Below are 62,500 nucleotides of genomic sequence, written 5' to 3'. Positions count from 1 at the left end.
ATCCTAAAATATACTTCATGTTCAACCACATAGGTTTTGGTTTTAATCTCTCTTCCTTTTGTTCAAATTCCTAACTTTAGTTTATGGCACCAGGTAAATTTCAATCAATCAATCAATCGTAACTTTTGTCCTCTCTCTCTCTCTCTCTCTCTCTCTCTCTCTCTCTCTCTCTCTCTCTCTCTCTCTCTTCTCTCTCTCTCTCTCTCTCTCTCTCTGTTCTTCTCTCTATACTCTCTCTCTCTCTCTCTCTCTCTCTCTCTCTCTCTCTCTCTCTCTCTCATACACATGCACGAAGGCATTCTTCGCATACAGCAACATACAAAATAAGCTTATTTTTCACTGACATCTGAACTGAACTTTTTGCAATCTTTTCATGTGATTCTCATCCACAGGTAAATTAGATGGAGGTGATATGGGAGCCTCCCAGGGATCTGAACTCCTGCCTGAGCCACTTCCTCTGAGAAAACCAACCTCCATGCACAAGAGACTTTACCCTCGCTGGTTCCAAGCATATGCTTACAAGGTAATTCATTTTGCCCTATTTTTCGAGCAAGCTAATGTACCATCATGAACATCTTGCCCTGTTTATTTTTAGACTCCGATTTACTATCTTTATTTACAATAAATAGCTTGTTGAGCTTACATACTACATACAATGGTCAAATTTATAGATATCTGACCATTCTTCATTGGCATGTGGAGTTTACGTATTACATATAATGGTCAAATAAAGATATTTGACCATTCTTCATGGAAATTGTGTTCAGGAGCTTTGCATAAATCAAAATTAAATGTACAATTAAGCCACATCTAAAGCATTGATTGTTTCCTTAGAATAGTGAAAGACTAAATCATAATATATTTTTTTATGATCTATGTGAAAGTGCTTTTAAGAGGCATAATCATCCAAATAATTCTAATGGCACAGTTTACCAGTTATGAGAATATCTAATCTAACTTTGTCTCTGACTAAACAAAGAATAACGGTCCTTTGACAAGATTCTCTGTATCTATCAATCCAAACTTCTTTTTCTCTCCTCTCCTGATGGCTTTAAAGTTTGCCTTCCCTCTGAAAATATCATTCTCAAAGCCCTCATGCTTAAGACAATTCTCTCTGCAACCCTAATGTTTCTTAAGATCTTATTCTATCTTTCTTTAATCTTATAACCCACCCTGTATTATCTGCTGTAAAGTCTTTAAAGTTCTTGCTTCCACAAAGACCAGTTTGGCATCTCACCAAAATCATACCAGATTGCAATTTCTTGAAAGATTTCACATACAAACTGGATCCTGCATTTCTATTATTTTCTACCAGTCAGTTTCTGCACTAGTCCTTCCTCTTGGAAGTAGGCAATGATTCATCCTTTCAAAAAGAAAGGTGGCTTCTCTAATCATTTACAACACTGTCTTTTGCCTAAATTTTTATCATAACTAAACTTTTCCAAATTTTAATCAGTGCTCACTTTAAGACAACTTGAAACCAACTCTCCTTTTCAGGTCACCTTCAAAGAACAATTTACCACTTGATAACTTTTACCTCAGCACATTAGTATGTTAAGTCATCCTATCTGCAGGGAAGCAAACAGTCCTATTCCAACCTCTTGGTACCTGCAAGGCATTCAACAGTCTAACTCAAATTTCTTGACTATGAATTAATTCAGCCTTTTCATGAACTTGATACAAGTTTTTTACCTAACAACATTATCTGTTGTTGGTGGCAAAGTTTGCCCCTTCCAAGTTTTGTGGTAATCAGTCTTTTCCTTACATGATTCCACTTTTCTTTTTGTTGCTGATTTTCTCATCTATCTCTACAACTACTAATGCTTTAATAATTTCATATAGTACATCAGATTCCCTCTTACTTGACCTCCCATAACACACTACTGTTCACACTGGACCCTGAACTAATCTTTCTTAATTCTTCAGATCTAAACTTCAATGTGTTTGTAAATGAAGCACACAACCACAATTCGATAAAATTCAATGACCTAAAGATGGTGTCTATCTATATGTCCGTCACCAACCCCATCTAATTCTTTATGAAATGCAATAAAACCTTTCATGTACAATTGGTTTCATGATGCCAACTCTAACAGCATTTTTAATACTGCTTCACACCTATCTCTGACAGATTCTAGTTTTAAATTGTTAAATTTGTCTCTAAAGTACTTGATATTTATTGAAATGCTTCAAGTTCTTTCCTTCTTTCCTGTTATTAGTTTTACATTATAGCCTTATCAACCCTAGTTTGGAATACGGTGTTTGTAATTTAGGGCTATTTCCTTTTAAGCACTCCCTCTAATTTACATCACCAGCATTACAAGTCCTCAGTGCTTTATAGCAGCATTGCTGTCTTTCCCCTCTATAGTCAAGATCTGGAATTCACTACCTTCTGTTTAATTTGTTTTAGTTATAAATTTTCCATCTCGTGCTTTATTCTTATAAAAAAAAATTAGCTAAACGAGACCAGAGACATTTCAAATCCAATTTCCTGACATTGTTCTTAAGCTAAGTGAAAGCTGGGTCATGTAAAGTAAAAGCACAGCAAGACCAAAGGTAATGTAAGAAAAGCAAATGGCAGATAGCACTGCACTTTGGACAGAGGGAATACAATAAAGAACCTAGTGTTGCCTACAGAGTGTAATACAAGATACACTTAAAGTAATCAAGTGCCCCATTACAGAGGCCATCTTGTTCAAAACAGGTCTTCTGTAAACTATTTAAGAATTAGATTTCAGTCTTTTAACTTTCCCTTCATTTCTTTTTTCTTTAAGACTGGACTAGATAAGTTCAATAAGCTGTTCATTTAAAATGAAGCTATGACCATGTGGTCCTCAAGATAACAACAAATCTAAACCATACTTTGTCATGAAAATTTAGCTAGTGAATATCAGGTTATTATTATACTGAGATGTCCATTTTATCCACAGTAGGCTAATTGGGACAAAATATACTTAAACTGACATTTATGGTAACATGTCATACTACACAAGCATATGCTGCATCTTAACAAAATTACAGCTTGGAACACTCATTCTGTCACAAAATTCATTATCGGGGCACATTAATTTACAACCTAATTTACAATGAACTTGGGGAAGGGGATAATGTGGATTGTCTAAATTTGTCATTTATCTCAGGATCTTACATATCCATATAGCATTAGGTGTATCAGCTACATATATCATCAAACACTATTAAATGTAAGACTTAATTAGTACTGAATATAGAAAGATATGAAATTTAAAAACCCTTGTCTGGGTTTCTATAACTAATCCAGAATGGGTGAAAGGAAATTTAAAGCTACGTAGTATATGTATATGCAGGTGCACTTAAGACTGAGAATAAAATTTTTCAATATGAAATTTTTTTTAGGTAACTAGTATTTTTCCTATGAATACAAACCTGAGCCTTTAATGTAGGAGTATTCCTCGGCACAAGCTAGCATCAGTCATGGATACTTTGGTAACAAATTAGTGAATTGGTGGTACAAGGGCGAGTGGAAGATGAACCCCACTCACCTGCCATTATCTCACACTTTTTTTTTTTTTGCACCAATGATGAAGCATGGTGGTTGATGTGAGATTATGATTTAGGGCTCAGCTTTGTATGGGGCAGTTCATATGGGATTGTGAGAAAATGCTCTGGCTTTTATTTAGCTTCCTCCTCTCTTCACATACCTCCTTTATGCAAGACAGCTGCAGATCCTACCCCTACAAAGGAGCAGCAATGGTAGGGATTCACCTAAACAGAAGGAAGTATTCAAAGCACAAAAACACTAAGTTACAACTTGGTATTCAAAAGGCTCTCAGCAAGAAGTCCTCACTTCTCTGAGAACAGAGAAAGAGTGCTTGGTGAATGTGAGAGGGGTCTTCCCCACTCACCCTCCTATCACTAGCTAGCTGCCTTGTACAGTTTCAGCAACCAATTCCGGCTCACACTAAGGAATACGCCTACATAAAAGGCAATGATTTGCATTTCCAAAGAAACAAACATATTTTGCTAAGATTTACAGTATCCAGAAATACACAGATTAAAATTCCTTTTAAATACTAAAAGGTTCATTTCTTCAAGTAGTCATTTCTGAAAATACAGACTGAATACTATAGAATATCTTTGTAAGTGAACAAGGAAGTTACAAGAAACTGTCAGTATCAAAAATACAGGTTGACTTGGAACAAAGTACCAGATTAAATGCACTACCATCCTTCCCAAGCACCATGAGCTTGCGTTTGCTAAAAGAAAGGAAGGTAAGGTAAATATTGTAAAAGCATACAGAATAGGAACTTGAGCTGAAGTTATAAGCAATGGATGCACACTTTTATGAAGAGTAATACAAAAACTCAAGTAAAGTCAAGAATGTTTTAGACAAATAACTAGTAAAGAATACATATAATTCAATTACTTAACAGGTAATTATCATTACCAAAACACATGTATTGTAATACCTTGTACCATAATATTACCAACACACTAACTCACTTCACTATGCAATGTAGTCTTTGGTATGTGCAAGTAGGTTCATAGTAAATGCAGTACATAAGTTAATTATTCCATATTCTAGAACAGTTGAGTTACTATTTATGTTTTGTTAAACTACTTGAATATAAGTAACAAAAAAATGGTAACAGTTGACAAAATGGCAAGGAGGCAGTTATTCACTTTAGAATTTGATTAATTTTCTTCCACAAAAACTAATCTAATTGACAATATCTGTGGTTATCCCAAACATTTGACAACTTTGCTCTCAAATTTCACTTGTCAAGAAGTTTCATGACATCTAAATTGATCTTAAGTAAATATTTTTTTTTTTACTTTATATACGTACTGTGAATATGTGTGTTGTTTAATATAAATATCCTACCCTTCGTGATTTTTCATGAATTTTGCTTAAATCTGCTAACTGACTTTCTGTACATAAAATTCCTCTTAATTGTCTTACCTCAAATATCAACTCTAGTAATAGAACATGAATTACTTACCATGAACATCTCATTTATTTATTTCAGCCATCATCATTCAGCCCCATGACACAGTCTGCAGGAGAGCGCAAGAGGTTCCAACCTTTCCACCCTATGGCTCGATTCCGCGGTCTTTCTATGGGAGGCGGAAGCTCTGGATCCAGAGGATACCACAATTCATTTGACTTCCCACTCTCAGACCAACCAGGACACCCCGTTCCTTCAGGTAGATGTAAGCAAGAGGTGCAGAAGAAGTACGATTATGAGAGATGAAAAACACGAAGGCTACTAAAGGAATCAATCAATTGGATTCACAAGATTTATGCTATACATAATTCAAAAGCAATTGGCCCCTGGCAGTACTAGGTAGTGAATATATTAGGCTTTGACAACAAGGAAGATATATAAAGATTATTTTTGCTGAACTGGAGAAAACTTAACTGGATAAGCTAAACTCTTTTACTAGGTAGATCAGGGTGAACAATAGGACAGCATTTATGAGAACGAAAGCTTTTGTGGGAACACACCATTTAAAATACCAAAGAACATATTTTCAAACATAAAACCATAAAATAAATTGTAACCAGTAAAACAAATGCACAGCTCAAAACATCATAAATTATTTAATCTTCTGATCAAAACAATTTAATGAAAGCATACTACTAATACAGTTTAAATAAATAGTGCACACCTAATGAAACATCATAATCTCTAAGCTAGCACTTGGTTCCCTTACAATATATTATTAGAACACCTACAAATGTACACTATCATACAGAATACGTATACAATTAAAAACCCAAAACTCAGATTACTATCTATATACTCTAGTAATATCTTACAAAATACAACAGTAGCACTTGTAATAGTAAAAGCTACCACAGTACAGGTTAAAACTATGGGAACTTCAGGGAAGAAAACTTCATATGCTCAAGTTGAAAAGAGCATGAAAAGAAGAAAATATGTAAGGAACAGCTTCCAAGTCAAAATTCTCCAACTCATTTGGTATCATTAGGGCTGCCACTAATGTATCTGTGCAGGTCTGCCTGCACAGGCATAACTGAATGTTAATGTGAACAACTTGCACAGTTTCTCTGCCTGTGCAGGCAACCTGAGTAAATAGTTTATCGCAGTTGATAGGACTGTTACGAAATGACCTGCAAAAGCACACCTGAACATTAGTGTGGGGAGGCAAATTTTTGCTCATTTCTCTGCATGTCTTAGGAGAGGGAGTACACTTCAATCATGAAGAGAAAGCGTTGAGTTTTAACAAATTTAAAAGTGATAATATAGTGCGCTTAATCTTCTCAATGACTGATATAGATGTCAGATTAATCTATACTTACAATTTTGCAATTTTTTTAACAAGAAAAATAATTACATGTAATGATGGCTGAAATAACAGCAACATTAGTCAGTGCCTAGAATATTCCATTGAAACTGATGGGAATGAGTCTTTTCTTTGGCAAGTAAAATCCTAAGAACCTGCATATTTTAATTATTGAAAAAACTATAGGAGATTGATTCTGTGCTGACAAAGATAGTGTTGTAAAAAAATTAAGAATATGAGAAGCAATTACAGAAAGTAGTTCAAAAAAGTGAAGGGATCTTCTAAATCTGACATTTATCATTTTTTTGTTGATAATAGCAAGCCAATTATTCCCAATGATGGCATGGTTGCTAAAGAAACTGAGTAAAAAAATTTTATTGTTAGTGGTGAAGGTATGCCCGCACAGTGCAGGCAAACTATACTGTTTTTTTTCATCTGTCCATCCGCCTGTGGTGTTTTTGTATGGTAACACTGCATCCCGGGCTTTAGATAGTTACATTCAGCTTCCATTCAACGATTATAATAATATCCCATTTCGAATATTAACGGTGTAATTCGCATACAGTAAATTATTAAAATACTTTTCAGTTGCGAATGTACACCCAGATATCCTTTTATTTACCTAAAACTTACAAATAGCGTAACTATCTAAAGCCCGGGACGCAGTGTTACCATACAAAAACACCACAGGCGGATGGACAGATGAAAAAAAACAGAGTATAGATCTGCACTAGTATACCTAAATGTCAATGGCAGCCTGTAGGGGCACCAATATGCCTCATCATCGTCCTATAAAACACACTATATTCGTATTTGCAATCTTTCTCAACATCTGTTATAGATAGGCCCTGTAACAAGACTAAATTTTCTGGCAACTTTTAGCACTTTGCTTTGAATAAGCATAACCAACTTAAAATTTACCACTAACTTCGACCACAGACAAAATTTTTGGCGAACTTTGCTGAACAAGGTCAGAAAATATATTCACAAGACACAGCCCTAAAGGATATATGCACGGTATAATATTCTAATATGAAATCTAGTTTAATTATCTTTTTTACTCATTACTATAATTTACTGCTTCTGACAACCATCATTAACCCTTCCATGTCCAATAGATTAGATATAGATGATTCTTACCAGGATGCCAAAAACTCCAGCTGAAAGCCAACTATTAGCAAGGATAAAAATAATTTAATCTCTATTAATTCCACATTCATTTCATTATTTACTTTTACCTTTATTAAACTTTTATTAAAGATTTATTTTGCCATATTTCCATTAATAACATTTAGAGAAGAATTCCATAATTATGCAATTAATGGTAATGAGACACATGCCTTATAATCACAGAGAAAGCTTGATACACTGTGCATAAACCTTAATTTGAAATTCAATCCAAATCTCTCATATAGTACTTAAATTCAGGTAAGGTAATGAATAAAGTAAACAAAGCAAAATCAAAGGAATAAACAAGGGATTCCTAATTGACATAAATCTCACTTGCAAACCCTGTTGCTGCCTGGATAGGAATAGCAATTATAAGTGATACTGCTTCCATGAAACTACATCAATCCATCATACCATTACAGTATTGCAGACTCAATTACATATTTAGTTATTACAGTACATACAAAAATAATGCACTATAATATTTGTCTACATTTTCTGAATATCTATTTAATTTTTATTTCTAAAATAATCTACCGAAGTGATCAACAAGAATGGAAATCATGTGGTCAACATGGAATTTCCCCTCACTTATCTTAGAGAATGAGAGTACCATAGTGGTACAAAAATAATTTTGTTGAACTACTCACTTCAACTAATGTATTACAATAACACTAAAAATGTTTCTTTTTGTTCCACAGCTCCAAATGCTCAGCCATCCCCAAAATTCACCCCAGCAGCTCAGATGATTGAGGCTGAAGAAGAGGAGGTTGAAGAGGAAGAAGAACCAATGCGTGCTGGAGAACTTCTTCAGTACCTGAGGTCTATAGCCAATGATCGGGGAATCTCTGGCAATACCAAGAGCTTCCGATTTGGTATCAGCAGGAGGAAGTAAATGAACAGTTTATCTTAAAGGTTTTGGGAATTAGGAGTTTGATAAATCATTCAAAAGACTGGAATACAGAGGCAAACATTGTGTAGTTGGAGAGTTTTCAGATTGCTAATGCACCATGTAATTTGTATCTTATAATTCATAAACTTGTAATATAGTGATAGACACATTATACATGTATGTAATAAAACAATTATGCTACTAAAGAACTATCATATCATACCAAAGATGTAGGAACAAATATACTAGCTAGACCTCATTGCTTTGAGACAACTAATAAATATTGCATAATTTATGATACAAATTCAACTCTTAAGTCTACAGTACAGAATGAAGCCACAAAAGAGACATAACCTAGTTAAATAAATTCATAACCTTCATATGCCATTACATGTTATTGGTTTTATATCTTTATCAGTTGTCATCAGGTCACAGAGCAACTGAACTCAACTCCCTTCTCTCTATATTCTAATTCTTTTTAGGATAAAAAATCGCCACACCGCAGGGACAATATGTCCAAACCAAACGTGACAACTTTTATGCCCATAATAAATACAGTGACTTCTTAATAGTATTACATTAAATTTATAGTACAATTCTTGGTATCTTAGAATGGATGAGGATCAATCAATACCTCCAAGTGTCAAAAAGAAATACAGTAAGTGGCTTTCATACCTCCAGGCCAACAACTCTATATCATCACAGCAGCTTTATACAGCAGCTACAAAAAGTAAATTGCTACAATGGTCACATTGTATGGGTGTGAAATGTGAAAGCCCTCTGGGTAACTGCTGACTGTGGCATGCTCTATAATAACAGCAGTTACATTACCAAGTAAATCATAATTCCAGTGTGTATGTAGAACCAAAAACTTTCATAAATACTGTAAAACATTCAATAAAAACTTTACCTCATCTCTTGAAAATAACCGCAATACTTCAAATCTTAAGCTTTCCCATGTCTATGGAACTATTGAAACTCAGTCAATATAGGGTCAGAGGCAGCTGGTTTAGGTCTGCAAGGTTCTACGAACAACAAAACACATTCATCAGTCAGGAGCTATGACAACATGACAATAAGGAATCTCAGCTGAAATAACACACAAAATAGTATTAATAGTTTCTCATGCAAAGGAAAGCAGTAAGTTACAAAAATGTCTTACAGTACGTACAGTGTTTGTCTGTTAAATGGATATTTGTAAAACCCAGATATTTTTTTCTTAAAAAAAGACACCACAGACATAATAGTTCCATATAATCAACATCAACTTGTCTCATCTTCCTTCCTCATGAGATAAAGGTCTACCACAGGATCAGATTTTCCTTTGCAATTGTGTATGACTTACATAATTGTATATCAAGTTACACTTCTAGTAATCTTCATTTCAGAGGAAATATTAATAAGAAAAAAAAGGAGCTCCTGTAACAGTTGTTATTCACATTCACAAAATGGTGCAAAAAAGACTGGTACAGTACTACTTTAACTTTGATTTCCACCTGATACAAAATATTCTTTATACTTTTGCTTCTGAATCCAGCTCATAAAAATACTAATACTTTACCTTCCATATTCTTCTGATGAACAATACCAAGTATATTTTTTGTATAGCAATTCTTTTTTAACATTCTATTTACAAATATACATTATTTGGTCTATCTTTGCAGTTCATAAGATTCACTGCATTATCAGGATCTAATAATAGTTATTAATGTAATGTGTATAAATAAAGGATATATGGTATTAAATGGCAAATTTTCACTATATTCCTTACAAACATTATTTTCATAATTTATTGGCAGCACTTACAATTTGCATTCTAATGTAAAGAGGCAACACTTCCACACTACAGAATATCCTTCAGCAAAATTGAAAACGTATAGAGCAACGAAAAGACAAGAGCATAAATTAATGAGGAAAGATAACAAATATCAATGAAGATAAGCTAATGAAATATTCTATATAAAAAATGGTATGTGAATACTGTAGACCCCGTACTTGTATTGGATTTCACCACTGCAAAAATGAATTTTGAAATCTGCTACTGTATTAGAAATTTCTATTGAAATGCCCATTAACAATTATCTAATTTATTGTGCTTCTTTCTTATGATCTACTCCCATTTCTATATGGGATCAACTCTACTTAGAATATAGAATTTAGGCCAAATGCCAAGCACTGGGACCTATGAGGTTATTCAGTGCTGAAAGGAAAATTAACAGCAAGGAGTTGCACTGTGAAACAATTGTTAGGGGAGGATAGAAAGTCAGATGGAAGAGAATATGAACAGAGGTACAGTAAAGGAAAAGAAAGAAGTACAGCTAGGGCTGAAGGGATGCTGCAATGACCCATAAGTAATGCCTACAGTGCACCGCACGAGGTACACTGACAGCACTAAACTCCTACAGGTGGGATCAACTACTTAAGTCTTCAAAAATCTTGAGACTGAGTGTATGTATTCTATTCCCATTCTTCTGGGCCATTAGTGCTGTGTAGATATTTGTAAGTCTGTGAAACATTCAACACCATATACAAACAGCCTCTGGTTAATAGCGGGGGTTTCATTCCCGGCCAAGAACATCACAATAATTATGGTAATAAATGGTGTTTATGACGCCATAAGCGACGATTAACTACTTAACAAAGCTGTTAACCAGATATCCACGCCAATAGACCACTTCAAGGTGCTGATAAATTGCTGACTGCCACCAAAATGCTGTTAATCGATTCTGCCAGTAAAATTAGCTAGAAAGACAAAAATACCTCAAATTCCCTTATGTCAGCAACTCATGTTCAGACTTGAGCACCCCTGGCATTGTGTTTATTTTCTATTCTCTGTTGGGAATTTACTATTAGGTCCTGCACATAACCAAACCTTGAACAAGACCTTAGAAAAATACACAGCACCTATAATAGCTGGCAACACTTATATGTCTGAACTTGTGGGCATGGGCTCTTTGTTTACAAGGAAAGACAGACCATACACCACAGTTCGTGTGCTTTAGTCATTCATTGGTGTCCTTTGTCTGCTGAGTAACAAAATACAATAAGCAGAGTTCTGTTAAATTAAGGTGCCACTGTACCAGCTGTTATAACTCTTGTGCTTGGCTAGTGTAGTCTCTTGGGCTCACCATCCAATAGAAGTCCACTACTTATGAAAATACTCATTATTCCGAGGAATACTGCCAACTCCATCATCTTCTGGAACTGGACATTTTGCAGCTACATCTCATATAATTCATAAGCCTTCTCCTCCCTCCTTACTGACATTTAGATTACTTATGATTAATGGGTTTGTACAAATAATTCAAATACTACTCAGTTATACTACTGTACATGGTAAGCAGTCTCACCAGTAAACTTGTTGAACACTGGAATGAACCACAAGTTTAAAATGAGCACTAAGTTACATTTATAAACTTTCATGTGGCTCATCAAAGCACAAATTATTTTGTATCTTATTTTTTTGCTTCTATTCCCAAACCAGCAGCTATTATGCTTTATTCCTCAAATTTAAAGTCAGTTCAGTTTATAATTAGTTTGGTAAATAAAACAAAATCACATAATGTCTGGCCATGTATATTAAAAGACTGTATAAAACACAGAAAATAATTACATGAACTTCATGTTTTATTCCTATGAAGATTATAGGAAACCATCTCGGAAAAACACATAGCAATGGGATCAGATAATCTGAATCTTTAATCCCCAAACATACAAAGCATATATTGATCATCATCATGTAAATCTAAAAATTATTACCTTTTAAAAATGCATTTACTGAATATATACTTGAAAAAGTACTCTTCCCATTGTTTTGACATGCATATCAACAATTGAAGACTACTGCTAGCACTTACTTCAGCAAACTACTAAATCTATTCCAAAACCAAAGTACTGAGCACGGAGAGTTAGTGACATGCAAGTTGTTAATCAGATCCTTCTAAAAGTATTTTAGCCAATAAAAAAAAAACACTGTTAATATCTTTATTTTGTAAATTAAAGCTAATTTCACTCTTGCCAACAGGCCTAGCCAAAGAGAGTAGACAAAGAGCCAAAGTACATCAGCAGAATGAAAATATGAAACATCCCTCGGTGACAGAAGCATTTATTAAATCTATTATACGTTTTCATTTTTTATCTGATGGGGACGGATGGATACAGAATAAAAAAAAATAACAGGCTCATTGTATCCACAAAAACCTATTTTAAACATATTACTTGAGTTGACACAATATAGTGACTTATCCAAATCAATGACTAACAATCTTTGCTTTCATGGAGTTGGCTAGAAGGGTTCATTCTTAAAAATATAAAATTATATCTTATCTTTTAAATAACAGCATTTAAAAAATGCTAATTAATACAATGGCACAAAGCAATCTATCAACCTTGACCAAGCATAGAAAATGATTAAAAATTACTTTCATAATTCAAATGAATACCACTGTCAGCATGCTTACAAAAAGACAGAATTCCTTTGATCATATAACTACATATCTAAAAATAATAGCTCAATATACATACTAGAGACAGTTACACAATAGGAAGATCTACAAACTACAGCTGAACTATATGAAATATACCTACCAATGTAAACATGTCCATTTCCAAGGATCCTCAAAGGAGATCACAGTACCAGGCACAAACTGATGACTTGCTATGAATCTGGAAAACCTTCCCACGACTTCAGCCATCCATGCAAATTCCTGACATGAATGATTAAGAATCAGCTATAAAGTTATAGTTATCATCAATAAATCTTAAAACCAACACATCATAGAGTATGTAATACTAAACCAGTCCTTTCTAGAATGCCACTGGGTTGTCCCTCAGGATTTTGAAACTAACTTAATTGACAATTGGAGCAATATAAAGTAAAAGAAAAACTTTGGAATTTATAAACAATAATATAGTTGAAAAGCCCATAAGCTACTGAAAAGAACCTTAGGTACAGAAAAAAGGCAAACTGCAGGCAATACCATTTATCGAGGGGAATAAAGCTGCAGACCTGTGTATTGTACAAGTAAGCACTATGCAATACTTTGCTACCATGATACATAATCTATTTCTCGTACACTAATTTTCATACACCTTCCCTTTATAAACATAATGCTTACATCCAGACACTTCATGAAGTAATAATAAAAATCAACATTTTTAATTTCTAAATTATCAAGAAATTCATACATTAGTATGTCTCTTAAAATTTATCTAATAACCAGTATTATAAAAAAAATCCCCTTGAAGAGGAAAAGATTCCTTTTTATTTTTCTTAATATAAGTGTAAGACAAAACTATAATACTGTAGTACTTCCATTCTTGTCCCACTGGGTGGGTAGGGAGGAGGGGGCCATTATTTTATCACCTGAAAGATCCAGATTTCATAAAGATCCATACACACATTTCAGTTTCTTTTTACTAAGACCCTAAAAATACCTAAAAAAATAAATTAAGATGTAAAATTTTCCTGTTTGGCATAAAACATAAACTGTTCAATAAACATATGGTATCGTATTTCTATTAATATTCAAAGCCTTAAGGGGGCCGGCCGGCTATGCGTTTTTTAACGACAGGACTTTGACATTCGTACCACTTAATAAGGTGACTTGGGACATCTCCAAACCGCATATGATTTTCGCCTCTGACCTTCGGTTTTGTGACGCCAGGGCGATTTATCCCGAAAATAACCCCTTTTCAAATTCTATCTCCTCCCTTGATATTTAATATTAAGACCTGGGATTACTACCATATATAGACCTGATGTAGACCTCCAATCGAATGGAGAGTTTTTTTTCTAAAGTCATTTTTTTGCTAGATATGAATTTTTCAATATGGTAAAAAAATAAACCTATAAATCACGAGAAAAAAATTTATAAAAAAAGACGAAACAAAAATTGGAAAAAAGGGCTCTATTTGGTTGTTCTATAATGTCTTTCTGAGTTATATACCAAATTCCAATGTTATAGCTTTAAAACTAAGTGAGGAGATAGACTTTGAAGGTCAATAAGTATAGTTTTGAGATACGGGCGTTCAAAGTTTTCCTTCGTATTTCTATAGAGACAATGTAATAAATAATGATTATTATGAATGTATATTTGTTTTTTGTGTATTAATAAACCAAAACTATTTTATTTATCATAATTTAATCATAAATGATGATCCCTTTGCTCATATATCGTAGCCTGGGGCACTGCTTGAGGCAAGATGGGGCACTCCTTCCTACGTAACACCCTCTCTCCCCTTCACTAACTCGGCTTATTACAGCGAATTTTCTTCTTCTGTATGTTAGCGAGATGTTTTCCTTGTATTTTCCTCTTTGGCATGATGACATTCTTGCCGAAACAGAGATAAACAAACATAAATGCAGGAGAATGTCAGAGGTGAAACTCGAAGATGTACTCTCTTTTTACAAAGACAATTTAATAAATCATGATTATTATGAATTTCATAGTCCATTTTGGGTATTAAAAAACCAAAACTATGTTATTTATCATAAATGAAGATCTCTTTGCTCAAAGATCGTAGCCTTGGGCATAGTGTGACGTGTGCTGTCAGGCAAGAAGGGGGCGTTACTAAGCAACCCTCCCCTCTCTTTTCACTAACTACGCGTATATTATGATATTCTGTAACAATGCTTGAGCGATTTTTCTTCGTCTGTATGTTAGCGAGATGTTTTGCTTGTCTTTTCCTCATTGGCATGATGAACTTCTTGCCGAAACATTCATAAACATACGTGAAAGCAAGCGAAAGTCACGAGGTGAAACTCGAACGTGTAATCTACTTGAAGTCTATGGTCGCACTGATTCATGGTTGAACCAGATACTCGCTTCTGCGAGCCACGGAAACTCTACAGATGCCATTCTCACAATTTCTTTGCCAATAATTATCAAAATTTACGATAACAGAAGAAATATTGCATTTTCTTGTATGGATGAATGTTTTAGGCTTATTGAGTTATGTTTACTAATTACCTTGTAACTACGAAAGTAAGAGGAATTTTGACGAAATATTTCGTATACGTATTCTCAATTGCCATATGAAGCTCCATGAATTTTTTCATGACTTTGCATTTTTCGCCCTATACCACTGTATATAGGGGTTCCGGCCGGCCCCCTTAAGGATAAAACACTTACAATAAATTAAATATGTAAAATCATTTAACTAAAATGCACTCACGCCAATTTGAAAAAGACCTAAGAGAATAGAGTCCATAAACTAAAGGCAAAAAATTGGTAAATTTCTTCCAAATAACATGTACTTTATTATTTTTATAATCGTCAATAACTTAATCACCAGTAACACCAATAGCAAAATGTATCTTTTTGGTACCCTCTGTTTACTAATTTAATCACCAATAACACCACAAGCACAATGTGTCTTTTTGGTACTCTCTTTTTACATATTAGTACCTGTCTTGTTTGGCTTAGGGTATACTCTTTCTATTGCCTTCTTATTCCACAAATATGTAGTATGATCTCTTCCTCTTCAAATAATATTTCCCCTTTATCTGCTTTTTATTATGCAAAAATTAAATGTCCCCATACACAAAAATGTATGTGAAAGGCTGTTTTGGAATCAAAGCGTAATCAATATAGGTTCTACAAAAATAAAACAACTAAAAAAAACATTAAGAATCTATGTAGTATCATAATCAGGAACCCTGACAATTAGCAACCTGAAGCACTAGTGTATGAACAGCAAATATAATTTAATGGACAACAAAAGTATTCGAGAAAAGTGATCTAAACTTTAAAAATGTTGCTAAAACATAGATGATATAATTTTCTCATGATCAAAAATAGCAAATATCTTAGTACTTTTTACATTATTCTACACATGGATTTAACAACTTTAATAGTTTTATGTAAGGTAATCAACCAAAATAAAACTATCAATGCTTTTCACAAAGTATCACACTCACAGACTCAACATTATTTCAATTCAAATTTATTTCAGAACAGAACAATAAAAATGTCTGAAAACCAATGTCTTTGGTACCATCTGTTGAATGTAATAAGTATCAAATAGAAAGATAAGACTCCAGAGATTTAATTTCTATAAATTTTATCATTCATGAAAAACAGGAGTCTGGAATCCATTTGTTCTCATCTGCCTTTCTTCAGATATGGATTTAACAACCATTTATCTATGCATTCAGTTAATGATTTCTATAAACACTGCACCAAATGTCTCTATCTTCTCTTAGACAGAAAATCTAGAAAAATTAAATAAAATTCATCAAAATACCTGAAAGAGGGTCGTTTGTCTGGATTGCCTTGCCAGCATTTGAGCATCAAGTCATACGCATGAGCAGGGCACCCATCTGGACATTCTAAAAGCTGAAGGGACTTAACTTTCTCCACAACCTCTTGACTTGAGAGACCCTGGTAAGGCTGCTGAAAAAATTGAGACTAAAGACTCACTTTCTTTATATATATTTACAAATCAAAATTTATCTGGATGGCAGAGAAAATGATATTGTTATGATACAATAAAGTTTGTTCATACTTACCTGGCAGATATATATATAGCTGTATTTTCTGAAGTCCGACAGAATTTAAAAAACTTCCGGCACACGCAGTGGTCGGCCAGGTGGTTAGTACCCATTCCCGCCGCTGGGAGGCAGGTATCAGGAACCATTCCCATTTTCTATTCATAATTTTTATTTCCACTGTCCCCTGAGGGGAGGTGGGTGGGTACTTGATTATATATATCTGCCAGGTAAGTATGAACAAACTTTATTGTATCATAACAATATCATTTTGTTCATGAAACTTACCTGTCAGATATATATATAGCTGAATCCCACCGTTGGAGGTGGGAAGGGACAGAATAGAAAGATTTTGGGAAACAAATGCATGCAGATGATTTACATCTTGGTTCCACCTGTTAGCATAGCTGACTTCATGATTACTGTCACCCAAGTCTGCTTCTGCTTAACTAGAGTTGCCAGCGAGGTAGAGACCTATAAAGCTGGTGCACTCCAGATGATCTGTCAACAGGGGCGTGACCACAATGTGACTAGACCATATTGACCATACCATGAGGGCTAAGAAGTAAAATAAATATATATATATATCACCACCTGACCAACCTAGCCAAAGTTAAGGTGTTTTAACTAAGGCTTAAGAGTTAAGAAGTCGCCATTGGCGGCGACTCAATAACTAAATTAAGAGCTCTTCCTAACCATTTTCTACAGGATAGGATGAGTGGTACTTCTTGCCCCCAAGATTGTGTCTGCAGACACGTATGGCCCTAGCGAGCAGGAGATCTCATATGCCGTCTTCACATCCCGCAGGAAGTGTGAAGCGAACACAAAGTTGCTTCGCTAAAACGTGGTACTCAGTATGTTACTGAGTGCCATGCTCTGTTGAAATGCTTCCGAGGCCGCGCCCTCACCTCGTGAGCATTCAGATCAAAAGATTTCAAATCTTTGTGCAAACACAATGAAGGAGCCTTTTTGAAAGAACTCCTTAACACTAAAGCCAGGGTGTTCTTTGATATGGGCAAGTCTGGTCTTTTTCGGAACACTGCAGATTGTCCGAAGGACTTCGACTTCTTTAGTTTTAAGTAGATAAAACTTGAGAGACCCGACAGGGCACAGGACTCTCTCTGGCTCTTGCCCAATAACTTTTGCCATCCCTTGATTCCAAGCTCCTGGCCCAAGGACTAGACGGGTTTCCATTCTTAGGCCACAACGGAAGGTTTAGCGAACACACCGCATTGTGTTCCCTAAAGCCAAAACTTCTGACGATGGCTTAAAACTTCACGTATCTAGAGTGGTTAGAAAATAGGCCTTTCTGGTCACGTGCAATAAGTTAACCAAAAGGAGAGGTTCGAAATGCTTTGACATCAAGAACTTCAGACTACGTCTAAGTTCCATATAGAAAGCTTCGATCTGGACATGCACAGTCAGTCCGTCTGTACTAAAGTCAGGTGACCGACCAGTTGACCAGTCAGACGAATCAAGGACAGCAAGGCTGTACCCTGAAGACCATAAGGCACTATTCTTCGCTGAAGGATGAGTGTCTGGACTGCCTGGGCGATTCAAGCTAAGCAAACCTTGGGGGGTGTATCAACGCAACCCAACGTCATTAGCGAATCAACTCCTGAGCAACTCCTGACTCGAGCTTCTGGTGCCAGGAGAAAGGAGCGAGGAGCAAAAAGGCGATTCAGTCCCGAAGGACGAATGCCTGACAGTCCAACCTGGTCTCATGTAAAACGATCATCGGGGGTGTATAAACGCAACCGACTTCGTCAACAAGAAACTCAGGGCTACTATATGTCGCCTGATCTCGCACGAGTGTCTGACTCCGAGAAAACAGGTGAGACAAAAAGTAGATGGTGAGCGAGTTTTGAGATTCCACAGAACTCAAAGATCGTGAAGGGCTTTGTTGTTTGACAGAAGCAAATCTCTGAGCCCAAAGGCCATCAACAACATATTTGCGTATTCTTTAATAGATGTGACTGCCAGCTTATCCCATTCCTCAAACGGAAAGGGAAGACGGTAATCTTATGCTGTCAACATCTCGATAGTCTGAACGTGGTCAGACTCAGAGCGGAGAGGTTATAGGTACCTTTCGTGTTAGAGTAGACCGACTCTCTCGGAAAAGGTCCTTGGAAAGTGAACTAGGAAGGACGTGACCTCTGTGAATCTAGGATCTTGAAGGCCAACATGGGGCGATCAGCGTCATTGTCGCTCCCTGTGACGTCATAAATCATCTTATTACATTTCCTGTGACGTCATAAATTATCTTATTACATTTCCTAAGCGTTTGAAAAAGGGGAAAAGAGACTAAACATCCATCCCCGTTCAATATCATAGGATGGCGTTTAATGGTACCGCTCCCGGATCGAGAATAAGGGAGCAAAGAAGAAGAAGCCTCTTCGTCCTCAACATAGCATAGAGATGAAAGAAAGGACGTCCCTAAAGTCTCCACAAATCTCAACATACTTCTAAAGAAAGATTCCACTCGGAAGTCAGTAGTTGCTGCCGTCGATCGAGACGATTCGTACGGACTTTTGCAATCCTGTAACGAACCTCTAGAGGATCGTTACATTCTACGTCTGTTGTTATAATAGGCTCTTTCTCGTAAACCCGAACAGGGACCGAGAGAAGATACTTCCTAAGATATGAGAGAGCTGTGGAAGATCAGAGTTGATATGGACCACTGGTTCCAAAAAATCGTTTCGAGGACTGGAGGGACGACCGAATTGCTTCCACTTCTTTCAGATTATGATCCAGGACATCTGAAACCCTCTCCAGATGTCCGGCACCTTCTTTCTATCCCCTCAGTGATACTTGACGCACTGAGAGATGTTCAGAATCATTCCTAGATCTCGAATAAAATTTCAGTTTCCCGGTAGGAAAAACATGTAGAGGTCTGAATTGCAGTCTATTCAGGGAAACAAACTTCTTTAGAAAGGAAATGGTCCCCAGCAAGCTCATCCATTCCCTCACACAGTATGTTTACTTCCCTAATAAGGCTGCGGTTTGCCTAAGCAGGAGAGCATATAATAGTGCAATGTTTCGGTAGACTCGTAGTCCTATACCGTGCGGTAACGAGCACCGAAAGGAGTAAGAGATATCTCTGTTGAACATAGTAAGGCAAAACGAATGCAATGTTTATTCATTCATGTAAGAAATCCCCTCTATCTTAGGCTAAAGTCCGTGATTGTAGGGCAGAGATACAGTTAGTCAGTCAATCCCGCAGGAGAGATGTAACCGCCAGCACAGAGATACGGTTAGTCAGTCAATCCCGCAGGAGAGAGAGACGTAACCTAACGCGCATAACAGCGGACGAGCTGGTACTGGCTCGGTTGGACTGGAGGACAGTCACAGCAGCAGCTTACGATCGTCGTCTCTTAACTTTATGCCTGGGTTGCCAGCTACCCTATTCTACGAAGAAATAGGTCCGTTATTTTTTAGCAGAAAGAGACTCCAAGCTGGTATATTTAAGCGAAACAGAAAACGCTAAATATATAGATGCGTTTGTGTCGTCATAACACTACTATACAACGGTAAAAGATAAATCGGAAACTCCTGGAAGGCTGCAGGGAGTAACGATTAAATGTCCTTAAAGTAATAGACAATAGACCTCTCGGTTGCCATCCGAAGAGGTAACTACAGCAAGCGTATATGACTTGAACCAACCAGTAGTAAAATAACGCAAGGCAAAATATGATATTATATTACAATAAAGTTTGTTCATACTTACCTGGCAGACATATATATAGCTGAATTCGGAAATACAGCTACATACATATCTGACAGGCCAGTTTCATGAACAAAACTTAGAGAATCGAAGCAGACAGCTCAAGCTTCTTATGTTATTGGACATAAGCGTTCATTGACGTAGTCTACGAGTCTATTTCTTGTACGAGTCTGCGAATGATGAATGAGAGCTCTTCCGAATCTTGTCAATAAAAGCTTATCCGCTTACGCAACATAAAGTTAATGAGATGTTTGTCAATGAGAACTAACCCATTTACGGGACAAAAAGATATTTTATCAATGAGGGGAAACCCACTTACTTGACAAAACGATAGTATATATTGTCAATGGGGGAAAGTCACTGAATTGACAAAACGTAATCCAGGAAGTCGAGCATTTTATTTTTCCGATTCCCGTCTCAAACGAGGAAGGGGGAAGAATCCTGTTAAGAGACTGGGCTTACGGCAGGTAGAACGATGATGATCAATTCGGCAGCGTAGTCCCGACAAGGAACTAACAAAATCTATCATCTGAAAAGCCCTTTCAGATGGGCTAAAAAGCTTGCAAAATATCCTGGGAAGAGGAAGAAACTCTCCAACCAGCTTCCTCTCCCGAATCACAACTAATGCCTACTAAAGCTTAAAATTTATTGGCAGTATGGCAAAGGAAGTCCTGTCTTGCGCTTTCCTGAAGAGCGTCCTTTTGATGAGTGCCTTTGCAAGAATCCTACTGAACGTTGCCGAGAGTCCTGACGTGCAGGACGTCGAGCTTTTACATAACCCGTAACTGCCTTATCGCAAAGTCATGACTGCGGTAGAGCAAACGAGATCTTCCCTTGAGCTTTCCTTAACTCCATCCACCTTTGCGAAAAGAATATAATATTGACAGAGACCTCTTGAATTCACGAAACCCGAGGTCTTGCTGGGTTTCGAAGACAAAGTTGTCTGTTCACTTTAAGCTTCCTCCGAAGTACTGCTTACTTCACATTCTTTGCATGTGAGGTATAAGGTATCACCGAAGGTAGAGGTAAAAATTCTTGAGGCCCAAATCGTAAACAAGAGCTTGAAGAGTTCAACAGAAACGTTCAGCCAGGCGACACACCTGGCGTGCGCTCGGCGTCCACTGGCGCGCGCGCTCGGTATCCACTGGCGCACGCTCGGCGTCCACTGGTGCGCGCTTGGCGTGCACCCGCGCGCGCCTGGCGTCCATCCGAGCGTCCCGTCCAAGCCGAGCGTCAAAAGAAGCATGCAGAAAAGCGTCACGCTCCTGACAGGCGTCAAAACAAGCGAGAGAAACTGCCTTCAGGGAAGAGCGAGATACATCTCGGAGAGAAATCCGACTGCACGAAGCAGTCTCAGGAGAAGGGTTGATCGTGTGAGAATACGAGGGGCGAGGGAAGGGAACGCCTTCTTATTCTCACAGTAACAAAGCTCGGACGTCCGCTCTCAAAGCGTCCTGCTACTAAGACTTCTTTTTCATATTTCTCGGTGGAAAGACATACACGTGATCAGGCGACGTTCGCCTTCTTACTTCTCACTGAAACGCATAACGAGAGAGAGAGGACGTGAAGCGTCCTCTTCTATAAAGCTTCTATTTAGAGGGCGCGAGTCCTTCCGAAAGCTCCAACCCCTGTGCGGGGAGGACGCTTCGGAGGACGAGAAGCAATCCTTCAGGATTCGTGCACGTGCACGCACTTTGGCAGTCTGGGGATTTTCATCAGAAACTGCCGAAGGCACGCCAGATCGGTGGGGGTTCCTCGTAACCCTCCTTCGGCTTTCGACATGCTCTCTCCCCGGGTCCTGGGAGTCAAGCAGAGGTCCCGGCCTAGAGGCGAAATAAGGCCAATCTGACGCACCCTACACTACACAAGGGGCACTGTCACTGCACTTAGCCACTTCACTATTGCTCTCTAAAGCAAGGACTTTCGATTCTAAGTTACGAATCGAAAGAGTATTAGAGAAAGGGCAATAACCTCTACAGACACTGTTTAGGGCCCGAAGGCAACATTACAGGGTTAGGAGTAACAATAACAGAAGTAGCACTCTTCACAACAATGAAGGAGAGCGATCACCTCTCGCAGACATATTCATAACCCGTAGGCCATACTACAGGGTTAGGCAAAATAAAGTCTACAGGAAGGTTAGCAGGTTCACTACCCTGACTTTTGTTTACTGATTAATTGCGTACATACGAATCATACGTTTTCCTTACGGAATTAGACATGTTTACTGATTAATTGCGTACATACGAATCATAGATCTTCCTTACGGAATTAGACAAAGTCTCACACTCCTTACATGACAAATCTCAACAAAGAAGCAAGACCCATACCCCTCGTGCATACCAAGTGCGGATCTACCGAAGCTTTCGGTAGCCACACCCTATCTTTGCAGACAACACCCTCTGAAACTAGCCTAACTAGATTCAGATATCTTATGCAAAAATGAATCAAATTCAAATCATTTAAGATAGCGTATGCCTAGCCACAAATCCAAGTAAATAAATTAAAAGACAATTAGGATACTTAGCGGCAATGAAGTTTACAAAATCTAAGACGGAGGTACTGGAAACAGGTGTTTCCAGCACCGGCGACAGAAAAATTATGAATAGAAAATGGGAATGGTTCCTGATACCCGCCTCCCAGCGGCGGGAATGGGTACTAACCACCTGGCCGACCACTGCGTGTGCCGGAAGTTTTTTAAATTCTGTCGGACTTCAGAAAATACAGCTATATATATATCTGACAGGTAAGTTTCATGAACAAAATAAGCAATTACTATACTGATCACAACATAAATCAAAAGTTAACATTTAGACTTCAAAAAATATCTTCAACAGTAATTACCAGTTTCCTAATTATTAGCATTTTCAGTTCTGTTATTTATTCTCTCAAGAGTATTTCTGTCCTATTATAAACTTCCTACATATGTAGTTCTTTCTTTTAATTACTCTCTTCAATTACTGGAATGATAAAAGACAATTTTGCTTTTTTTTAACAAAACTAGCTTTTAGGTCTCACACTGAAAAAGTTGAAAATGTTAAGGAAAAAATAATACATAATTAGGTAATGAGAAGGTTAAAAATTTACAATATCCAACTGAATGTAGATTACAACAGATGAAGTGACTTGGGTTCTAACTAGTAAAATAAAACAATTAAATATTTCATTTGCCAGAATTCTAACAAATCACAATGGTAGGTTATCCTATCCCAAACAGTTTAAGGATATATAATAAGATACACAAATAAGCTAGCCTACATAGCAGGTAAATCAAACGTCTCATATGAATACACCTATGAAATAATTAAAAAGACCAGTACTTTAAAATTAGCCTAAACTGTTTTACTATGATGATAATTGAATGTAGCTAGAAACAAAAGCACATTAGGCCTATGGCTATGCAGCCATATCTAACTCATATGTAGCAAATTTCTTCTTTACATCACAAGCTGAGCAATTACCAATGCACATCATTCTTTATTCTTAATAATAATATAAATCTTTTTACATAACATTCATACAAATGATTTACTTGTCAAAACCACAATCATATTGAAAAACCAAATCACCAAATACTCCTAATTATCACCATCATATATTCCCCATTCCTCACCAGTATCGTAATATAAATAATGGTGAAAGACACAGACTATTTAAGTCAACAGTCTATCTACTGTCTGCAAGTAACATATGGTTACTGGACTTAAAAGAAGAGCTGGCCAAAACTTTCATCTACTGTATTGTTATTCAGACTACTTAAGTATATCTTAGTTTTACCAGACCACTGAGCTGATTAACAGCTCTCCTAGGGCTGGCCCGAAGGATCAGATATTTTTTATGTGGCTAAAAACCAATTGGTCACTGTATAGATATTTAATGTTATGCTGTATATTAATTACGTACAGTTTATGAACATTTTGTACATTTACTTTGTATTATTCTATAGAAGAATTATATTTATGTTCCCATTTATATTTTCTCGTTGCACGTATTGTAAGACCACTATTTCGTTATGCATCGTGGCAACAATGTAATTAGATGTGTCAACACTGCCTTTATTTCCCGCCATATGCATAGTCAGTCTCTGTCCAGTGGTCATTGTAGTGACAAGCGCGGACCTGCTTCCCGCTACTGTCGTCTTGATGTCTGTTTATCTTCATTACAAGATTTTAAAGAACCTATGGATTTAATTTGTCACCCCTTCATTCCATTTCTTGCATGGATGTATGTGGCAGCATCCCACACATGGCGCAGTGAGTAACCGCACGTTATGGACTCCAAGAAGACGACCGCCATTGCCGCTTTCTTCTCGTCTCGCACATTGGATTCCTTACAGTGACTCAAGATATCAACGACAACAATTTACTACAGTGTCTCCAAGAAGGATACAGTGTCTCCAAGAGTGATACAGTGTTTGTGCAGTGCAGGGTTAGAGTGACAGTGTGCCATAGTGTTGTGTTGCATTATATTAAAGTGTCCTTGCCAAGCTTTCTTCAGGACATTTGAACTTTAGCGCCTGTTTTCTCGGGAGCCCCCACCATACATCCTCCCCTCGTCATGCATCGATGGTGACTGAGGCCCGAGGCGCTCCCCCAGAGGCACTCTCACCCCTCCCGCCTCCCCTCTGGTCGCTAGCTCGCAACACTCACTCACCCCACCCGACTGCCGCTTATTTCACAAGCGCACTGACAAACATTGTAATTTTTAAATATCCAAAGTGCTTTCTTTCGCTTACATACAGCGACTTGGATATTTTTCTGGCATTCTACTGATCTCAAGCTCTCTTACGACACCGAACACGACATGGCTCAACAAGAGGAAAAGCTAATTGATTTAATGGATCAGACAGCGGATGAGACAGAGGAGCAGACAGCGGATCAGGCCGAGGATCAAACGCAGGGTCTGATGAGAGACGAGGTACCTGTGCACCTCCCCACTGCTGATGAAGATACCAGCACCACTCTCCCTCCTCCCCTGACTCCCAATAGGACAGGAGACCAGAATAATGACATACTTCATCTTATACACTTTCTGCAGACTTCCAGCATGCAAGAGCAAGACCGACGACGACAAGAGGAGCAGAACTTCAGACTACAGATGGAGCAATCAAGACAGGAAGACAACCAGCGGTTCATGTCTCTTTTCTCCTTGCTATCAGGACAGATTGCGGCATCGCAACCCCAGCAACCTAACCCCATGATTGCACCTCCTTTTGCACCTGTTCCCCCACCCCCTGGCTTCTCAGAGCATACACCTACAGTTTCTAGCAAGCCTACGGTCCATCCCCCACCTCTTCTGCAACAAGATGCAACTTACCAAGTGTTTCGTCAATGGAGACTCCGTTTTGAGGATTATGCAGCATTAGTTGGACTTGATAGGTTACATCAAACTTCCCAGCTGATTCACCTGAGAACTTGCATCTCCCTGGACGTCCAGCGCCTGCTTACGCATACACTGGGCATCCCTCCCAACACATCACTTTCCCTTACAGAGGTGTTGGATACACTGCAAAAGCACTTTGCAGCCTCAGAAATGAAGCCTTACGACGCAGGGAATTGTTGTCCTGCAAACAGGCTGTCGGAGAATCGTTTGCAGACTACTACGCACGCCTCAAGGATCTCGCTGATGAAGTGGACTTATGCACTGGCAACCCCACCTCCTGCACCGAACGGCAATTGCAGATGGTAATTTTGATGGGTGTGAGAGACGAAGAGTTTAATACAACGCCTTATCCCCCTCCAACCCTCATCTACCCTCGCAGAGTTCGTGACATGCTGCCGCTCCTACGAATCTACACGTGCGACTGCATCAGCCATTGCATCTTCCCCTAGTCAGGTCAATGCAGTATCTACATACAAGAAGAACCAGCGTCTACAGAAGAGGACTTCTCATCGATCTCCTGACCAACGTTCTCACCAGTCTCCTAACAGTGACCTTTGTCAATATTGCTCTCGCAAGCACGATTCCGGACAATGCCCAGCCACGGGTGCATCGTGCAATAACTGCGGACGCACGGGTCATTGGCCCCGCACTCAGAAATGCCCTGCTAAGGAAGCTCAGTGCAAGACCTGCCAGAAACAGGGACATTTTGAGAAGATGTGCAGGTCGACCAAGAAAAGTCAGACTGGGTACACAGCTTTACCTCCTCCTAATAAGTCAAATCCCAGCTGCTGTTTTGTGGGTAATAACTTGGGTAGCGAGTCCCCCACACCAGTCACTGTCTCTCTGTCATTTGGCGATATATCAGCACAACTCCAGCTAATCCCCGATACAGGAGCAGACATCACAGTGATTGGCACCATACATTTGGATGCACTCCGCATACCTCGGACAAGGCTCGAACCTCCACCCATGACAGACATTGTAACAGCAGATGGATCCCCCATGACACCGGCTGTAGGATGCTTCCAGGCAAACACTTTCGTCTTGGCAACAAGTCTTGCTCAGCAACCATACATGTTCATGAGGATATCCAGACTCCCCTCCTCTCCCGTGAACATTGCCGAGCTCTCGCCATAGTGTCGCTGGAATTCCCGAAGCCCATCCTCAAGGTAACACATGTCAACAGATGCGCTCAGTTTCCTGCCTCTGCCATGACATCGCCCGCAGCTATTAAGGACTATTTCTTCAGCACTTCAGCGACGTCCTCATATCCAAGAAGGATCTACAAACCCAGCCACTAAAGAAAATGGCAGGCCCTCCGATGAGGATTCACCTGAAACCTGGTGCTACAACCATTCGCTGTGCATACACCCAGGCCCATTCCGTTTGCTCTCAGAGATCAAGTGAAAGAAGAACTTGACTCCTTGGTGCAACAAGGAATCATCAGACCAGCAGGCGACGAACCCTCTGAATGGTGCCATCCCATGGTCTTGGTACCCAAGGACAAAGGTGTGCGCATCACTGTTGATCACACCCACCTAAATTCTCAGGTAGCCCGCCCTACACACCCTTCACCTACGCCCCATGATGCCGTCCGCAACATCTCTCCTACTGCGAAGTACTTCACCACAGCGGATGCCCTGCATGGCTATTGGCAAATGGAGTTGGCAGAAGAGGACCGCCACCTGACTACATTTATAACTCCGTATGGAAGGTTCCAGCACTGTCGCGGCCCGATGGGATTTTCAGCAACAGGTGATGCATACTGCCTCCGTGGAGATATGGCACTACAAGGTGTTCCCAACTGTGTGAAGGTTGTAGATGACATCCTCCTTTCCGACGAGGATCTCCCTTCCCACCTACAACACGTGCACCAAATGCTGACCAGATGCCGTCAGTATGGCATCACCCTCAACAAGGAGAAATTTACTGTAGCCGCCCCTAAAGTTAACTTTTGCGGTTATGTCTTATCATCCGATGGTATTGCAGCAGACCCTGACAAGGTATCAGCTATACGCGACTTCCCTACACCGTCCAATGTCACAGACGTCAGGTCGTTTATGGGTCTCGTCAATCAACTTGCCGACTTCACTCCAGACATCGCAGCAGCAGCACAGCCCCTACGTCCACTTATGAGCCCCAAACGCTCATTCGTCTGGACGCCCGATCCCATGAGCGGCATTTAAGAAAGTCAAGACAGCTCTGACTTCACCACCTGTCCTGGCACCCTTCAATCCTGCTCGCCTGTGGTTCTACAAACAGATGCCTCACGCCTATACGGTCTCGGCTATGCCCTACTTCAAGATAACGGCCGAGGTCAGATGCGTCTCGTCCAGTGTGGCTCTCGTTTCCTTACGGATACAGAGACTCGCTACGCCACCATAGAGCTGGAGCTACTTGCAGTCACTTGGGCGGCCTATAGCTAAGTGCCGCCTATACTTGTCTGGACTTCAACATTTCACCTTAATGACTGACCATCGCCCCTTGATACCAATTCTCAATCACTACACTTTGGATGCTATTGAGAATCCACGCCTTCAACGCCTCAAGATGAAAGTGGCCCCCTACATCTTCACTGCAGTATGGCGCGCAGGGAAACAACTTTGCATACCAGACGCCCTGTCTCGCTCCCCAACCAGTCGCCCCACACCTGAAGATGAAGAGGAGTGCACTACTTCGACTGCACATGTCAGGCGTATCGTTGCCAGCACCGCCACTTCCACTGACGACCAGGCAACAGGACCCATCATCGAAGAAGACAAGTCTCTACAAGAAATCCGCACGGCCGCATCCCAGGATCAAGATTACAGTCGTCTCGTTCACTACGTCTCCAACGGTTTTCCTACCAACCGCTATGATCTCCACGCTTCGCCCTCCGTATTGGAAGCTGCGGGACAACCTTTACGCGGATGGAGAGTTAGTATTGTATGGACCCCGGATCGTCATCCCTGCAGCCCTCCGTAGACGCACCTTGGATCGACTCCACGACAGCCATCGAGGGATTGAAGCTACTCGACGTCGTGCAATGCAGACAGTATTCTGGCCAGGTATCAATGCAGATATCAAGAGTAAAGTAGAAAGCTGTGAGGCCTGCCAACAGCTTCTCCTAGTCAGCAACAAGAACCTTACATGTGTGACGACCATCCATCCCGGCCCTTCGAAAGTGTGTCAGCTGACTTCTTCCACGTAGCAGGGAAATTCTTCCTTGTTATTGCTGATAGACTTTCAGGCTGGCCTGTGGTTGTTCCCTGTGGACGTGACACAACTGCAGCCAGAGTTACAAGAATGTTCTGTGTTTTCTTCCGCGAGGTTGGTGTTCCATTCCGCTTACGAACTGATGGAGGACCCCCATTTTCCAGCCATGACTTCAAGCAATTCGCCGACCGCTGGGGAGTTCATCACATCATCACTTCTCCACATTACCCGCAGGCTAATGGACACGCAGAAGCTGCAGTGAAAGGTGTTAAACACCTTACATCAAGACTGCCCCATCCGGGAACATAGATTGTGAGGCTTTGATAGAGGACTGCTGGAGCTTCGGAATACACCGAACCCTGCTGGACGCTCCCCTGCGCAGATCCTCTATGGCCATCCTCTCCGTACTTGTGTTCCGGCTCACCCCAGATCATTCACAGAGGAGTGGCAAACCAAGACTGAAGATTACGACCGTCGTACTGCTGCCCAAACCGACCAAGCCATGAGCCCTTACAATTCTCATGCCCGCCCTCTACCAAGCTCACCATCGGCCAACGAGTTAGGATACAGGACTCAACGACGCTTCGATGGGACAAGGTCGGCAATCGTGATGGGCCGCGGAATGTCAAGAAAGTATGAAATACGCCTTCCAAGTGGTCGTGTATGGTTTCGAAACCGAAGACATTTACGCCCAATGGCTAATATGAGTGATGACACCTCTCCCCAAGTCCCTGTGTCCCCTTGCTCTGGCCAGGAAAGAGAGCCATCATTCGAACCCTCCAATGTCCCTCGTTCATTCACCTCGACTAGCTCACAGGAATTAATGTTCCGCTCGAGACACTGCTACGAGCGTAAAGGGGAGGGAGGTGTATAGATATTTAATGTTATGCTGTATATTAATTACGTACAGTTTATGAACATTTTGTACATTTACTTTGTATTATTCTATAGAAGAATTATATTTATGTTCCCATTTATATTTTCTCGTTGCACGTATTGTAAGACCACTATTTCGTTATGCATCGTGGCAACAATGTAATTAGATGTGTCAACACTGCCTTTATTTCCCGCCATATGCATAGTCAGTCTCTGTCCAGTGGTCATTGTAGTGACAAGCGCGGACCTGCTTCCCGCTACTGTCGTCTTGATGTCTGTTTATCTTCATTACAAGATTTTAAAGAACCTATAGATTTAATTTGTCACCCCTTCATTCCATTTCTTGCATGGATGTATGTGGCAGCATCCCACACAGTCACCTAGCAACGGGACCTACAGCTTATTGTGGGATCCGAACCACATTATATCGAGAAATGAATTTCTATCACCAGAAATACATTCCTCTGATTATATGTTGGCTGCGCCAAGAATTGAACTTTGGACCACCGGATTGGTAGCCGAGCGCAAAACTACTCTTCCAACGAGGAACTAATATTTTGGTACTTTATAGCCTAGTAACCTATCCATTAAAATATGTGAAAATTAGGGAAAATGTTTTGTGTAAAATATATGATTGCAAATAATTCCAGTAGTGGCTACTGACATTTGTAGATGGACATCCGCCTTTATCAATGAGTAAATATTCCATTTACAAGACTACCAGAGACGTCTTTCCTCTAATCTGAGAGAACCTTCCATATTTACAGACATTTTTTTATCTACTGGAGTTTCATATAATGAGAAGCTCTTCCAAGATTTATGTCTGCTAAACTTATAACAACTGAAACACGAGTTTATTTCAAGTGCATAAAGAATTCACTATCATCATCATCTAAAGTAACTGAGTACGCCTCAAACAATGTAACTAAAGAACTGAGACAAAGATACATAAGCACATAAACAATAAAACAAAAGGAAACAATAAACACATGTTGTAAAGTAGACAATAAAGTAGGTTTCCATCTCAAGAAATGAACTCACTCTCCCTACATTCACGTAAAGAGTGAAGTTCATTATTGTCTAATAAAAAAAAATTAGCGGGGACAGCTATGGGCTGTTTTCCCACAGCTGTTTTCTCTGCAAAACAGTATCTTTTATCATAAATATAAAACCAGTATCCTTCACATTAAATGAAACTAAGAAGCAATAATTACCTTTGTTCCATAACTGAAAATTTCCCAAAGTACAACTCCAAAGTTCCAAACATTGACTTCTAAGGTAATGTGTGGCTTGGATAACATCTCAGGAGGCATCCACCGAATTTCAAGTAGGTCCTCAGCAACGTACATTCTATAATGAGACAAACTTAACATTAACAGAAAGAATCTTTGTGAAAATAATGTTTGTCATTAGAAATTTAATGAGTGACTGAATGATGATATCCATTAATACAAAATATTTTAGGCATATAAGTTTCATGAATATCACTGACACCCTTATGTTTGGTCAATAAATGCTCCCTTATGTCTGGTCTATAAATGCTAAGTGAAGATTGGCCAAGGCACCAACCATTCATTGAGATGCTACTGCCCGAAGAAATTGAGCCTTTTATGACTGGCCAGACAGTCTGAAGTATACCCATCACTTTAAGTGGGGCACTTTCTCTCTGTTCAAACATACTGCAAACTAATTCAACAGAGTGATATAAAGAACACAAAAAAAGCCAACCATAACTATAAAACATGGATACTGTAATGTTAACTGGAAAAAAGTATATAGAAAAAGAATCAGAAAAAATGGTACCAAATAGTGATCACCAGAAACAACTGGAAGAAGGTATACAAAAGGCAAAAGATGTAGGCAGAGTAATATCAGAAGAGGGTTAATGAGACAGAGATACAGTGGTGGAATAAAGTTATACAATGGGCAAAGAGAAACAGAGCCTTCAAGCTCAGGCATAGGATGGGAGGGGAAGATGAGAGATATATATATACAAGGGAAAGAGGAAGGGAAAACTAAAGAGACATTAAGAGCATAACCATACCAATGTTAAGATTCGTGACAACAGTACAGTGGAATATCATTACCAATAGGAGGTACAGTATCCCAAAGCACAACAAAAGACTGAAATCTTAAAGATTATTCCTATACAATATACTGTAAGTTTGCATTCATATCCACGATCTTCAACCCAATATACTGCATTATACATAGACTGAAATAAAAGTCTAGATGGATCCCAACTACTAGTAAGGATGCTATTTTGGCCATTTATTCACTGTCTGCACTATTACCATATAACAAGAATGTGATGAGAAGGGATTAGGAAGTCAGAAAAGCAGTAGATAAGGAGGCAGCAGGACATAACCTGTATGAAGGTCCATGAACTCACAGAAAAGGGTAATACTTGATGACCTGGAACAGATAAGAGCTACGTCAGAAAGAGAAAATGGCAAGAGAAAGATGTGAGATCTTATTTACTGTCTAGTGAACCGCCGTATTCACGTTCTCAAGATTTGCGGGCTCTGATATTAGCAGGTTTCTTTATGGAACATATCTACCCATTACTCGCAACAAATTTGCCTTTTCGCTGTATTTTTCATTGAGAAATATTCACTAAATTAGTGTATTTTCATATCAATTTCATGACTAAATGCACTTTTTGTGATAAAACTATTAAAACATTCAGGTACAGGCAGTCCCCGAGTTACGACGGTCTCAGCTTACGACGTTCCGAGGTTACGACGCTTTTCAATTATATTCATCAGACATTATTTCCAGGGTTACGATGCCTACAACGCTCATCTGACAGATGAAATATGACACCAAAAATGCAAAATAATCAATATTTGAAGGTTTTTTTTATGAAAAATGCCATAACAATGATATTTTTATTTTACAATAAAGTTTTGTACATACTTACCTGGCAGATATATACTTAGCTTACATCTCTGACGTCACGACAGAATTCAAAACTCGCGGCAAACGCGACAGGTAGGTCAGGTGATCTACCTTACCCGCCGCTGGGTGGCGGGTGTAAGAACCAATGCCCCTTTCTTGTCAGATTTTTCTCTTCCACTTGTCTCCTGAGGGGAGGCTGGGCGGGCCATCAATCATATATATCTGCCAGGTAAGTATGTACAAAACTTTATTGTAAAATAACAATATCATTTTTGTACATGAACTTTCCTGTCAGATATATACTTAGCTGATTGACACCCTTGGTGGAGGGTAAGAGACAGAAATTAACAAAGAAAAGGTAAAACAACACCTGTTGTAGGGTATAAATAACCTTGGTTCTTACCTGTTTAGGCTAAAGACTTCATAGGTACTGTCTATTAGTCTGCAAAGCCAGAAGAGCTACAGCGAGGGCGTGACCTACAGCTGAAAAGACTCTTTGGGTCTACTAAAGGGATTTGAATTTGATATCCGCTTACTTAGTAGAATCCAAGTCAGATCATGTCAACGGGGGTTTGCCCTCTTATATGACAGAACCTGTCCACTACCATTGCAGGGAGCTTCAAACCAAATCCGATCACCTAACCAAACTAAAGTTATTAGCACTACGAACAGAAAAAAGATGCCTACCTGCATCATTTTTCATACAACCATATGAACACAATACCAAAAACAAGGGAAAAAACTACAAAGGATATGTTCCAGCTCCCTGCCCCAGCACCGAATCCGCCGATACGTACGGGCCTAATGCGAAGCACTCGTCATACGTAATCCTGACGTCTTTAAGGTAGTGGTTGGCGAATACTGAATTGCATCTCCAGAACGTAGTTTTCATCAAATTCTGAAGAGACATATTCTTATTAAAGGCCAAGAAAGTGTCAATGGCTCTCACCTCGTGAGCCTTGACTTTCAGGAGCTTGAAATGTTCTTCATTACAAGATCTATGTGCTTCCTTCACTAGACTTCTAATGAAGAAAGACAGCGCATTTTTAGACAATGGTCTACTGGGGTCCATTACAGAGCACCATAGTCTGTCCTCAATGCCCTTAAGGGTCTTCTTCTTCTGAAGGTAGTATTTTAAACTCCTAACAGGGCAAAGAGTTCTTTCGGGTTCTTCCCCTACCAGGGCAGATAATCCACGAACCTCAAAGCTCCTTGGCCAAGGATTTGAGGGGTTCTCATTCTTTGCTAAAAACGAAGGAAGGAAGGAACAAATCACGGAATCTCCTTTGAAACCTACCCTTCCTTCTAGGGCATGAAGCTCACTAACCCTTTTAGCAGATGCCAAAGCCATGAGAAACAGAGCCTTCCTCGTAAGATCTTTGAAGGAGGCTAACTGGAGTGGCTCGAACCTCGAGGACCTTAGGAAACGGAGAACCACATCCAGATTCCAACTTGGAACTTCGGTTGAAGCTTTTTTGGAAGTTTCAAAAGATCTTAATAGATCATGCAGATCTTTGTTATCTGAAAGATCTAAGTTCCTATGTCTGAACACTGCAGCCAGCATACTCCGATAGCCCTTGATGGTAGAGACTGCCAAACCGCATTTTTCTCTGAGGAAAACGAGGTAGTCTGCGATCTGAGTCACAGAGGTACTGGAAGAGAAAAACTTCTGGTTTCTGCACCACCGGCAAAAAACGTCCCACTTCGACTGGTAGACTTTAAGGGTCGAAGGCCTTCTAGCTGAGGCGATAGCCTTAGCAGCCTTTGTCGAAAACCCCTTCGCTCTGACAAAACTTTTGACAGTCGAAAGCCAGTCAGATTGAGAGCGGGGAGGTTTTTGTGATACCTGTCGAAGTGGGGTTGTCTGAGCAAATCTACTCTTTGTGGAAGTGCTCTTGGAAAGTCCACCAACCATTCCAGGACCTCTGTGAACCAATCTTGGGCGGGCCAGAACGGAGCTACTAGCGTCATTCTTGTCATCTTCGAGATCGCAAATTTCTTGAGGGTTTGTCCCAGTACCTTGAAGGGGGGAAAGGCATAGACATCTAGTCCTGTCCACCCCCCTGCTAATTGCCAAATTCCACAGATACTTAAAGCCCCTCTAAAAATGCTTATAACTACCTATTTTGATAGTTCAAACACAAGACAAAAAGCCTCTAAAAATGTTTATAACTACCTATTTTGATAGTTCAAACACAAGACAAAAAGCCTCTAAAAATGCTTATACAGGCAGTCCCCGGGTTACGACGGGGGTTCCGTTCTTGAGACACGTCGTCAAAAATCCTAAGAAAACCTTACTTTTAATGCTTTTGGGTGCATTGAAAACTATGTAAATTGCATTTTTGTACATGAACTTTCATGTACAAAAATATCACCCCCAATTACCGGGGGCCCACTGTAATCCCACAAAGGAAAATGCTAAAAAAAGAAAAGTTGACAAAAATGAAAGGCACTAAATTGTTAATTAAAACTACATAAGTCAACCAGTAACAAAAAGCCATGTGGTTAATATCTGTTGGGAAAAAGCATTTCACCTCCCATTACAAGGGAGAAGAAGGCATTCTGATAAAAAAAATCATTATATGCTACATATCTAAGTCCTCCTCATACTAAAACACTCTTGAGGGGTGAAAATGTACCACCTAGTTAACATGTCCAGTACAAAAAAGAGCATTTCTTCCAAGTGCTTGAATCTTTTCAACTCCAACTGGAACTGTTATGAAAATTGTTTAAGGTGGTACTATCCTCTACATAAAAATCACTCGCAATTAGTGTTAAGACAGAAGTAGTTCAGATCCCTACAAGGACAAAAATGTATCCACAGATGGTACAGAGGAATTAGCTACAATCAAGGCCACCAGGTTGATGGTGAGGTTACCTTTTGGCCACTTAACTTGGATTAGATTTTTAATATGTACTAATGGGGCAGGTTTACATGGTTTACAAGGATTCAAGTGGTACAATCTCTAGTACTGGAGATCTTCAAACTAAATCCAAAACATGGCTGAAATTGTTGGAGAAACTAAGACCAATTTGTTTGGGAACAGTGATATTAGCAAAGGCTGACTTCTGGCCCAAGCTTGGATATTATGAGACAATGAAAATACAAAGTTATGCAATGAGCACTACATCACAGAAGAGTCACAAATAAGTTTCTCAAAAAAGCTGGAGTAAATGACACATAAAACACTGGTTCTCCATGCCAAGGAATTTCTCACATATCTTTCAACTTTTATAACTAAATTCACCATTATAAAATAGTTTAGCTACAAAATTAAGTCCTATTTCTAGTCTTCCACATGGCTCAGCTAAAGGGTCTGTACGTACTGATATGTGGTGAAAATATATAAGCAAGGTAAATGTTACACAGCAATGGTTAGCCCAAACAGGCAGAGCAAAAATCCTTTAATGCTATTAAGCCTTAATGGATGGATACTCTCATAAGAGTAGCAATAACAGGTTTTGGGTTGGTGGACGAATTCACTCATGGTTTGTTTGTTTGTATGGTGATTTTGCGTTGCATGGAACCAGTGGTTATTCAGCAACGGGACCAACGGCTTTACGTGACTTCCGAACCACGTCGAGAGTGAACTTCTGTCACCAGAAATATACATCTCTCATTCCTCAACGGAATGCCCAAGAATCGAACCCGCGACCACCGAGGTGGAACGCTAATACCATACCAACTACGGCGCTGAGGCGCTATTCACTCATGGTGCCATCAATTTGGGGGAATCGAGCAGGAAAGAGGCTCCATTACTTCTATAGCTCATAAATTCACTAATGGCAACTTTTAAACTGGCTCAGCTTGCTGATTCTAGTCGGTTCATGAGCTAGTTGTATACTTGACTTCAAGATGAAATGTAAAGCCCCTGTCTCTCTCACATGGTCTTTTTATATATTTGCTCATATATATACCCAGGGGTTACTGTTGGTTTTAGTTCATATCTTTTATGATAGTATGTTATTATAATTGTAATTTTGCAAAAAAGTGCAAAGAAATATTAGAAATAACATGTATAATCCAAAAATGTTTCTACATCTTCAACCTCAGTAAATTTACATAAATATTTTACAACAAATGTACCCAGAATTTGTTACTGATTGTAGTTCTTATCTGTCTTGATATTGTGAGAGCTGTAATTATAATTTTACAAAATAAAATAATATTAATTATTAAAAAAACATGTATAACTTGGTAAAATTTATGACTGTCTTGTAAAATAGACCCCACAAGGGGTTGTCACTTCTCATGGAAGATAGAAAGAATTCTTTAGAATTTTTTTTTCTTACACCATGTGCACTTGCAAATCTTCCTCTTTCCATTGATGTATTTTTTCTTAAAATGGCCAACCTCAAAGTTTCCTCAGCCTGGGTGCCGCTTATGTTCTTTTAGCCAGGCTCTTAAGGGTTAAGAGAGTCCGGCACAAGGCACACTACAAGGGGCTACCACCTTAATGGTCACATTTTTACAACTGCTCTGCTTCTCGTAACTAAAATTTAAAACTTAAGTCTACTGACTTTGACCAGAAATAATGGCATTAGTCAAAATAACTGGTTTGGAATTCATACAAACATGCATCTAAAGATCCGAGTTTTACTGACACCCAGTAACCATACTTAACCATACCTGTTGCATTTAATTTCAGCTTCATAAATCTTGACCAACAAATTTTCCCCAACATAACAATTTGAAGCCATTAATGCATTATATACATAACATCTGCTGGCTAAGTATTCCATACCTGTAACAAAAAGAGACTTATTACATGTATATAAGATAAATTACAATATTACAACATTACTTACAGATTACTGTGTCAAAGACCAAAGAGAACATTGTAAAAGTATGTATTCTGTATTACATGAACAAATATCAACATTAATTTGTTACAAGAATAACTAATGCATAATTATTGTTAAATATCAGTTCCTCATTGGACAAGTGGTATACGTGGTCGTCTACCATTTTGGTGGTCACAAGTTCGATTCCCCACTCTGCCAACAAGGAACCAGAGGAATTCATTTCTCAATATCATGTGGTTCAGATCCCACAATAAGCTGTAGGACCCGTTGCAAGGTAACCAATCATCTACACACAAACCATAAGAGTATACATATACATGACTCAGTGGTTTCAAATCCCATGATAATCACCTTTTCAGCTTGATCCCTAATTGATAAAGGCAAGCATTGGCTGTTACTTCTTAATTATTCGCATCCGAGATATTTTCTTCACAAATGAATAAAAGACTTGAATGCTTCAATTTTCTAAATTTGGTAAAGCTTTCCTCTACTTTTCAAGTGTGAAAAGGTCCAACAATCATGACAGACTAATCTTTTTGAGGACTGATTCCGAGAGATCAACCTAAACGATCTCGTACTTCTACTTGAGGTGTTATTCCAGCGACTTAATCAATCTGCAATACTATTACAAAACTATATTAATAAAATGACACTTGCATCCCTGTCTTAATTGTTTATCATTATTAACTCCCTATCATTATGCAAGGGCTTGTGTTGGCAAAAGTCCAGTATAATCTTATTCAACCAACCTGCATCCTCAAAACAACCTGAAAGAATTGTGTCACATCTCTCTTTTGCTTCTTTCTTATGCCATTAAGTAATCAGAAACCCAACTGTATTTAGTTAAGTCTATAAGGGGTACATCATTTCTCTCTCCTTACGCAGTACACAGTAAATAGTAGTACAAGTTTGCTGCATCACCCTTTAACCCCAACTGACCAATAAGTTAATATCCTTTGCAGCTTCAATACATACAGTCAAAGTCCAATAACATTTATCACATTGTGGATTTAAAACTTTGCATGCAACTAGGTCCAAAAAGTCACTACACTCACAGAAATGTCAAACTTACCAGCTGCAACCTGTGAAGCAATCAGATACAACTCATCTATTCTGAGGAAATCGTCTGCCTCTCCATTACTCCTAGACTCTTGTGACTTGGGCGAATGAGACATCAAAAACCTTGGTAAACAGCCCTGAAGGTTAAATAGTCATTTTTTTATGATGCTGTGCAATTTTCATAAAGCACAATTTGAAGCTTTTATAAAATATGAAAAACTTTTTCATATAAACCCATCAATAATATTTAGCCTCTGAAGCTTTGAAAATGAAGAAAGCATAACTAGAAAACCAAAGGCTGAATGACACTGCATATGTGCACCTTTGACCCATAAGTTGATAGAACAATTTAATGTCATTCTTTCACATATAAATTGTAAAACAACTAGAACGGGGAGCTGGGAGCAGGCACATTTTTATTATTGATGAGTCTGCTTGAAAAATTTTGTGTTATTTCATAAAAGCTGTAACTGTTTCATAACAAACCCATAAACCATAAGTAGCCTGAAGTGCCATTCAGATAGGAGGATAAGGGAAAAAACAATCCCCAAATGCAGCAAGCCTCAGGTGGGCCTAGAATCATTGAGAAGAAAATGTCAGGCCCAGCCATCTGTCTGAAAACAACCCAAAAGTGAAGCAATCATTTGAAACATATTTCTAAAAGTGTGCAAGGAATAAACCTTTCAAGAGCGACATAGCCACTTGTAACCACAGAAGTTCACAACTCCAAGAGGCATAATGGATGAATTAAGGAATTTAAAAAATAAGAAAGAAAAATGTACAAAAAAAACTCTCTCAAAGGCCTCACATCACACAGTCACATCACAATGGTCCTTTTAAAATCTTAATTACATAACTTTCAATCTTAGAAATGTTTCTTTCTCAGATACCCTGGAATAGGCTTTACATAACAAAACCAGTGGGAGACTGGGTCCTTCGAGACACTGATTTGTAGAAACACAAAAGCCTGGAATCATTCAATCAAGGATTCTTAGTCCTCATGAAATGATGAACTGGTTCAATGATGACAATCCTCAAAGTGGCCAGTAAACAGTCCAGGGAGAGCAAAAAGGTCAGTAAGATGACCCACAGGCATTGCTAATTACATTTTTAAATAAAAAAAAAAAAAGTGAGGGAAAGACCTACAGTGTGGATTATATTGCCCGAAAGAGCATGAAATTCGTTCACTTCCCAGGAGAAAACAAGACGGTAAAAAGGCTGCCTTCCAGTCATTAAAGATACTCAATTGCCATAATAGTAATTTTTTGGCTCCTTAAATTTTTTCATACATGCATTCACTTTACAAAAGACACAAAGAAGGAATAAAATAGGAAATAAAATGGAAAATGAGATCACTTTCCTGTTCACCAAAAAAAAGGGCTTCTGAAATTCTAATAATAAGAGGATCAAAACTGAAAAGATGAAATTGCTAACTGCTAATATATTCCTTTAGTAATACAGTATTCTAATAAAACAATATTAGTCATTGTTGTTCAAATTCATATCAAAATAAGACCACTTTTTTTTTTTTTACAAGAATATCACATAAGATACACATACCTGTGAACTAACTTCAAATAACATGGAAATCGGCTCAGACTCAGTTATGACACCTAATAAACACATTATGTTAGGATGATGCAGATCTGCTAAGAATTGAAGCTCTTCAAGGAAGTCAGAACGAACTGAGTTGGGCATGTTTTCCTTCAATTCTCGGACAGCTACTGTTACCGGTAACTCATCTGGTGATTCTGCTAACAATAGCCCCTTGTATGTCTTGGCTGATATGGAAAATAACCTTAATGTAATACATGTCTCATCAACAAATATGAAGTTGTTAATAATAATAATTTTAATAATATTAATAAAAACAATAATAATAATAATAGCAAATTCAATGATACTACAGACTCAAGTTCTCTCCAAACCTCTTACAATACAAAGAGGAACAGCTCAAACAATACTCCTGACAGAACAAAATCAGTAAGGATCGACAGTCACAGACGGCAACTACACTTTCACCCTTGTCCTTGTCCTTTCACACCTTTGCTCACTTTTCTTAGATGTCTCCATTTAGAAAGCTTACTCAACTCCAGATATACAAAATGATAGGATGATAGGAGAAAGTTCTAACAGGCAGAAAATCAGAATGTAACAAGACGTCCAAACTTAATGGCATCCAAAAAAAACGTGGGGTGGTAGGTGGCCCTGACTCACCCACCTGCCACTAGTTAATTAAATTACTTTGTTGTGTAGTTAACCGATTGTTCCTACTTGTGCTGAGAAATACTCCTACGGAAAGGCAATGGTTTGTATTCCCATAGGAACCATTACTATTTTTACCGCTCCAATCTGGTCAAGAGTACTACCTTCAGCATGCCTAGCTCAACACACTGCACGTAGTACTAAAGGCTCTTTGCTGCAGTGTTCTTTTGGCCCCTGACTGTATAATTTTCAGCATTTTAATTTTCATCTGTTTCAAATGTCTAACTCACTACCTTTGCTTCCTTCAATTTTCAACTCTCATACACAATATTCTAAGCAAGCCTTTTGCATCTAAGAATGTTATTTGCAAGACTAGTCAAACTATCTCATAACAGTCCCTTCTGCCATTCTTCAAGAACATCTCTATGTGATTATTCTTGTGACTCTTCCAAACCAACGGCCATTACTCTGTGGTCTTTAGATTGTGCGCCTAGTCAAGATCTAAGGAGACCATTGTCTTGACTATCCAAGAGTAGTCTTTCACAGGGAAGAGGAACTGCAACCTAACATAGGAAGCTTAAATATACCTGCCTTGCACAAGTCTCATGGAAGTAGCAGCAAAACAATTTACATAACACCATTCTGTGTATTTTACTATCTTTATGACTTCTTACCTTGTGTTTTAGTGAATATCTGTAATCTTAAGAAGGAAAAATGTATAGTATTCTGCTTACACCAAGTGCATAAAGTACACAGATCTAAATATCTTCTTATTTTTCTTGTTGCAGTATTTATTGAATACATATTCAGTAAATTTTGTAAAATTTTATCTGCAGTACATAACCATTATGTGGAAATATAATGTAAATAATAGCAACAACTTGGGTGATTCGACTTCATTAGCATCTACACAGATCAAGGCTGAATTGATTCAAGAAATACAGAATTGTTAAATGTACATACCAACATATACCTACCTCCTCTGTAGGCATTAACATGCAAAAAGATGTTTCTGTATATTAAATAAATACAGAAAAACAAAGTCATAAAACACAAAAGCAGAACAAAGAAAAAACATTGCTAAGAGCCAACAGGCTATTTACAGGATGTCAAAGATAATGAATTTCTGCATCAGAGAGATTTTGTAGTGTACTAACTTTCTAAGAGCTCACTCATTTCCTGTGTGCCACTATGTACTTTATTAGCTTAAAATGCAATTCTTAGTAACCACCAAGCAAAGGAAATAAGGCATGTGAAACATGTATGGCATATATAAAAAAATGTCATAAGTCATTTAGGAAATGAAGAAGAAACATTTATATGGACCTAATACTTACCAAAACTTCCTATTCCCAACTGCTTCAAAAATTTTATTCTGGATCGGGGAACTTCTGGAACCCCACATGAATAACTTTTGAGTTGCTGCATATGACCTGATGACCGCTTTGAGAATTCTGACCCTGAAGTTAATTTCTTTGTGACCTTATTTATTATATCACACATCATCAAATATGGCAAAGGTACCTGAAAAGGTATGTATTGATTAATCATTACAGAAGGCAATAAATATAGTTACAGAAAGGGAAATTAGCCTCTATTAGATCATAAAAAATGCTATCCAAATACAGAGCATAAAGTATTACAAACTATCTTATTTAATTTCATCTTTAGTGGTATTTTTCACTACATGTCATATTCTCTACGTAGTAAGAACATTATTCTTTCCACCATTTTGTACTGGATGATGCTTTAGTCTATATGTACATACTAATCATACATGTGTTGTAGGCTAGAAAAATTTCCACACATATAAACATAGGCCTATTACCAGGAAACACAAAGTCACATTTCTTCCAGTAATGAATTAATAAATTCTTCAAGCAACCATATAGGCTATATCTGCTACATTGCGCTAACTTATCCCATGCCAGGCCTAGAAGCTAGCCAGCCAATGAAGGTCTAGTAATGAATAAATTAATGGTATGCTAAATACAGACAAAGCTATTATGAACCCAGCTAAACTACTCTCAAGATGAGGCCCAGACCAAGTTCTGATTCTGAATCCTGTGCTTCAAATTTGGCTGTTTCATTAATTTTTAGTGTGGCAACTACAGATCTCCCTACATAAATAAAGAGAACATATTACATATCAGTGGATCTTGTAAAGGGTTTGACTAGAGTACAAAGTCAAACAATTAGATGGACTAAATGGACATTAAAAAGGCAGAGGGTTGCAGAATGACCCATTAAGCTAGTGATGTTACTCTAACAAATCACAAGCTCTAGTATATTGAGTATGGCAGGTACTATATTAGATGAATCTAAGGTGAAATTTTGTTGTCAATCAATAATCATCATTGAACAGCTTGCTGTTTATTACACTAATGGACGAAGCTACAAGTCAACGCTTGCATAAACACAAGTCAGGGTCTGTGGCAGACAGACCACTAGTAGACTATGGTGTGACACAACTGTGTGTAACAAAGTGTTCACGTACCCTTTAGCATAGTACAGTGGGGGCCTATAGCTCGCGTCTTATCTCTCCTCTGCAAGGGCTGCAGCCAAGGTAGATGCCACATAGGCTTCTCCCACATAAGACACGACTGCTACTGAAGGCTCGACACCAATCACCTCTTTCTGGGAGCAGCAACAGCAGATGACATAGTAGGCCTAAAAGCAAGCAAAAATAAAATCTTAAAATCCAAGTTCCAACTTAGCACTTGGCAATGGAGGACAGAGTGCGAGTGTTTTGTGAGTGAGGATAATTCCTCCAATCACAACTCCTTAACTACCAGTTAAGTACCTTACTTCTAAGAAGTTTCATTGAACTACCTAGGCTATTCCAGCTTGCAAAGGGAACTCTCACATACAAGGAGGTAGGTAGTTTGTAGGCTATTTCTCTAGGAGTACTTGCTCATTAAAATTCATAAAACGCTTTCCTGCATATCTGTAAGATTTAGAGTCAGATTAGGGTAACTGACCGAGCAGCGACATAGCGGCCACCTTCCCGAAAATACTTCCGTTTATTGCCATGAGCATTAGTCAAGAGTTGTGGCCCATCCGGGCAGCACACCGAGACCTCTACGCTTCTCTCGAAATAAGTGTTTTCTCCTAGATTACAAAATAACGGCATAATTCAAGTGCTTTTCGGGAAGTGACCGCGTTCCAAGAGAGGTGGCCGCTGTGTCGCCGCTCGGTACACTAAGGCCTAGAGGGATTATGTTCCCAGTCATGTATCTAAAAACCTTCCAGCATCTGAGGTTAGGATGGGATGTACCCTTGTTGAAATATGGTTTTTCTTGGGTATTTCAATACTTTTTGTTATAGGCTACCCATACCTAGTACCTAGTATAACTTTTAGGTAAAAAAGATGTTACTGCTGGAACTTCTTAAGAGTATTTCTATACCTATAAGCATTCCGCATCGTTCATCCCCGTGAATACGAAAGCACCGGGAATTGGGGCGTTATATTTATTTCGCTGTGTATAGTACAAGCCCCTGGGGGTTAATTACAATCATCCAAATAAATATTAGTACTTAAAATTCTTGTTCAGAAGGTAAAACTGCATAGAAAAACCGCAACTGCCATAGTCTAGGCCACCGTGGAATAGGTAGTAGTACCTAATAGCCTATAGATCTACCCATCTTAGGTCTAGTTTGCTGAATTAGTATTTCTGGTGAGAGGGGGGAGGGAAGGGAAGTGGCAAACTACTACCTACCTAGTATACAAGAAAAAGTGGGCTGGTTCGCAAACAAAATTATAGTAAAGTAGGCATAGCCTAGGTTAGGCATAAGCTGTGACCAGTAGGATAAAGCAAACTGGGTCACGGATACAGCTAACTGCCGTATCTACAGCAAGTCAAGACCGCAAATACGGCGCCAATGACAGAATCTGCCGTACCCTCACCGCACTATATTATTTGTACGGCAGGAAGTCTGAAATTGACGCATGCGCAATTCACTGCCGTACCAATATCTACCACGATCGGGATACGGCTGCCGTACCTATATCCTGTGCCTAATAATAACGTCGATACTTACAAGGAAGTAAACGCTGTGTAACGATGTTTACAAAAGTAAGTTTCGTTTCTGGCGCGGTTCGGCGGCTTCTTTTGGAGGCGCCATTCCGGAACAACTCAACCAGGAACTAAACAGGTGCGTTTCGTTAGTGCGGGCGTTCTTCTATCAGTAATCTCTACTATTTGACGACTGCCGAACTATATTTGGAAAATATATACTTTTTAGTATAACTGTTATCAACTTAAGACCGCTACTGATGCAGGATGATGGTTCAAGCCAGTCACTGGATGGAATAATTACCGCCCTAAGTTTATGCCTTGCCTTGCGTTTATGTTTATGATGACTCTTCACGTCGAAGCACCCCGGTTGATTCCCCCCCCCCCCGCCCCCTTTTTTTTTCTTTTTAAAGCTGGCCTTATGCCAGCACGAGCTCTTGCTCATAGAGCGGCCTGTAGATCCTCCTCCACGGCACACTCTTCGACAGGCTCCATTAGTTGCTGTAGTCCCTCAACGTTCGTGCTTTAGTGTGTCCAGCAGTTCCGGCAACAGAGCGGTTCCCCATATTTTGTAGAAACAAATTATTAAAGTATTTCTAAGCTTATCAACAATAGCGTTTTATCGTAGCTAGTCCTACCTCATACACGCCCCAGGTATTTGATGCCATATTAGAATGAGCTGATTTACGAGAATTTGTTACCAGGCTTTTACATCCGGTTCACATAAGAATGAATACTACCAAGACCATACTACTACATGACATTTGGATTTATATCCATACGAGAAGTGTGAATTAATTTCAAATCAGATCATATATTCATTATCCAAATTTAGTATGCAGTATTCTGTTTAGCCTACCCATAAGAATTTAGTAACTTCTTAATGATGAAGACTTGATAGATACCATAAACACCAAACAGCTTGTTCTGAACTAAATTTAGTATACAGTCGGCTGTTTATTGTTCCCTAAAAACTATCTCGTAAATTTTTGAGATGGTGACGCTTCAAGTAAGCAACTGTCTTCATCGTCGCCATCATCATAAACTTTTCTTTTTTTACATCAGTTTTTCCTTTAATGATTTTAGAAGCAAAATAAGGATTCGCTCTGTGATTTTTCTGCCTGAACTCAACCCTGTTTATAATTTTTTTTTTAACTTCCTATTATTCTTTGTATTGCCATTTTCATATCTAATGCTTTTCTGACCAGCTGTTCCTCCCCTCTCATCACTAGTCAAACAATCCAGTTTTTTCTAGTCTTTTGATACCAGTTATCCATGAATTCATAATTCGTAATATTGTGCGATCTTCTCCCACATACTCGCTATGAATCCCGCACCCTATTAAAGATCTGTCCAACTATCCCAACAACATTCTCAGATCCTCTCTTCCCCATTTTCTCTTCTAATACATTTCAGTTAAACTCTTACTCCTTTTATATAAAGTAATCTTGAGCACCTCGTTTGTTTGTATGGTGTTTTTATGTTGCATGGAACTAGTGGTTGTTCAGCAACGGGACCAACGGCTTTGCATGACTTCCGAGCCATGTCGAGAGTGAACTTCTATCAACCCGAGAATCGAACTCGCAGCCACCGAGGTGGTACGCCAACACCATACCAACCACGCCACTGAGGCGCTTCATCTGTTAAATTCAATACATAAGTGTTCACTCTCACATCCTTTTTCCACAACCATGGTTTTTTTTCTTTTTTTTCACCACACGCTTTGATTTGCTTTCCTGACCTTCAGCATTCTCACATCCATTCCGTTCTTTAACTTTTTAAATATTTTCAACTCTCCCTCAGATTCTGCTCTGAGCACCAAGTCGCTTGCATAAAACAGCTTCCAGGGATCCCCTTGTCTGCACTACCCACCTTGAATATGCAGTACAGTTTTGGTCACCAACACTAAGAAAAGACAAATAGATAAGGAGTACAAGCAAGAGCCACAAAGTTAATTCCATCCATCAGGCAAATAGGTTACCTAAGACACTAGAAAGCCTGAACATGTATGGCTTAGAAACACGATGATTGCGAGGACAACTAATGGAAACATTTAAAATACTGAAAGGCACAACAAAAGTAGACATTAACCTATTTACATTAAACGAAAACCAGACAAGAAATAATGGATGGAAACTAGAACGGAAGAGATACAACACATCCCATTGTGGGAACTTCTTTACATACAAGATATATGACACGTGGAATAAACAGCAACAGTGTAGAAGTTTAAAATAGTTAGATAACAAGTCTTTGAGACATCCTAATCCTTGTAACTATCTAGCTACTTCTTTAACTGTAGATCACTGACATACATCCTTATATCTTCTAAATACACCTGCTACACTCATGCTAGATCTACTGCAATGATAGAGTAACATCACTAGCTTAACAAGGTATTGCTAGGAAATGAAAAGTATCCATTTAGTAATACCAGATTACTATCCAATAAAATGTTCCATTAGTAAAGATAATGTATTCACGATGGAACGCATAAGCAAGGTATTTTTTTGCAAGAAACCTTAGCAGTGATAACAAAAATTTGATAATTCAAGCAGGCGTGACTACAGAATGCTATGATTCAAGCTGATGTATGGTGAAATATTAAAAATGATGGAGCAGAAATATGGTGTCCAGCAGCAGAAAAATAGACTAAAAACTGTACCTCAAAGTTTGATATGTTTAAACTTGTGATAATTAAAAAAAGTACTAAATAAGAAATGAGCAGAACCAGCGCGAATATTCAAAAAAAAAAAAAAATGGATAGGTGAAGACCTGTATCCAATGGGAATTCACATAAAAAACGAGATACCACATCACTGAATTCACTTTCTAATAAGAGTTGTGTTCAGCAGTACCCAAATGGATAATATCTTGAGAATAAATTATTATCCAATATCTGAAAAGGATAAAAATACCTAATCATTGTTATTGGTTTACTGATTTATTAAGGCAAAAATCAAATTACAAAACGTTCATGGACTTGGCATCAGGATAATGCAATCCTATGGCATGCAAGATAATCAGATCTAGTTTAATATAAATCAATCTTGCAATGCTGATTACACAAGATAGAGTAACTAAATAACTTCTCCAGATTATACGATGACAGACCAGCAGCTCTTTCTCAAGTATATGTAGATGTTTAAAGGTCATACAGCAAAGAACAGTACATGTAAAAAATATATGTCTATGTACACGCTACATGAACTATAAAATAATTCATGAATAGGGAGGGAGTTGCTGTCTGTAGCTGTAAATACACCTACAGCAGCCAACAAGCACCAATCTAGATACTAAGTTTACAAAAATAATTTTCCCTATATGACAATAACGGGAACTTTTCGTCACCTGGCGCTAAGTGTTATTGTCGCAATACACCTCTGCTTATTCCATTGATCTTTAATATAACTATCTTATATACATACACACACAAAATGTCATAAAACATTTAATGCCTCCTCTGGTGCATCATTAATTTTCATAAGATTGACAAATATTTGCTTCAACAACATGTTAAATATTTGTAATTATGTACAGTAATAGAACACTTTAAAATGAATTTATGGAACCAAGGCAGAGACAGTTATTCTGGCATTAAGAAATGCAACAAAAAGAGTACCAAGTAAAACATTTTTGAAAAATGTACAAAACCAAATATGCTAGCAAGTCAAATAAAAATATCAACCTCTTACTTAAATCATCATTATTAAGTAGTTTTTAGCAGACCCTGGAGGTAATTGAAGTTAGCCCTCACAGGGCTGGCCCCTATTACTTAAAAAATCAAGACTTCATAGTAAGAGTAAAATTTTCCAAATATAGTACAAAACATCTAGAATACTGTACTGTAAATCCTTTAAATAGTAGAGCTGAATTAAACTGAATTTACTTGCAACTTTATTGTCACTGGCATAACAAAAATTCTTATACTGGTTTAGAAATTTTTTGAACTTAAAATCCAGATAAATAAAAAGCTGAATAAAACATGAATGAGAGGAAGTAAGAGACAAAGCAGAAAAATCGCAAGTAAAAAAATTGTAAGATACAATTTCTCAGTATCAAAGTTACAGCTTTAGAATATGATTAAATTACTTTATTTGAAAAAATTCAAGATTTCAATTCAATTCCTTATTCATAAGGGTAACCTGACAATGAACATTAAAAAACTGTCGCTGAACTACATGATATGTAATTGTATATTAGTTCCAATTAAGCTTAAAGATACCTCTCTCATCGACTATGAAGTATAAACAGCATTGTGGAGCAGATGATACGATTATCTACTGTACATTCTAATGTTACAATACAGTGTTAGAAAATAATGTACAGCTGAAACGTATCCAGAAAGAATAGAGTTTTGAAGAAAGGATATAATGTGCTTATATAAAATGATCTATTTACACAATTTACAAAGCACCTTTAAACAAAGGTCGTCAACAATTTGCACTTCAATTTGTCTTTTTACATTAGAATTTCACATAAGTTAACCTGACTGGCTGAAGGTCAACACCCTTCGTCAGAAAAGGCTCAACATTATTAAATAATGTTCATAGAGAAAAAGTATCCAAAGTGGAAACTGAGGAATAAAGAGATCACACTTTTAACACAGAAAGTTGCCATAAGAACATAATTTTACAATTTACACTATAAACTTATCAGCCTTAAGGCAATGGAGGGTTAGGTAATCTTGTCTGTAGGATACGTATCTGCTTGTAAATCTTGAGGGCTGGACCCAGCTTCAGATTAAGTCCCATTAAAACATCAGCACGTGTCAACATGAGCAGTGCTGTTCCATCAATATCCTGTTAACACAAAATATGGTTACTGAAAGAAAAAGGGCTTCAATCTCAACTATGTATCATTTGTCCCAATAATTTACATACTTTATGAACTGGAAATTTCTATTTCATATCCCAAGAACTGTAATCAGAGTTTACTTTTTCCTGGTTCTTTGATCATAATATAACTTGCATACATATAGTTATTAATAAGTACCTGATCTCTAAACACTTGTGTAAATGCTCCGAAGCCTTTGCCATTGAAGTGCTCCATGATTTGCTCCACTGTCCAGTGAGTCACATTAGGAATCTCTGGGTCATATATGTTGTTGTCCCAGGAACCGCTTGACCCTCTACTTTCATCATCAGGCACAGGAGAGTCTCGAGGTGTTGGAAGACCAGGAAGGCAGTCATAAGCTGGAAAATGAAACAAATGGGTAGGTAAATGACTATGCCAGTTTATAGTCCTAATGACTGTGACAACTAAAACTGTCCATTTATAAAAATGCCTGAATATAAACCTACAAAAAGCTACTGCTACATGAAGCTTACGTATGTACTGTATATGCATTGTGTATAAGTCATCTTATTTCATCTGCACACCTAAAGCTGTTTACTATCAAGAGAGGAACTAGCCTCCTGCTAATATCCGTGAACTCAAAACTTATAAACAGGCAATAAAAACCTAGTTTCTCGCAACCACTTATGAGGTTATAACTCCCCCTTCCTATTCTTTTTGCATAACTACAAGTATACGAATTACGTTTGCAGAGATAATTTTATTTATCAACATTTTTTTGGCATTGCCATGGTTACAGCAGCTTTAACCAAAATATTCTTAACTATAAATATCAATGAGAATTCTCCCCCTCATATCAGCCTTCAGATACCCACTTAAAAGTTTTGACACATACCAGTAACGTCTTCATTTACATGGGGTTTGTCTAATTTAAATATGCATTGTCAAGTCAACTGACAGACAACATGAAAAAAAAAACTGTTCTATTTACCAGACTGGCGATATGCAAATATTCCTAACATAATGTGCAACCAACCTAGATCTGTTACAAACTCTGCTATTACTAGTCAAGCTTAACCCAGCCTCTCCCAATCTTCTGTTCACTCAAAATTTAGGACACTATTATCAGGAATCCCTATACTTACGATTCTGAGTATTCTGTGGTGCACAAGCAAAACAAATCCACGATCCTTGTGGCTGCTTTTCCTTTACAATGGGTGGCTGATGACAGGTGAGGTGGTAAGCACGATCACATTCATCACAGAAGATCAGGGTACCCTATAAAAAAGAAAGAAGACCTATGCAACACTGCTCATCTGTTGTTTGAGGAAACGAATAATTAAATTTATGTTTTAAAGACAAGCACTAGGGCATGTTCAGTCACTCAGTGCTTATGACAGAGAAAGGGGGGTGGAGGTTGAACTGAAATGGTTGGAAGGCAATGGGCTAAAAGTGGGTGCAGCCTGGGGCAAAAGGGACACAGCAAACACCCGTTAATAAAGCTTACAGTGCACCTAGGAGGTGCACTGACAGCATTAACCCTTCCTGGTTTTTGTTGAACTTGCTTACCTGTAAAAATACAGACCTCTTCAGTGTGTTCTTGTACATAATGGTACCACAACTAGTCATATATAAAAAGGAAATTCATAGTTCTTTATACTGTGCATATTATGTATCTTGCATATTTCCTTTCTTACTTTTTTCATTGAGTCACAAATTTTTTTTTAAAGAAAAAATATTTTTTTAAGTGGAAAGAGAAAGGTAATAATTTACTCCTTGAAACCATTCTACATTTTCAAGGCATAAAACTATATGAAACATAAAGCTAAAGGAAAACATTACTCTACTTATTTCACATTTCTACACAAATAGCGCAAGCGTTTTTGGAAATAATCAAATTCTCATGATTTCTCACATAAATTAAAAATGTAATTATAACCCAAGCTTAATTATTGAAACATCTTAAAGTTTACACATATATTAAAAAATAGCCTATAAAATTTATATGCACTGAGCCATAGCCCAATTCCATCCACCTGTGACTTGTGCACCAACCATTAAGCCACTGTGGTGAGAAAGTTAAATTCATGGCTACAAAAAGACAATTGACTTGAAAATATTAGTAAAAGCCTTCCGCTATTTCTCCCAGGAGCATGACAACACGTTTTTGGAGACATACAAATTATTGGTAATTAGTTTAAAAACATCTAAGAAGCTGTACTTGGACTCAAATCTATTTGCCAGTTACAATCCATGGCTTTATTGACATATATCACTACTACATGATGGAAATTAGCTTACAAAATAATACATCCAACCAATCTACAAAAAAATCATAAATAATTATTTAGATCTACTACTACTACTAATATAAAGTTCTGTTGACCATTACTGCTTATACTTTGCATGCAATTATGTATGTAGTAGCTTCATATGCCTCCCACCTCCTCCAAATTCTTTCAACACCAACATTCTGACAACAGAGTTCGTCCTTGAGACTTCCTTCCCAATCACTTATTTCGTAATGATACAGATCAAACTTTACAGACTTTGAAAACCTTGAGAATAAGACTTACAATTGTATGGTCCATCTGGCATACGGCACAGTGCTTGCAATCCATGCAAGTCCAGGGTCCATGGCGACTCTTGACGGCTAATTCCTCGCTATATCCCAAACAACTTGGATGAGCTGCAAGATAATGATGAATTTCGGGATAAAAACAACATATGATTATCACAAAACTGTTTAAAGCCCAATGTAAACTAAGAAAAAATGCACAACCCTACATATACAGTACGTACTTGTTTACACCATTCTATTTCCTATACATTTTCCTGTTGCCATATTGTAAGTATATTTCCCATTTATATTTTCATAAATATTTATAGAATATTAAAGAGAATGCTTAAAACTGTTTTTATTTCGTTAATATTCGTGAAATACTTTGGGTTCAATCGATTGCCTTGCCTAGATGATGAACTCTGTGCCATAACCAAAGGTCTATCTATACAGAACTTGTTAATCAACATCTTTTTTAACAGCTCACAAAACCCAAAAAGTAAACCTTGCAAACACTGAGAATTTCTATAAGTGGATGACAACAGAAACCCTTTCACTTGCAGTCAATAAATACACTGCACATTCAAAAACAGCAATTCTCCACACACAAAAGCAGAATTCGACTTAAAAGCTAATTCAGACGTGCGCTGGAAATCTTGGGACTGACAAATGGCCGGATTTAAACACTACTTAAAAACCTGACTTGGAACTGCTAACGTGACCTCGAATAGATAGAGAGGTGGCTCGCACAAGTGCAGGCAGCAACACCAATGACACGAGTTATTGCTTCTCAAGTTGGGCAGCGCAATCCTTTGCTGACAAATATTTACCGTCCGAGCGAGCACGTTGCCAACTGCAAGTGATGGGATGGAATAGAATGCAATACACGTACTACGCTTCTTCGAGGATGCGGTGTGTATTATGCTTCTTCAAGATTAAGATGGACTTATGCCAACACAGGCTCTTACACTTTGGCAGCCAGCACGTCTTCGCTGAACTACACTCTCTTGAAAAATATTAAGTTAGTTTTTAACCAGATCACAACAAAATCGCTGCGGACTAGACAAAACCACAGTCCCGCCGTATTATATACTTATCTATATTTTTGTTGTTGTTTAAGATCAGGATAAGATTATTCTGATATAATTTTTGAGGAAAATATTATTACCTAGACTATGTACTATTCTGATCTACGAGACGAGCCGTGCCGGCACGTCTTTGCTGAACTCTACACTGAGTAATACTAAGTTAGTTTTTAATCACATCAACAAGATCGCTGCAGACTCGGCAAAACCACAGTCCGGCCATATTATATATTTATCTATAATTTTCTTAAGATCAGGATAGGATTATTCAGATATAATTTTAAAAAAATAAAATATTACCTAGACTATGTACTCTGATCCACGGTTCCCTAGAAACTAAACTTGGTAGTGGAGAAAACAGTAATTTCTTTGATTAAAAAACGGCACTACGGAATGATTACCTACAACTTGGCTTTAACAGTTCATGGATATACTGTACTTTAGACCTACTGCTTGATTAGCGCTGAATAAACCTTACGATCCCATTTCAGTTCTTTGTCTAAGTCGCTTTACTTTCAACTATCCTTCCATCCATTCATTCATATTGTTAGACACGACGATCGCGTCACAAACACGTTCGTTGCTGGATTCAAATACTGATGGGCAGATTTATCTTGTAAACAAATCCTCTGGACAACGTCTTCAGAATCAATAGTACTAATGACACCACCACCAATACACTGACATTCGTTGGAATATCTAATTAGTAATTAGCTTTTCGTTTCATGGCATTTATGGTTCATAAAACGTAACAAACATCCTCTATGTAACGTCTTCAGAGTGTATAGTACTAATGATACCGCCAAAACACTGACATTCAACGGATTATCGAATTAATTATTTGTTCAATGGAATCAACAGTTCATAAAATGTAAAAAATATATGCGCTTGAATTTACTGGGACGTAGAAATGAATCGGACAGATACAAAGCCGCGTACATCTATACTACATAATTACTATGTGTATGGCCAAGATGTTGCAATACCTAGGGAGACCTGTGACATACTATTATCATAACTTTAGCTGATATATTGCTGATGCCCTCATGTGGCAAGCGTCGTTACATAAATATCAAGAACCAAAGTGTAATAATCATGGGTAGACGCCATCACCTCAGATACTGAAGTGATGATGAAATTAGAGTATACTGAAGGGCATGTATAAATATACACTGGAAATCTGCATATAACATTGATAGTGCATGTGCATTTACATATCTATATATATACATATATATCTATAAATTGTATCGCTTACACAGCATGTTCTGTGCATTAATACAATTACTAACAGGACCTCATTGAAACTGGATGGTATCTAGCGGATATATTTATCAAAAGAAAAAAAAAAGTTAACGCTTTCTAGGCCTAACAGTCCTGGATCCTGGAAAGCTTGTAAGTTTTTTATATATATATATATATATCTATATATATATATATATATATATATAGATATATATATTATATATATATATATATATATATATATATATATATATATATATATAGTATATAATATAAATAAATATATATATATATATATATATATATATATATAATAGATATATATATATATATATATATGTATATATTATTATATATATATATATATAGCGCGCACACACACACACCGGCTTCTCTTGCGTGCTCCAAGTGCAGAGCTAACCCAGACAGACAGACTTTTACACTGCACAGCAAACTACTAGTCCTCCTTACCCCTAGCCTGGCACCGGTGACAGACGAGCAGGTCCTCCTGAATGGCGTGCTGGTTCACGTTCATGAAGCAGACATCGCATCGGGTAGCGTTCTTCTTCCTTCCGGGGCCTCCTCCCAGCCCGCCCTCGCTCGGATCGAATACCTTCTTGGCTCTCTGGGGGGACACAAGGAAAAGGAAGAGGTTAAAAGAATAATACTAATAAAAAAAAATGGCTACCGCGGGAATCCGCAAGAAATGAGCTGGGATTGATCGACTTCGGGTTGGTGTTCGGTGTACATATACGTATGTAAATTGTATAAATACGTTTTGTTTATTTGAACGACAGCGTATGTACCTCTATACATCTACGTTCGTGTAGGCATTAGTATGATTGTGCATGTACGACTATTTATATATCTACGTTAGTGAAGGTATTAGTACTATGATTGTGTATATCTCTATCTACTTATGTTTGCATAGGTATTAAGTATCACTGTGTATGTAACTCGTACATCTACAGACCTACGTTTGTGTAGGTATCAGTATGACTTAGTATTTACATCTATAGACCTACTAGGTTCGTGTATCAGTATGACTGAGTATGCACACCTATAGACCTACGTTTGTGTAGGTATAGTATGATTGTGTATGTACATCTACATATCAAAAATACAAAACCAAAAATACTGCATAATATCCAAATCACTTTACCTTGGGAATAACTAACGCACAAAGGGAATTGTGTATAACGAACCATCTGCCCTGTCCAGAATTCGTCCAGAATTCGAACCTCTTCGGTTTGTACTTAGGAAACAAGGACTTTCAAGTCATGTATCCCTGTATCCAAACCAAAGGGAACCGAAAAAGGTTCAAATCATGGTTAGGCCAGATGTTTTTATTGTACACAATTCCCTTTGGATGGAAATTACTCCCGAGGTAAAGAGACTGCGGTAAGGGGTATTTGTGGCTTTATGTTTATATACTTATACATGTGTATGTGTATATAAATCATACATACACAAACATAGGTGTGTATATGTATTATATATATACATATAGATATACATACACATGAAAACGCTACAAATACCCCGTATTATCGCATTCCCTATACCTTGGGAAGAAGTTACATTCAAAGGGATTTGTGTGTATATATATATATATATATATATATATATATATATATATATATATAGTATATAATAGTGAGTTTACATACTGTATTAATAATATCATGTGAGCATTTCAAAAAATACCAAAACAAATCGATAAAATACATTCCCTAACAAGAATTCCAGAAAGCTTTGCATAACTCCTCTCATTCATTCATTCAATTATCATAAAACCTAACTTGATCTTCAATCCGAGAATATATCTGACCGACAGCCACTTAAGTTGTGTAAAACTATGCAAAATATAAAAATTGTGGTCGATGATCGTTAAGAGAATATTAAAAAAATCACTGGCAGAGAGAATTTTCCGAAATGACTCATTAGAGACATAATTATTGATACCGGCATTCTCTTCTAAATTCTGAAGAAGGAGAGAGAGAGAGAGAGAGAGAGAGAGAGAGAGAGAGAGAGGAGAGAGAGAGAGAGAGAGAGAGAGAGAGAGGACAAATATCACCAAAAATTGCACTTTCAGAACCTATGGATTGAAGGAGAGAGAGAGAGAGAGAGAGAGAGAGAGAGAGAGAGAGAGAGAGAGAGAGAGAGAGAGTACAAGTATCACCAAAAATTGCAAAGTTTCAGAACCTATGGATTGGCGAAGAAGAAGAATGAGAGAGAGAGAGAGAGAAAGAGAGAGAGTACAAGTATCACCAAAAATTGCACTTTCAGAACCTATGGATTGAAGAAGAAGAAGGAGAGAGAGAGAGAGAGAGAGAGAGAGAGAGAGAGAGAGAGAGAGAGAGAGAGAGAGAGAGAGACTCAGGAACGCAATCGTTGAAATAATTTCCGAAAGTTGTCTATTTCAAACTCCAAACCCAAGGTAGGGGCTCGATTAAAACACCTGGTTTAACCCAACAATCAAAATATTAAATAAATAATATTTTTGGAATAAAAAAAAGGTATGCGTTCAAACCCATTATTCATAAACAGAAAAAAAGTTGAAATGCGTCTTTTGGTTGTCGTATTTTTTTACAGGTAAAGCAAAGAATTTTATTTTTGCAACTGAATTAATTACAACAAAAGCTTCTTCAACATTTCCTAAAACTTAATATATAGTAAGAGACTATATAAGACTATATGTACACTGCAAAGGCAGAGTTCAGTTAAAAAGAATGTCAGACTAGATTAAACCTGATTACAGTTCATTACAAGTTACCGAGCGTCACTGGACCTTGGCGTACTCCTTCCTGAACTTAGTAGCTATCCAAGTCTGACTATCTAACTATCCACCGCTAGTTCTACGTCACAAACCTCAAAAATTAATTCCAAGGTCTTATAAATCCTAAATTAAGCTTATATAAAACTATGAGTCAAGCTGTAATTTAATATCAAGACTAAACGTAAACTTAAAAATGAAAGTTACAAACCTATGAATCAAGATGTAATTAAATATCAAGCACAAACGTACGTACACAGCCAACCCAAATAACAATGAAGTACACGAATTACGATCGAGAGAGAAAATAACTTGAGTACATCTGTTACAGTAAGATTGTGAAACCTAGGGACTTCACGAAGTCTCTGACATTATCAGGGAATTCGTGAAATCAACAATTCACAAGGAACGTTTGATCACCCAGGGGCTAGTACTAAAGACGGCGAACCAGTGATTCATCAACACTGTTTCGTCGTGCTTAGTACTAGCCCCTCCGCAACCAAACGTGTTTCGTAGTGTTTAATGCCAGCCCGTCGGAGATCAAATGTTCCTAATTGAAATGGTGGTATCACGAATTCCCTGGACATTTCAGGGATTTCGCGAAATCCCTGCACTGTTTTGCCGTGCTTAGTACCATATAGCCCCTCAGCCGTATTTAGCACTATATAGTCCCTCAGCGACCAAATGTGTTTCGCAGTTTAAAACCAGCCGCCCGGGGATCAAATGTCCCTAAGCGAATTGGTGGTATCACGAATTCCCTAGACATTTCAGGGACAATGCGAAATCCTTAGTTTCACAGTCTTCCTGTAAACACACATACGGAAAGACGACCGCACGCGCGCGCGGTTCCACTCCGTATAGCGCACCTTGGGAAAGGAGGACATCTCTCTTAATTGCCAAGGTCTGCTGGGGGCCTTGATCATGGCCGCCACGAAGCGCAACGCTTCCTTTCTAAAAGGAGCTCGATCTGGTGTACTGGCATTTGGTAATGGCTATATCTGCGGCGCTTCGTCATTCGAGTTTCTGGTGTTTGCTGAGACCGCGTCATCGATGATGATACGCGTATAATACAGGTTTTCTTCTTTTTTTTTTCTTTTTATTACCATTTTTCGTTCGTTAGGGCCTGGGTATGATATTATATATATATATATATATATATATATATATATATATATATATATATATATATATATATCTATATATATATATATATATATAATATATATATATATATATATAAAATATATCGCAGAGGCAATCACCATCAATCATAGGAAAAAAACATGAATCACACTAAATAAAAAAAATAAATAAATAAATAAAAAAAACCACTGTGTTCAACCGCTCTTATCTATGAGCATCTAGCACTTGCCATTATTGCTTGCAAGGACCACAATAATAATAATAATAATAATAATAATAATTCCTCGTTCCCAGAGTTATCATCGTCTGCAACCAAGACCACCTGACTCGATAAACCTGGCATAGGAGAGAGAGAGAGGAGAGAAGAGGAAGATAGTGAAGAGGAGGGAGATAGAGAGCGAGAGAGAGGAGAAGAGGCGAGAGACAACGGCGCAGCCAAACCATTACTGGTTTTCAGAGTTGAACAACTACAATGGCAGGGGAAGGGACAGCACCTGCTTCCAACTGTGCAGCTTTCAGGCGTACGCAGTTCGACTAAAATGCTCGTTGCTACCTCGGGAGGTTCTTAGTGGAGGATACCGAAAGAAGAATGGCATTAAAACAGAATTCAGGCCTAGCGCTGTAACCTATGAGGACATGCAGCGCTGAAACGGAAACTGGCAGTAAAAAAAAAAGAAAAAAAAAGTTTCAAAAGGTGTAACAGGAGTAAAACCTCAAAGCAGTTACGCTATGAATTCATTGTTATGAGTGTGTGGAAAGTAAGATGGAATTAAGAGAATATGGACGGAGGTACAGCAAAAGGAATTCACTGTTAGGAGTGTGTGGAAAGTAGGATGGAATTAAGAGAATATGAACGGAGGTACAGCAAAAGGAATTCATTGTTATGAGTGTATGGAAAGTAAGATGAAATTAAGAGAATACGAACGGAGGTACAGCAAAAGGAATTCATTGTTATGAGTGTGTGGAAAGTAAGATGGAATTAAGAGAATATGGACGGAGGTACAGCAAAAGGAATGAAAGGGGTTGCAAGCTACGGGAGGAGGAGACGCTGCAAAGAACCTTTCGTAATGCATACAGTGCACCGCATGAGGTGCACTGACGGAACAACCACCCTATGGGAGCTGAAGGATTATGGAGTGCTTGGCTGAAGCCAAGGAAATAATGTCTAAGGTGCTAAACTTTCATAATCCTTGATTTGATTACTACTTGGAGAAAGTTTGTAAAAGTCACAAACCCGTCATAAATTTCTGTAATACAATACAGGACAGCAGAGTAAATACTGGAATACAGTAAATACAGGGCAATACAATAAATACATGGAAATACATTGAATTGAAAGGAATGAAGCATGGTTAAGATCGAGAGAGAGAGAGAGAGAGAGAGAGAGAGAGAGAGAGAGAGAGAGAGAGAGAGAGAGTTTTGCATGTTCCCAAATGCCGTAACAGGCGAAATGTAACATGCACTTCACGTAAGACTCGAGCCAACTTTCCTCCAAAGTCGTTGCGTGACACCTGTGTGATAGGCAGCAAAACGTACGGAGGGAGCGCGCGCACGCAAGTACACCTACCTCAGTGGCGGACACACTGCCAGACCATAAGAATTCCGGAGCTTCGAATATTTCACACGCGTCTGAAGGGAGAAGGGATCTTCGTGTGTGTGTGGAGAGAGAGAGAGAGAGAGAGAGAGAGAGAGAGAGAGAGAGAGAGAGAGAGAGAGAGAGACTTATACCACGTCTTTCGTAGCTACGCACGTCTTTCGTAGCTACGCAATCTGTAGAACAACAGATCATAAACTTATTAAAACGGCGAGAATAACTCGCCCCTACGGAGGCACTAGACCAATCCATTCAAGTCCGCAAGTGTTATCCGATTGCTTTGCAATGTTCGCTTCACGCCGAAAAAAAAAAGGGGGGGGGGGGGTGGGTCGTTATTGAAATAGCCCCGTCCGGATGGCTTACATCATTTCCCATTACCGGCACAGCTGACAAACATCGACTGTTGCTTCGCCATGAGGACAAATCTGTCTGCATTTCGAAACCAATTCATTCGACGAGTGTAGTCCATCGACTATCTCGTGTTTCTCTTTATTGAAATTGTTTATCGCTAAATTTTATGTACGATCTTTTCATAACAACACGAACGGTCTTATTTCCCTATAACGAACAATGACGTAGTATACATTTAACACTGAAATGTATGAATGAACCATCTTAATATAATGAATAAAGTATTTTGGCTTTGGCCGAATAAAATTCGCATTAATTACCTTTCTGGAACCCTTGAAGAAGCAGGAGAATAATTCGCTACTTTGTGTGAGGTGGGATTTGTATCACTGCAAAATGACTGACTGGAAAGATTGACTTATTGATTGTTTAAGTTACCTGGCTCTACAACTGCTAAGGTTGACAGAGAAACGTCCATTACCTAAATTCCTAAACACAGGGTCAGCTGAAGAGTTGGTTAAGAATGGTGGACGGGAGGCTATAGAGAGTTTAAATTGGGCGAACACCGTCACCATCGATGCTAAATGAAGCCATTAACTTTTTTTTTAAATATACATACAACCTCTTACATTAATTAGAGGCCCGTGGAACAAGCGATTCAACGTCTATGTAAACCCGTCTTGATGGAGAGAGAGAGAGAGAGAGAGAGAGAGAGAGAGAGAGAGAGAGAGAGAGAGTGTAAGGGGCGGTTCTATGACTCTATGAATCTAGGTCTAAATATCAGATGACGTCCTTTAGCTCGAAATTCATGAGGTATAGCACGAATCATTCGTATATATTGTTTGTTTGTATGGTGTTTTTACGTTGCATGGAACAAGTGGTTATTCAGCAACGGGACCAACGGCTTGACGTGACTTCCGAACCACGTCGAGAGTGAACTTCTATCACCAGAAATACACATTTCTAACTCCTCAATTGAATGCCCGAGAATCGAACTCGTGGCCACCGAGGTGGCAGGCCAAGACCATATCGATGACGCCACCGAGGCGCTAGGTATGACTGATCTCGCATATTGCTTATTGCCATTCGATCTGGCTGATGTAACAAAGATGCATGCCCTATTTCGTCAAGAAGACGAAACTGAGGAACGTCAAACTTCTAACCGGTCCAGTTTGCATTATAACCGAAAAAAATAAATATTATCTACAAAGAGAGAGAGAGAGAGAGAGAGAGAGAGAGAGAGAGAGAGAGAGAGAGAGAGAGAGAGAATTATCCCCGAATGCATTCACGTTTCACCTTACTCAGATGTATGAACAGCAATTAGCAAAGTCAATTAGTAAGCCACTAAATTCCCCCCAAAAATTGAAATGCCTAATAACCTCCTCAAAACAGTATATACATGGTTATATTAGCCATCAACCAGTCAAAGAAATCATATACGCACATTTCCACAAGTGATTATAATCGATAAAAACTGAGAACAATCGACAGTATTAACAAAAAAACATCGGATAAACAAACTTCACGCGACCACAATTCCGCACCAAGAACTCTTGCAAACATTGCAAACTGCCACAACGGCACGTCAAGGGTAGGTACCTGACTTTGCAAACTGCTGCAGCTCAGTTTTGTAGAATTTATGGCACCGCAAAGCCAATCCCGCCTCTACGTAAACAACGTCGCGGTACGAAAGACAACGATAAGATAAAGAAAACAATGACCGACTTACAGCGGCTGTTATCAGTCTTCCCCGCCACTTCCTGAATCATTCTCTCTTCCAGAAGGAACATAGAATAGAATTCCGATGACGAATTTCGCGCGAACTGACGAACTCTTGACTAGTCTCGGTCTCTTCCACTGGAGAGAGAGAGAGAGAGAGAGAGAGAGAGAGAGAGAGAGAGAGAGAGAGAGAGAGAGAGACGTAAACAAGTTGCTATAACCGCA

The 62,500-nt window shown here is 38.3% G+C and overlaps 3 protein-coding genes across 8 annotated transcripts in view; 1 reads left to right on the top strand and 2 right to left on the bottom strand.

Moving 5' to 3' along the window:
• Window positions 1-10,098, top strand: part of LOC135222715 (uncharacterized) — a 137,496-nt gene extending 127,398 nt beyond the window's left edge. Inside the window, exons 3-5 of one of the 2 annotated variants that reach the window (XM_064260919.1) lie at window positions 393-523; window positions 5,010-5,187; window positions 8,163-10,098. In XM_064260919.1, coding sequence (XP_064116989.1) covers window positions 393-523; window positions 5,010-5,187; window positions 8,163-8,356 — 503 coding nt within the window. In that variant the 3' untranslated portion in view covers window positions 8,357-10,098. Of the gene's footprint in view, window positions 1-392; window positions 524-5,009; window positions 5,194-8,162 lie in introns of both variants that reach the window. The other variant, XM_064260918.1, reaches the window with a different exon arrangement.
• Window positions 10,099-11,911: 1,813 nt separating this feature from the next.
• LOC135222714 (tyrosine-protein kinase transmembrane receptor Ror-like) lies at window positions 11,912-45,387 on the bottom strand. 4 transcript variants are annotated; one of them, XM_064260914.1, is made up of 9 exons: window positions 45,034-45,387; window positions 43,490-43,662; window positions 42,330-42,516; window positions 40,348-40,568; window positions 38,801-38,924; window positions 37,553-37,667; window positions 31,236-31,371; window positions 16,601-16,749; window positions 11,912-13,059 (listed from the first exon to the last, which is right to left on the bottom strand). In XM_064260914.1, exons 3-9 carry the CDS (start codon window positions 42,496-42,498, stop codon window positions 13,011-13,013), a joined length of 963 nt encoding a protein of 320 aa, XP_064116984.1. In that variant the 5' UTR covers window positions 42,499-42,516; window positions 43,490-43,662; window positions 45,034-45,387; the 3' UTR covers window positions 11,912-13,010. The 4 variants fall into 4 exon arrangements, with proteins under 4 accessions (XP_064116984.1, XP_064116986.1, XP_064116985.1 ...); XM_064260916.1 differs by having other exon boundaries at window positions 16,601-16,746; window positions 45,034-45,386; XM_064260917.1 differs by lacking the exon at window positions 11,912-13,059 and adding an exon at window positions 13,158-13,718.
• A 2,546-nt stretch (window positions 45,388-47,933) lies between these two features.
• Window positions 47,934-62,500, bottom strand: part of LOC135222713 (sterile alpha motif domain-containing protein 1-like) — a 41,238-nt gene continuing 26,671 nt past the window's right edge. For both annotated transcript variants that reach the window (XM_064260911.1, XM_064260913.1), the window contains 5 exons: window positions 55,167-55,320; window positions 52,382-52,494; window positions 50,951-51,083; window positions 50,004-50,203; window positions 47,934-49,810 (listed from right to left, as the gene is read on the bottom strand). In XM_064260911.1, the coding sequence (XP_064116981.1) occupies window positions 49,670-49,810; window positions 50,004-50,203; window positions 50,951-51,083; window positions 52,382-52,494; window positions 55,167-55,320 (741 nt within the window). In that variant the 3' untranslated portion in view covers window positions 47,934-49,669. The remainder of the gene's footprint in view (window positions 49,811-50,003; window positions 50,204-50,950; window positions 51,084-52,381; window positions 52,495-55,166; window positions 55,321-62,500) is intronic.

This window comes from Macrobrachium nipponense, chromosome 8 (genome assembly GCF_015104395.2).
Source record: "Macrobrachium nipponense isolate FS-2020 chromosome 8, ASM1510439v2, whole genome shotgun sequence".
Classification (NCBI taxonomy): Eukaryota; Metazoa; Arthropoda; class Malacostraca; order Decapoda; family Palaemonidae; genus Macrobrachium; species Macrobrachium nipponense.
This window is presented reverse-complemented; position numbering and strand designations above follow the sequence as displayed.

What these genes read in the sequence shown, in the direction of transcription:
- LOC135222714 (XM_064260914.1), bottom strand. Translation starts at nt 42,498, where the DNA reads ATGATGTGTGATATAATAAATAAGGTCACAAAGAAATTAACTTCAGGG. An exon ending in GTTGGGAATAGGAAGTTTTG is followed by an intron (nt 40,569 to 42,329) that starts GTAAGTATTAGG and finishes TTTCCATATCAG; the next exon opens with CCAAGACATACAAGGGGCTA. An exon ending in GACAAACGACCCTCTTTCAG is followed by an intron (nt 13,060 to 16,600) that starts GTATTTTGATGA and finishes CATTCATGTCAG; the next exon opens with GAATTTGCATGGATGGCTGA.